Genomic DNA, 72,089 nt, shown 5'->3' with positions numbered 1-72,089 from the left:
GATGGAATCCTTATTTTTCAGGTTGGGGTAGGTATGATGACTGGCCATCCAAAGGCTCTGGAGACATCATATGCTCTGCTGGACCATAATTAGATGTTGTAAATGACATGGAATTGCCCCAGTGGTCTCACCGATTTTTTATTCCATTGGTCCAGGTGAGGGAAGGTCAAATAAGGTACATGTGAAGAAGTTCGTCTTTAAACATACATTTTGCATTTCTTCAGATAAACACACAATTGATTTTTTCTGTATGTTTCAATGATAATAGCGTTACTTCCTCATTGGAGTTAATTTTTTTATATCTAGAATAAATGAAGATTTCTATATCTTTTGGGCATTAGTAATTATCTTCTTTCACTTCATCAGTACAATAATCCCTCTTCAATCATTTGAAGACACAATGTTTCCATCGCTCTTCCGACAATAAAGGAAGATGAACAAGCCCCATTTATTTCAAAACCTTGTACAGCGCAGGCAATAAAAGGCCCATTAACACACTCTCAAGGCAACTGCATGGATGAAAATCCCATTCTTCTTTGCCATCTACCTGCATTGTGCCAAACCTTGCAGCTTTCTTTGTGGCTGCTCATGCTTTATGAAGCTTGAACCGTCCCTTGCTTTTTGTGTGTTCTGCACAACCGCATTGTCTGGCTCCACCTCCCACTTGGCGTTGAAAAACATCCTCCTTTGTAATGACCCGCAAGCAATACATTTCATATTGTGCCACCATCTTTAATTTGTCCTTGAAAAATATATTTCTTTTCTGTGCCTCAGATAGTGCTTACTGTCTCCCCTCTCTCTCTCTTTCCTTTTCCACTTCCCAATCCTTTATGTCCAGTATATTGGCTCTCTTTATTAGTTTAATGTTGTTTTTCTCTATCTTTCCTTTGGTCTCCATACACTTTTACATTTGTGCATAATTAACTATTTTAAGTCTTTAGGGATCCATAGATTATCAGTAGAAAAATTGCACAGAAGAATGTTTAGGATGAGAGGGGTGCTTGAAGCTTGTATGATAATAACACCCATTTGTTTTCCCCCAACCTCTCCCATTTAAACTATTCCCTTCACCCACAGCCCTCTATGACTTAAACCACCTCTTTGGGTCTCAGCCTATTATAGGGTTACTTTCTTTCAGAGAGAAATACCCCCAAATAGTACAGCTTGTCTCCTGAACTTGCAGGTCAGTTCTGGCTTCCTTGTTACCTGCAGCTGACCTTTCAGTAACCCTCCTCTGTTTAATTACATAGGACTCTGCAGCCATTCCAATTCACCTGTTTCACTAGCTGAGCTTGTGGTTCATCTTGATAGAAAACATCCATTACAACGCTACCTTTACAACACGGCTGTTATAACGCAGCTGCCTTTACATCGCATGCCATTACAACGCATATCACTACAATGCATGCCATTACAACGCATTTCACTACAACGCATGCCATTACAATGCATTATAAGGTAAGTAATGGGGATTTTTTTATGTTTTAGAGTGGGTACAGGGTTTGGGGTACATGGGAATAGTATTTTTAACCCTACACTATCCAACACTTACCCTACTGTTGCACTCACTGGAGTGGGAATAGTAAATTTTAGCCCTACATTATCCAACTCTTACCCTACAGTTGCCTTAAAAGTATTATGCGTTGTAATGGTATGTGTTGTTATGGAAAGCGTTGTAAATGTAGTTTCTAAAAATGCATTGTGATGGCATGCAATGTAAAATAATGCGTTATAATGGATGCTGCGATATAAAAACTGCGTTGTAAAAGCATACGTTGTAAATGTTTGCGTTGTAACATCATACATTCATGTTGACTATTACTATTTATTTATAGCTTATTTCTGGTAAACCCACCCCATTAAACCAATAAAATAGTCATGTTCAAGCTTATAAGATGTGCAATTCAATCACCAAATATATTAAGCAACAATTGCAGATCTTATTTAGTCTGTTTGGTTAAAACATTCTCACTACTTGCTTAATAATCCATTCACATTCTAGTCCCCTGAGTCCTTTAATTACTTAAATTGCCATTATGCCATGTTTTATTTTTGAGATGTGGCAAAACGTATTGGAAAGGTTGGCCCTGAAATATCCGAACACTAGAAAGATATGCATTTAGGTATCAATTTAGTTTTGCAAAATAATATTGATACACCTAGTCTCAAGGGCAGTTCATTTTAATTTGGGTCGATTGCTCACCCGAAATCCCTTTTGCCTCACCAGAAGCTCATGCAAATACTTATTTCTGTCTACCAGAATATCAAACAAACCATTGCATAGTAACTACAACTGCAGCCGCTCTGATCCCATGCTCTGCACTTTTTGAGTCCTCATTTGCACATCCATCTCTTCTGCCCACTTCAGTAGAACCTGGTGAAGCCTTTGCCTTACATGTAGAACATCATCTTGTATGGTCTCGTCACCAGAATGCAGTTTAGCAAGCATCTAAATCTCAGACCCTTATAATCAACTTGCGACACATTTCCACATAGTTTGGAGTGTACCCCTGAGACTGCTATTTTAAATTCACAGCCAATTCTCCCACTAGCCTTAATATTCAATTTTTATTCTGATTTTACGAGGTGCTTTCACCAATGATGAAAAGTCTGACATCATTTTTCTCTCTGAATGAGGTGTGATTATTCTTTTTGCTCCCCAGCTCTTGTACAGGTGCTACCAGTACAGACACTGTCTGACTGCCTTGAGAGGTGACCTACCCTAAGATGGAGGCTATCTTCCCACCTCTTGTACCGGTGTTACCAGTGCAGACGCTGTCTGACTGCCTTGAGAGGCGACCTACCCTAAAATGGAGGCTATCTTCCCAGCTCTTTTACAGGTGTTACCAGTGCAGACGCTGTCTGACTGCCTTGAGAGGCAACCTACCCTAAGATGGAGGCTACCTTCCCACCTCTTGTACCGGTGTTACTAGTGCAGACGCTGTCTGACTGCCTTGAGGGGCGACCTACCCTAAGATGGAGGCTATCTTCCCCGCTCTTGTACAGGTGCTCCCACTGCAGACGCTGTCTGACTACCTTGAGAGGCGACCTACCCTAAGATGGAGGCTATCTTCCCACCTCTTGTACCGGTGTTACCAGTGCAAACGCTATCTGACTGCCTTGAGAGGCGACCTACCCTAAGATGGAGGCTATCTTCCCACCTCTTGTACCGGTGTTACCAGTGCAGACGCTGTCTGACTGCCTTGAGAGGCGACCTACCCTGAGATGGAGGCTATCTTCCCAGCTTTTTTACAAGTGTTAACAGTGCAGACGCTGCCTGACTGCCATGAAAGGCCACCTACCCTAAGATGGAGGCTATCTTCCCACCTCTTGTACCGGTGTTACCAGTGCAGACGCTGTCTGACTCCCTTGAGAGGCGACCTACCTTAAGATGGAGGCTATCTTCCCACCTCTTGTACCGGTGTTACCAGTGCAGACGCTGTCTGACTGCCTTGAGAGGTGACCTACCCTAAGATGGAGGCTATCTTCCCAGCTCTTTTACAAGTGTTACCAGTGCAGACGCTGTCTGACTGCCTTGAGAGGTGACCTACCCTAAGATGGAGGCTATCTTCCCACCTCTTGTACCGGTGTTACCAGTGCAGACGCTGTCTGACTGCCTTGAGAGGTGACCTACCCTAAGATGGAAGCTATCTTCCCAGCTCTTTTACAAGTGTTACCAGTGCAGACGCTGTCTGACTGCCTTGAGAGGTGACCTACCCTAAGATGGAGGCTATCTTCCCACCTCTTGTACTGGTGTTACCAGTGAAGACGCTGTCTGACTGCCTTGAGAGGTGACCTACCCTAAGATGGAGGCTATCTTCCCAGCTCTTTTGCAAGTGTTACCAGTGCAGACGCTGTCTGACTGCCTTGAGAGGTGACCTACCCTAAGATGGAGGCTATCTTCCCACCTCTTGTACCGGTTTTATCAGTGCAGACGCTGTCTGACTGCCTTGAAAGGCGACCTACCCTAAGATGGCGGCTGTCTTCTTGGTCACTGTGATCCTAAACAATTTACCAAACGAGGAACTGCTTTAGACCCACGAGCAAAAAAGACAATAAATGCATTGTAAAAATCATCTTTAATTCATGTAGCAATTTGAGAGTAAAGAGTAATTTGCCAATCTTAAAACTCTCGAGGAAGCAGAATAAATGCAAGTGCACATTGTGGCCACTTGGATACAGCTACTCTTGGTTTCAACACAGTAATATAAGCAGCAAAACACTTTAATGTGACAGCTTTTTCTAGTTTCAACCTGAATCTCATCTTTTTAATAAAATACACAAAGAAAGTACACTGCAAAGATGAGTCAAACCAAATGGGTTTTACTAAGCAATCTTACAGGCACATGCATCAAGCTAAATGTCAGTCGCAAATGGGCAGATTCTCAGAATCTGCCCCTTTGCGACCGCTATTTTTGCATTTGGGATGCATCATTCCAAATGCAAAAATCATAATTTGAGAAATCGCAAAAATAGCGATGACTCAATTGCGATTGCATTTAGTGAAATGCAAATTGCGATTCCATGAATGCAATGCAAGATGAAATTGCAAATAGCGATTTCGCAAATAGGGGTCGCAAATTACCATCAATTTGAACTTGATGGTAATTTGCAAAAACTTTGAAAAATGCACTTAAGTGCATTTTTCAAAGTTCCTGGTTACACACACACATGCCCTTGGGGCATGTGTGTGCGCAACATGGGTGCACACCACAATTTCAGAGGTGAAACAGGTGTGTCCTTTTGACACCCTTGAAACTGCATGTACAATTTGCGACTACCAATTGATACTTGCAAATTGTGCATACAATTTCCTATTCATTCCTATGGGCATGTAGGCCCATAGGAATGAATGGGAAACCATTCATTAATTGCGAGTCGCAATTTGTGAGTCGCAATTAAGAAATGTTCAGGAATCTCTATTTTTATAGTGATTCCTACATGCATAGGCATTTGCGCGTCCTTAATTGCGACTCGCAAATTGCGAGTGGTAATTAAGGTATGGTTTCCCATTCATTCCTATAGGCCTACAAGCCCATAGGAATTAATGGGAAATTGCATGCGCAATTTGTGAGTACCAAATTGGTACTCGCAAATTGCGCATGCAGTTTCAAGGGGGTTGCACCCCTGAAATTGTGATGTGCATCCATGTTGCGCACACACAGGCCTCAAGCCCATGTGTGTGTGTAACCAGGAAGTTTTTGCAAATTACCATCAAGTTCAAATTGATGGTAATTTGCGAACCCTATTTGCGAAATCGCTATTTGCGATTTCATCATGCATTGCATTCCGGGAATTGCAGTTTGCGACTCCCTAAATGCAATTGCAAGTAAGTAATCACTATTTTTGTAATTTGAGATGACGCATCCCAAATGCAAAAATAGCGGTCGCAAAGGGGCAGATTCTGAGAATCTGCCCGTTTGTGACCGCAATTTAGCTTGATGCATGTGCCTGAAAGTGAATGTGAAGAGACAAACAGATACACAGAATATGACATGTATCTGATTTCAAATCGAACAAAGGCTGTCTAAAAATGTGAAATGAATATGGGTTGCACAGAATTTGTCAGGTGTCTACCTGGGCCACCATTATATAGCTGCGTACCTTTGGGTAGGGTGTGGCCCAAGGTTCCTGAGTCTCCTTGCAGTATGGTGGGACTGGGCAGTTTATTTGACATACCCTTAAGGTGTTGCTTCGCTGGCCTTTAAAAAACTCTGGGGAAGCACTGTGCAATTCATGGAAAATACATTTCCACAGAGATTGTCCTTTGCCTCTCTGAGCCTGTGCAACAATCAAGGGCCAGATTTATTGCAGTACTGTGCTGCCTTTGCGTCAAGCTGGGTAATGGAAGGGCAACTCAACAGTAAAGTCAGATTTACCAAGCAACGCAAGGCCACCTTGCGTGGCCCTGCGGTGCTTGGTAAATCAGGAGTAATGCAAGGTGCTGCTTTGCGTTTATCTGTGCCAGGGAGGCATTCCTTCGGTGGAGCGTGGATGTTCCCACTTATCTACCCATGGATTTTGGCGCATTTCTAGATTTACCATGAGTGGTAGACCTAGGACTGCTAAAAATGCTATGCCTTTCCTGGGGAGGCATAACGAAGAGAAATATGTTTATTTCTCCTAGATTTTTTCCTCTTTCTATGTGTGTTGCATGAAAAAATCTCAGAGGATTGTTTTTGTGCAGGAAGGTTTCCCTTTTCTGCACAAAACAATCCTGCCTTCAACACAGGCACCCTTGCAACATGGCGCAAAGTTGCCTGCCTTAGCGCAAGGCAGCACATTGTGTGCCAGCGCAACGCGAGGACAGGAATGCGCCATATAATATTAAATATAGTGCATTACTGCCTCTCTCTTTCACGCAGTGCAGCAAGATATCTTGCTGTGGTGCGTTGTGTGAAAGGTTGCTAAACCTAGGCTCAAGTTTCTGTTTCTTACATCCAGGCAACTGCCCTGTATAGCCTTTAATTTGTAAAACAAAAATAGATGCAGGCACCCAGAGGTTTTATAGGAGCCCACTACAAGCATCTTCTGCATCTTCTGCCTCTGTCTTCCACCACTATAATGTGATTTTCTCTTCATCTCACCCTTACAGTTTCCATTTACGTCCCAGCTTTCTGAATTTATCACAGTTTTTCTCTCTTTTCTTCTTCCTTCCTTATCCAGTTCCTTCCTCTCTCTCATTCTATGGTCAAAAGTCCAAAATGTGAGTGGAAGGTGCCCAACACCTGCAAACACCAGCTCAAATTAAGTACAGACCCTGTCACAGTCTGTGTCAGAGAGATCTTTTTCTCTCATACAAAGTGCATGATCCCATATATTAGATGCAACAATTTACTGGTTATAACAAATTTTATTTTGCATAATCTTACCTGATTTCTGCAGATCCCTATATCCTACATCAAACCCAGATTCGCTCTGCAAGAACCTGCCTAATTTTGCTAAATTAGGCCCCTACTTTTATGTATGCTGATTCTGCCACTGAACTGCCACTGGACTCTGAATTCATTATGTTTGATGTCCTTGGATTGCCTTCAACCTGGTTTGTACCAGTTGTATGTCTGATCATTGTGAAGCTTGTCAACCTTGTGTAATCCTTTAGTAAGACACTCTATTGATATCCATCTCCAGATTTCCATTGTAACCTATGCTCTGGGACTTGGGATGAATCTTGTCCAAAGTCCTTAAGCCTCCTGGACTTGAGGGTATCATGCCTGATTCTAATTTTCATATTTAATTGTTGTTCAATTTAAGCCTGGTATATAGTAGATACTTACCATTGCCCAAATGAGTATGAATACCTACGTCCACGATTTATGGCAACATCTACAATAAGACTCATATCATCAAACACAATTCAGACATCTTGGTACCAAAGTTTACTTCTTCAGAAAGTCTGCCCATTATATTGTTATGTTATGTTACAATCATTTATATTTCACAAGAATCACTCCCTGAGGGGTATCTTGGCGCAGGAGTAGACTTCAGAACCGCAGTCCATGTTCTGGTCTGCTCATACACGGATGCTGGCAAGATCATGAGCACAAGCCTTCTTCATTTCTCCCTTACTCTACTGAAGACCAATCTCCAAGTCTCTGCAGGCCTAGTCAAAAGACAGAAGAGATGTATTCACACCTCTTCCACTCTGATGTATGTACACTAGGTCAGAGTCTTCTTCAAGATCTACAGCATCACAAATAAAGCTGTTTGTGACTTTCTATTACCCCTTACCCCTCACACACCTGGAAGAAAAAATGAACATCTCAAGGGACGAGGGTGCAGCAGAGCACAACAAACAAGGATTTCACAAGAACGGAAGAGAACACAGGCATAAAAGAGAATAAACTTGTATAATAAGGACATCTCAAGCTAATTATACATGATCAGAAACAGAATCCCTCTTTATATTTGTCGCACTCCAGCACTCACACCATTCAGGAAATCGATGAAAACACATTGGCCCAGATTTACAAAGATTGTGCATAGGGTTTAAATTAATTTTGTAACGCAGGCCCAATGCAAAATCCATTTGGGGATTTACAAACTGATGCAAATTGGTGTTTGCAATGGTTTGTAAGAGAAAGTAATGTAAACAGGCGCAAATCACTGTTTTGAGTTAATCTGCGTCAATGGAGCGTTCCTTGTTTGGTACATGGGCATTCGCTTGCAGCCACCCATGGTTTTTGATGCAAATCACTATCTGCTAACAATAGTAGGCAGGGTTTTGCGCTAAATATTAGTACCACTTCGTGTAAAAATTACCACCACAGGTGTTAAAAAGGGGAAATGCTTTTATTTCCTCTAACTTTTCCCACTTTGCATGTTAGTCTAATCATAGTATTTTATACTGGAAGGGTGCCCTTCTGGAAGAAAACCTATGCTAGACTCACGAAAACACATTTCCACTATGGTGCAAAGGTGTGTGCATGGGGCACGGCAGCATGATACTGCGTTGGCGCTCCGGTGAGAGCAGAGCAGTGCCATATATCTGTAGATATGGCACTCTCCCGCTTTCTCTCTGTCATGCAATGCAGCACTGCAACTTTGCCTTCCTTGTACAACAGGTTTGTAAATTTGAGCCATCGTTTTCAGAATAATCTCATTTGCCACTAATAAGAGGTTTTCCTTCTCTCACAACCAAGCCAGACGAAAACAAATAGACAGAACCCACATTCGTATACCATGATTAGTTCACAAGTTCTTGAATATGCTCAATGTAGTCATCAAAGCACAGCAGGCAGTTGTTCCTATTTGGATTTTTCTATAAAAATAGGAATAGTGAAGCAAACGTAATTGCTCTAAGCAGTTATTTACCTGGAATTTACATGTTCATGGATCTTTCCAACACAATTAAGAAAAAAATTGTCTTTCTAGTTAGAACCTTGGCTTCTGCCAAAGCTTTACGGTTTCTGACTAACCTAGTTAATAGTCCCTTTGCAGATTGTACGTCATATTATATAACGATAACATCCAAAATGTAAATATTTCAGCTGTATTTTATACATACCGAAAAATTTGAAGTCATGATGGGGGAGGGCACTACATTAATCTTCACTCCCAAACACACAAAGGGGCTGTAGTAGCAATGAGTCACAAACATCAGAGGCTGAGTATCCATAATGGAGTACACTCCTGAAACTACTTGACTTTTTTAAAGATCTTGTGAATTTGCTCCTTTTCCAGGAAAGTAGTGTGCTGTTCATTTTATAAACCTTCATCTCTACAAGATATGGAGCGAAGGGGGAGCAAATGATCTCGGCTGAGTCACTTTAACTGATTAATTGCATGTTTTGTTATTTATATTGTGTTGATGTTTTATGTTGTCTGATTTTCTTGTGTTATTTCACATAACGTGTAATGTCTATACATTGCATTTGTTGGCTTGTGTGCATCTTAAAACCTACTTGTTTCTGGCATTCGTTTAGCCGTGTACATGAAATAAAAATACAACAGTTTTGTGATTTTAGTGAGCTGGGTGGATGAATTGTGTAATAATGTGCTTAATGCATTCGTTGAGCATCTAATAGAGTGCAACCTAATTTTCCCTCCTGTTTCATGACTATTTTTTTTTATTATTATTCTAGAGCAATACTGACCTCAAGCTTAATATTTAAGTGTCTCTATAAGATTTTTATATTTGGCGGTGCCGTAATCTTCTCAAAAGTATAAGTACAGCTCATATTTACATTATCTTATTGTTTAACAATAATGTCATCTATTAGTTAACCTAGCCTCTCCTACTCAGGCGTTTTCACATTGTAACACAGCTTATTCCTAAATTATTGTAGTAGGCCAAATGAGAGCCACACTGATCACAGAGATTACCATGATTCTTTTAATATCTTTCAAAGTTCTGCATATTGGCAGCATGGTGTTTAATCTACAGTTTCAAAAGTCTGGAATACCTAATTTTAATTTGTACCTAGGGTCCTTTTAACGTAACAGAACAGAGATAATTGAATGCATGTCTGCCTGTGGATCAATTTAATTTCTTTTCATCATGAACAATTTATCTGTTCTACTTAGTATTCAGTGGTGGGTCCTCCGCTCAGGCGGAGGAGCGTCACCACACTGCTATTAAGGTAAAATAAAATGCTAATAACATATCGTTATTATCATTTTATTTTCCCTATTGCAGTCAATGGCGGGGTGGGTCTGGCCAGAGCTGGAGAGGAGTGCTGTGCACTCCCTAAGCACCTCATTATGATGTTGCCGGAAACTTTCTGACTGGCACCGTCTCGGATTCGGGACCTGACTGACTCACGGTCGGAGGCTCCACCCAAATGATTTCGATGCGACAGAACACTGTTCGGCCGGAGTCCCATTGTTTCCTACGGGAGCCCATTTTCCTCACGACAGCACAGTCTCCTATGGGGAAATGGGGTGTGTGTGGAAAACCCTGCACCCTGTAGCAGGCACCCCACGATGCCTGCCACACAGTGCAGGGCTGTACAGGGGGTCCCTTATGTACCACTTCGACCCACAACCAGAGGCCGCAGGATGAAGGAGGCCCTTCTAGGGCCCCCAAAGTCCCTTTTCAACAGCGTTTTCGTGTCATACAGACCGACTCATAAAGGCTGTTGGAAATCGACATTGTAATCGGTCGGTCGGAAATGCGGTTCGTAGAGGTGCACAATGCAGTTCCGACCCACACAAAATCTCTGAGTGCCAGCCATGACTGATTCTGAATGATCACACAGTCTGCTTTCCAACCGCGAACATCGTAATCAGTCGGTCGGATTGTAAACTGACTGAGTCGTTAGGAAGGGTTCTGACACGGTCTAGGAAATTTCGACTGTCGGCGGAGGCTTTCTGCCACACATCGTAATGATGCCCTAAGTGCGTATGAACTGTTTGGCCGGCCCTCATGCACACTTTGCATGTTCCTACCAGTCTGCATTACACAGCCTGGTCAGGAACATGCCCAGGCTCCTTGTTCCAGTCTGAGCGCCGATCCACTGCGCTCAGACCAATCACAACGCAGCATTACAGCGTTTTGATTGGCTCAGGGGAGCCTGCCTGCCCGGGTGTTTCCTGGCACCGGCCTGGATAGGAAGAGGAAGTGAACGAGGATGGAGGAGAGGCGAAGGCAGGCCATTAAAGGTGTCTTTCTCTAAAATGTAATTACTCCACACCCCCGCTCTACCACCCCCATCCAGTAGCATCCACTGCTGTTAGTATTACCAATAAAATCCAGGAGTGATCCAGCTTGGGCTTTTGTCAATGTCACTGTTATACAGTTTCTACAAATTAGGTAGGACTGTGTATCTGGACAACATAAGCTTCAGAATATGGGGTCTCAGTCACACATATCATCAGAAAAAGTTAGTGTGGCTCCTAACTAGCTCACAGTGCCCAACTTGAACCCCTAACCTTCTCAAGTAACTATATGGTATCAGCAACCTCAAACATGACCACTCTTTATTCCCCCAAGGAAATTGTGAAAATAGATCTTCCCCTTTCGTTGTTTACTCTTGCAGGCCCAAGGTAAATACAAGAAATATACGAATTGGCTTTGCAAACATTTATTGAAACAATATTATTCTTATATAAATGCTGCAATTATTAGGCAGAAGAACCCAAGCATTATAAGTAGCATTACAAGAATGGTAAAAAAAGATAACCAGTTCAACCATGATAACATTACTATGTGATCATACCCCTACCTAACACTACCTATACTATCAACAGCATGGTGGGAATACCCTCTGCCAGATCCATTGGGATAGCCTAACCCTCCACAATCAAACCATGGTTTTCAGTTTACAAGTTGAATGCCTGGGAGTACTACCTACTAACTAGAAAGGATCTATCCAGTGGTATGCTCATTACATGCAGCTCTATCTAACAAACACCATTCATTTACAACAAGTTTCTCCCTAACACAAACTTAGATGACATTCATCTACTTGAGACTGAACTACACCAAAATTGAGATTTTAATCTTGTATTGCCTTTATGATCTCCAGAAGACCAATAGTCACTTATTGACCCAAAACTACGTGCTTCTACATTGATTCTCAGCACTCCAAAATAGCATGGTACCAACCCAGTTTCCTCCAATCTACTCCCACTGCAAAGTATCTACCTTAGAAAGTACTGCTCTTATCATACCTTTACCCACATCAGAAGGAGAAAATGGATTCTCGGTGTACTACTAGAACTGGCTGCTTGACAAGACAAAAAAATTCATTTGGAATATTCCTATTCTGAAAAAACTTACCTTGCATCTCCTTCCACAAGCATTTATTTCAAATCTTAGTCTGTTACCTAAAATTCAATCAAGTCTTTTATTTAATTAGCATTTTGTGCAGCATGCATTTACAAACAACATAAACCAAACAGTGCTGCATATTTCAGATGGTGCATGTAATCAACTTTTCATGTATATCAGTGAGATACTCACTACAACAGTATGATTCAATGGAGTCAACCGCATTTACACCCAAAACCCCTAAGAGGGGTCCAGGATGGCCCGGAAGTACGTCCTTAGAACTTGAGGGTACCAGCAGTTCATCAGAATATAATTCCAATAACTCTTTACAGTATACCATATCCGATAGCCATTGCCATTTAGTAGGCGTCACATGTTTGCCCAAGTGTATCGTAACTCTCCTGATTAGTGCCACTGCTATAAGTCTACGGTTAATTGGCTGCAGATATTTAACTAAACCAAGAAGGCACAGGTGCTGGCAACAGACCACTGGCTCCAGCGCCATGTCAGCTAGGGCCTTAGTGACCTGTGTCCAAAAGTGCTGTATAAGGGGCAGGACCACACCAGATGCAAGACCTCAAACAGTTGGCATCCTCTCTCCGATCAAATTTACATCGCTTAACAGGTGTATAACACATTTGGTGGAGGTATTTGAAATGAAATATACGTAGATGACAGGTAGGGGTAAGCGTGCAAGTTTGTGCACAACAGAGCACCCAGTCAGTCGGTTCCAACAATGGGTCACACACCGCATTCCATTTCTCCATCGCCAGGTCAGGGGCTGTAGGCGTATCATTATGTACCAAGACATAGAACTTGATAATCAATTCCTTGTGTGTGATACTAGTCAGTAAGGCTTGCAATGCACAGAGTGTAGTGGGTTCACCCCGGAATTGAGGGTATAAGTCTCATATGCTGGCATGGAGACGGAAGTAAAGCCGGTGTGATACTGCATGTGTGAGATGTCTTCGAGGGTGATATATATCCTCCCGGAGTAGGCGTCTCCATGGTTTTCAAACCTGCCTTGCCAATGATTCTTAGAGCTTGTGGTTCCCGTGCAACCAATATTGCCAGGTGGAATATCAATGGGAGTTCTGGGGAGTACAGGGGTTCCCTGCGGGAGCATGCCCCAAGTAGATGCCACGCTTTCCTGGTGCAATGATTGTTGTTGAATTTGGTCCGAGCAACATGAATGTGTGTGTGTGGCAGGATAGCATTTAGTGGGAGTATGCTTGCATCATCATATTCAATCGCTAGATATGGAATGTAATCAGGGGGAAGGTACCATTAATGTGAGAAATGGGCTTGCACACACAAGTAATTGAGTTGGTATGATGCACCAAACTCCCCCTGCATTTATGGTAAAGTGAGAGTGTCCCGCCGAATCCTGCATCATTTTATTGCCCAAGCTAGATGCTGTTAAGTGTCTTCTGAACATTTTGAAAGTGTTGCAAAAGCACAATAGGGATGTTAATAAACAGATAAAGAAACTTGGGTAGGATCACAATTTTTATGATCGCCTCTACCATGGACAGTTGTAAACTAGACCATCTGTGCCCTGATCCTCAAGCTGTGACATGGTTCTGCTGTAATTGTATTGAAGAACAAAATCCCCAAATATTTAACAGGTCAATGCTTCACATTAAGGGGAATTCCAATGGATGGGGTTCGGTGTCAAGGGGAAAACAATGGATTTGAACCAGTTAATACTCAGACCCGAATAATGACCAAAGCAAATGTATTCATGTAAAATGGGTGCCAAGTAAGTGACAGGGTATTTCATGTACAACACCATGTTGTCCACATATAGTGAAATACTTAGAGGTCTGCAGAACAGACTGTAATAAGGAGGCTGCATGTCTTTGGTGGAGGGCGCCCCGCAGTGGCTCCAGAACAATCGTAAATAACAACGGGGATAAAGGGCATCCCTGCCTAGTGCCACTATGGATGTGTATCACCACAGACGTAGGCCCATTGATCCGTATCTCGGCAATTGTTTTTTTTATAACAAGCAAATCCATTGCAGAAAGGTCATGGGATTTCCATGCAGCTCAGAACTGTAAATATATATTCCCATTCAATGGAATCGAGGGCTTTAGTGGCGTCCATGAGGACCGTTGCCAGCTTCAGGGAGGGGTTCGATTGATGTAATAATGCAAACCTGGTATGCAAATTATGCGTACTGGAGCGTGCCGGGATAAATCCAGACTGATCTGTCAACACTAAGCTCAGGCGGAGTGGTAGCAGCTGGGTCGGTAATATTTTAGCAAGGATCTTTACATCTGTATTGATTAGAGACAGTGGTTAATAGGGCTAACAGTACTTTGGTGCATTATCGGGTTTCAGTAGTGCAATCATTAGCGCCTCCCTGAGGAAGGGGTGTAAGAGTCGCTTATTATCTGCTTCTTCATTTAGTGCATAGAGAAGTGATGCACGGATAGCGGCAAACTCTTTTATATCATCTATTGTAATAGGTTGAGCAAGATATTCTCGCTGGCCAGCAGATAGCCATGCCAAAACGACATCATCTAGATAGTCTGCTATGTCCCCTCCTGAAGCAGCGTTTTGTGACCATATAGGTGCATATTGAAGAGAGTGAAGTATGCAAGGATAGCGGGTGTGTCACAACAATCTGTATCCTCAGGCAAGGTATTCTTAACGATGTGGGTGTGGGGCCTGGACGCCTTCAGCTTAGCAGCCAGACTGTGCTCCATCTCCATACGTCCTTTTCATGTAGCACCTTGACTAGTCGGCCCAACATCATAATTAGGGCCTTATTTCCTTAGAATCCTTCCTTTGTACTCAGCTTCTCAACTCACAAGACCTGGTAACAAGGTCCTCACTGCAGAAATAAAGTAACTTGATTGTTTAGTAAGAACACTCTTGGCCACGCAGAAACTTATATGCAACATCTTTGAGATGGCCACTATTACATGCAAACATTGGGAGGGTTTACTGGCCTAATAGGAAATGCAGTGTTTGATTTTTGCATTCAGAGCCAATGCATAGCTCGTCACCAAGTGGAGCCAACATTCCTAGTGCATTGCCATCCTATCGTTCTCTGGCATGAGCACAGCACTTATGAGTCCAGAGTATAACACTGGCGCGTGCGAGCACGGGAAAGTAGCACAGATCATGAAAGAAACCGGTTACACATATTAATTCCAGGGAGTAATAGGTAATTTCCTATGTAGACAGTGTAGACAGACAGCTTAGTTTCACATGCAGCTCCACACACATGTGAGGGACATGCTTTTAGCATCTATGTGGTTGTAATTAATTTCTCTCAAGTGAGGATCATGCTTATCTCATATAGGGCCCGATGTAGGTAATTCTAATTTACCACTTCTAAAATACCGAATCATACCGAATCGGTATTTTAGAAGTGGTAAATTAGAGGGGGGGAAATGTAGGTAATTCTGAATCGGTAAATACCGAATCTGTAAGATTCGGTATTTACCGATTCTGGAAATATTACCGATTCGGTAAATTCCGATTGTTGCAAGGGTGCAGGGGGTGTCACTTTGACACCCTCTACCACCCCAATTCCGGACTTGTGTGCCATGTGGCACACAGACATGCCCTAAGGGCATGTCTGTGTGTCACATTGCACAGGTGTGCATGCACAGATGTGCATGCACACCTGTATTCGGTATTTTATAGGAGTGGGTGGTAAAAAAACGATTCTAAAGGGCCTTTGGGACTCAGAAGAGTCTCACCTACATGTAGATTTGCCAAATCGGTAAATATACCGATTCGGTATTTTACCGATTCTGTAAATTTATCGATTCGGTAAATTTACAGAATCGGTAAAATATACGCCCCCTACATCTGGAAACCCTAATACCGGTCGATAACGGCCGAATTTGGCCGTTACCGACCGGTATTAGGGCTCCTACATCTGGCCCATTGTGTGGTAACATAAATAGAGTAAGTTCTGCTCCTTTAGAAGAGCCATAATGTGCAAAAAGTGGGTACTGTATGCCAAATTTATGGACTTCTTTTTAATGAAAGAGGATATATATTTTGATTAAAGCAGACACGAATATACATTCATAACGAAAACAAAATCACAGACTTCAGACGAATGGTTTATTTTGGGAAGTCAAAATCTAAGAAATTAATGGTTACAAGACCTACTTGGTATGTGCATAAGTGCATGTTGGCATTCAAGTAGACTCACTTGAATATTTAGCTGGTGTTTAAGTTGGATGATGCAGTGTCAGAATGTTACACCTAGAAAATGTGGGACAGAACTACAAATGATTTAGAGAGAGAAAAATAACTGTAATCACAATAATTAAACTATCATTGTACAGGGAATCAAAACCTTGAGTGCTTTGAAAGCTGAATGATTAAAAATGATTGGACATTGGATTGCTGACACAGCATCAGTTAATTTAATGACACTGACGTAAGAATGCTGTCTAAACAGAAGGAAGGATTAATGAACAGATGAGCCACAACCGAACATAGAAGATGATGTAAATAATGATTTATTATTATTAAAATAATCAACTGAAAAAAGCCATAAACACTACAAAGGAACCTCAACAAAGTCTATGGCAAGTGAAATATTTATAAAGAAGAGAGATAGGCATGCAATTACATGCTGAAACCCAGGCTAGGCATTAGAGAACATAAAGGACACACGGGGATTGTGAATACAGCTCAAATTAACCCTTTGTAGTGAAATAACAGTTTTTTGAATAAATGATACTTTGTATTGCATAAATGTTCATTGTATCTCATTATACTAATTAGCAGTAGAGGAACTTGCCAAACTTATAGAATCCTCGGAATCCGAAATAGACATTCTTAAAAACGCATTACAGTTACAGATAAGAAAGAACATTGAATACAGATTCTTGAATAGATAAAAATGACCCAAAAAGGACTTGGAAAATGGAAGGTTCAAAAGGGACACTTTAGTCCATAAAATAGACGAGGTCAATAGATTGCACTACTATTAAGCATCAAGACATAGCAAAACAGATACAGAAACATCAACTACAGATACGAGTGGTGATGAAGAAAAGGGAGACAAACTTTCAACAAGTGCATGGACAGTGATCAAGCTCTTGAAGCAACACAAAAAAACATAAAGGCAAATAACTGGTTTCTAAGGACAAGAGAACTGATGCTGAGAAGGCATCTGAAGAAAATCTAAATACTGTACATGTCATGCAGATTTATACAGCGTACAATCACAAGGTATCACTGACATAATATTGTGAACATTAATACTGAAAGACAAAAATATTATGTCAAAAATATCATTAGCAAATATATCGTGGTCCTATACTTATAATCTAAAATCCACAAATATTGTGTCAACAAATTAGTGCACAAGAATAGCGGGACTAAAGCCTGAGCATCACCTGTTAAATTGTGTAGGCTGCTCCTCTACCCCATAAATGGCGGCCAGAGAAAAAGGAATAGGATTCTGAAACGCGTATGGCCCAGACGGCGTCCACTGATGTTGCAAGGACTCGTTCGAGCCTGCTGCTGCCTTCCAAATAAATAGGGTAAACTCAACGTTGTATGTGGTGTCTTCAACTGTGAGCAGTGTTCGATTGGCGCATATATATATATATATATATATTACCTACTGGCTGTCGCCAGTAGGTATATATAGTTAGGATTTTTTCCCTATGGGATTTTTGAAAATTCTATGTCTAATAACTTTGGCGTTTGTGGACGGAATCGGCTGAAATTTTCAGGAAAATGGCACATTTTGTTTCTGAGCAGCCCTTGAAAATTTGGGGGTGTTTCGTCAAGGGGGGGCAGAGAAAAAAGGGGGGTCCCAAAACGCGTTTTTAACATTGAGTTTTCCATAGGGCGGTTGGCCTCACTTTTAGCTCGAACGGCTGAATGGATTTGCACGAAACTTGGCAAAATTGTAGGGACTGTTAGCCCGATGTGCCTTTGCTAGGTCTCAATATATGTGCTCCAGTGGATTTTGAGAAATTAACGTTCAAAACAAGATATATATCTGTAACAGCGCTCCGGGCTGCGCTCCGGTCCGCTTACTTTTCGCGAAACTGAACTTTGCGATGCGAAGCTGATTGGCTTTCCGGTGTCTGTCAACATTCTAAACAGTCCGGAGCGGCCGCCATCTTATCTCTCGGTAGGATCGAGAGAGAAGAAGAGGTGAAAAACGAAGGGGGAATTTAATGAAAGGGGGCAAGGTATACCCCTCTTGACCCCCTAGGAATGATGTTGGGGTTATTAAAGGGTCCCGTGGGGAAAATAAAAAAAAATTGATTTTTCACGGTAGAAGCGCTTCCCGGGCCGCGAACTGGGCCGCAAACTGGTAGCGAAACGGGAATTCGCCATTTTGTGTTTCGTTTTAATTAAATTACTAGGTATAAGGGGGTGCGGGAGACGTATCCTAATCCCTTATGTTTTCTGAGGGTGGCTGAGGAGGCTCATATATGTTGATATATGTCTTCCAGCGGCTGTGCGTGCGCCATCTTATCTCTCGGTAGGATCGAGAGAGAAGAAGAAGTGAAAAACGAAGGGGGAATTTAATGAAAGGGGGCAAGGTAGACCCCTCTTGACCCCCTAGGAATGATGTTGGGGTTATTAAAGGGTCCCGTGGGGGAAAAAAAAAAAATTGATTTTTCACGGTAGAAGCGCTTCCCAGGCCGCGAACTGGGCCGCAAACTGGTAGCGAAACGGGAATTCGCCATTTTGTGTTTCGTTTTAATTAAATTACTAGGTATAAGGGGGTGCGGGAGACGTATCCTGATCCCTTATGTTTTCTGAGGGTGGCTGAGGAGGCTCATATATGTTGATACATGTCTTCCAGCCGCTGTGCGTGAGCTTTTTTTTTTTTTTGCTGCGTGACGTCTGTTAACGTTCGATTCGATGGAAATCAGGAAGTGTTGACCGCCAATTTGTCAGTGCGATAAAATATTTTGTTATAAATGAATCCTTATTGATAAACATTGTCTGCGCCATCTTGCCTTTTTTCCAATGCCACAATTTTGTCGTGCACGGCAGCCATTTTAGATGCCTTGACCAGACCCACTCTCTGCACGCCGTCGATTCTCAGCACGGCTCCCCACCCTCGCAAGCATCTCCCCCACGCACTGGTCACTCCCGCTCTCTCTCTCATGCATGGGCCATAAACTTCCCCCCATCTGCTCTGCTCTTCCCTGAGAATCACACCCTGTGCCCGCCCGACACCTCCCTTTCACCCTATTCACTACCGCACCCTCTGACACTCCTCTTCGTCTGTGTCCGATTGTCCAGGCCGGTCCCAGGCTATCACCTAGCCCTGCGGATGTAGTTTATGGCCCTAGCTGTAGAGAATCCAGACATGCCAACCCTCCCGATTCAGGCGTGAGACTACCGATTTCAGTGCTAGTCTCCCGCCTCCCGATTCCTGCAAGCAAAAACCCGATTCCTCGGGGGTTTCAGCTGACAGGGCTTGGTATTGTGTTACGTGCTAATTCTTCCAGGAAACGTCAGAGGGCCGATGCAGGGGCTCTAGAAGGGGTGATAAACCATTTAAGCCTCATTAACAAGCGCATGGTCTTTTAAAGATCTGTGAAGTACTCGGGGCGGCGGTGTGTGTGTGCCCTCTTTCAGGAGCGGGTGGGGGGGGGCACTGCCAGCAACTTGCCAGGCCAGGCAGTGTTCAACACTTGTATCACCCTTTCTCTGCCTGCTATTGCGCTCCATGCTTCGGAAAGGTAAGAAAAAGAACGTGCATTTGAGTTTGAAATGTCCGATCCTGTAGCAGTACACTTGCAAAGCCCACACATGACAATAACCCGATTCAAGGCCCCATTCACCCGATTTTTTAAAAATATATAGCACTCCAACAAAGTAGGATTATAAAACTTTATTAACTTATAAATATATCGAACGCAACAAAAACTGTAAATACATTTAAACATTTTTTGGCAAAAAGAAGCAACAATGGTCAGTAGCTGTCTTTTGTGCGAATAGTCCCAAGGCAGCACAACGTGCTGAGTTCTGGACGGCACCCAGGTGATGTTACCTGGGTGCCGCACTGGTTTTTGGTTTCCTACAATGCAGCTCAGAAAAACAGCGTGGGGCGTCCCGGGTGGTGCGGGGGGAGGCCTCGTCAGTAGCGGTCTGTTGTGCGAATAGTCCCAAGGCAGCAGAACGCGCTGAGATGTGGATGGCAGCCAGGTGATGTCCAGTAACTTGCCGCACTGGTTTTGGTATCCTACAATGCTGCTCCGAAAAACAGCGTGGGGCGCCCCGGGGGGGGGGGCGTGGGGGAGGCGGCGTGAACGGGCCTCCCCAGGTGGCGGCCATCCAGCTGGGTTGCGCCCGCTCTTGCGGCTACAGCGTCTCGCTCACCATGTAGTTGAGTTGCGCCCACTCTTGCGGTGCAGCGATAGGCGGCTGCCATAGGACTCTTAAAATGGCGGACAGCTCTTCGGATTTGGGCCTGGTCCACTAAAATGGCGCTGGGACACCTTGGAACTCGGACGCTTGCCTGCTAGGGCTTGGGCTCCATTCTCGAAAGCGTCCCCGAATGACCACGACGGAGCCACGAGATGGTGGTGCTCTCATGCTGACGCCACCGTATGTTTTTAAATCTGAAGCCATCGTTCTACAAACTCAACCAACCTTGGATGAAAAAAACTAGAAGAATGTACAAACTGAAAACCAGTTTTGGTCTGCATAGCATCAGCAACAACGCTTGCTATCAGAGTGCATGAGTTTCATGCTCGATCGATTAAACTAGCCGGATCGGGCAACAAAAAGTATAAAATAGTTATGTAAATAGTTATTTAATAAAATGTTTTACCCTGTTACTTTGCTGGTGTGTTGTATATATTTTTAATATTTGCATAGGGTTTGTCGTTATTTTGGGCGGGGTGGGTGACGGAGCCGAGCTGTCTTGCAGCTCTCATGGTGTGGAGCTCAGTTCATCTCACTATTTTCGTATTTCTCATGAAGGGTTGTTCCTAATGTTTCTATTTTAGCGAGGTCAAAAAGAGATCCAATTAGTGGCCTACTGATTTTGCTCGATTACTTTTATTTTTTTACACGATTTTTCACTATCTGCAAAGACTAAACAGAGTATTGCGACTTTGTGCTTGTTTGTAAATAGAGAATGAACCAAAAAGAATCAATTGTAAAACAGTAAATGCTTGGATAACAATCAATCAAATGGAGAGACAAGCAGGCACGACGGATTACAACGGGGGTAAAGGCCTGCGTTAACTACCCTTCACTATCTGCAAAGAGAGAGTACTACTAAGAGAAAAGAGGGGAGGGGGGGGCAGCGTTCAAAGCACATCAGCGTGCATAAACACGAAAAAGTTTTTACCTATCACGTACTTGACATTTCACAGCTTTTGATATTTGCTATTAAAAAACCATTGAAATTCACTGAAAAAACCATAGGTTATAGACCATATATAGTTAGGAATTTGCATTTAAAAAACCTTATTTTACTCACACAAAACCATTGAAATTCCATATATAGGTAGTTGCACTAACTATATATCGCGCACCCGCAATCCACTGCTGATGATGTCACATATTACATCATTCATGACATGGTCAGTGACATCACTGATGACATCACTGATGACATCTCAAATGACATCATTGATGACATCACTGATGACATCTCAAATGACATCACTGATGACATCTCAAATTACATCACTTATAACATCTCAAATGACATCACTGATGACATCACTGATGACATCTCAAATGACATCACTGATGACATCACTGATGACATCTCATTTGACATCAATGGTCACAGCACTGATGATATCATTCATGTGACAATACAATGCATCTCCTCACACTCACACTTTTATATAACCTCTGTTACATCCAGTGTAAAATACAGAACATAATTTTTTAAACCATTGACACACCAATACTAGTTACTACATACGCACTCACTGATTCCTATGTCTACACACACATTCACTCATTCGCCCATACAATCATTCATACATACAATCACTCATCTTTACAACACTATCATATGCACTCATACACCTATACAGACACTCACACTCTGCCACTCATCCATGGAGTTACTCACACACCTAGTCAGTCCTGTAAAGAATCAATCACACTTCCATTTTCTAATCAATACAGTTAAACATAGAGTACCTTACATTTTCAAACATATACTAACACATACTTACTCTCTTATACAATCATTGATACAAGAACACATTTATCTGCACAGAGTCACACATCTCCCAGCCAGCCACACATACACTCAGTCTCCCATACAAATACTTGGACAATCAATCAATAACCCATATAGTTACTCATATAGCTACTGATCAACACATGTAGAAGTTTACAGAACAACAGACATAATGATGCACAAATTAAGACAGTTTAGTCACTAACCCATGCACTCAGTGAGACACGTTTAATCACTCACTCATGCAGTCAGTCACGCACCTACTAAATCCTTCATCCAGACACTTCTACATCCACTCATTCTTCAATATGTAAAACATATTTAAACTTTACAGAAACATTCAGTCATTGGATGTTGTCATCAGTGATGTCATCAGTGATGTCACTGCCCATGTCATGAATGATGTAATATGTGACATCATCAGCAGTGGATTGCGGGTGCGCGATATATAGTTAGTGCAACTAACTATATATGGAATTTCAATGGTTTTGTGTGAGTAAAATAAGGTTTTTTAACCCCTTCCACACTCATGACGAGCTGGGCTCGTCATGGTGTAGCCTCCTCGTACACTGATGACGAGCCCAGCTCGTCATAAAACAATGAAATAGAGCAATCTCCAGCACAGGAGGGGAATTGCCTTAGCAGCCATGGGGTTAATGCAAATTCCTAACTATATATGGTCTATAACCTATGGTTGTTTCAGTGAATATATATATATATATATATATATATATATATATATATATATATATATATATATATATATATATATATATATATATATAGTTATATATATTATTTACTGGCGGTCGCCAGTAGGTAGCTATAGTTAGGACCTATTTTCCCTAGGAAATCCGCAACATTCTATATGGAATAACTTTGACGCTGGTTGATGAATCTTCGTGAAATTTTCAAAACTAATGCCCAGCTCCGTTGTGCTCCTTCCCTGAAAGTTTCGGGGTGATTCGTGAAGCGGGGGCTAAGAAAAAAGGGGGTCTCAAAACTTGTTTTCCCCATGCAATTTCCCTTTAGCTGATCGGAATTACGCTAAATTTGGCAGAGATGTCGTCCTCAGTTCAGAGTAGTGCCTTTTGCTTAAATGGTGTCAAACTGTTCAGTAGTTTTCTGAGAAAATTACAGTTAAAAGCATATATATATCTATGGGCGCAGTGGATCCGCGGTCTATGAGCGCACCGTGAGTGTATCATAAGCGCACCCTTCCGATCACGCGCTGAAGGCTAATTGGCTGTCAAGTGGTTGTCAACATTCGAAACCAGGAACTGTTGGCAGCCATTTTGTGCCTCGGTAGAAGCGAGGCTGAAGAAGTCAGTGGAACAAGTGTGCAAAACGCAGAAAGGGGGCAGGGTAGAAATACTTTGACCCTCTAGACCTGCTTAGGAGGTCCCAGAAGGACCCTCAGGGCCCACAATTTTGGAAAAAATGGCAAGTGGCATAGGGTGCACGGACTCTGCCGTAAAAAAATTAAATAAATAAAATGGAGCTTTTTTCATAATTAGCCCCCGGGGGGCGATATCCCAGGGGCAAAATTATTACATTTTATGGGGGGCCCATAGGGGCTCCCCAGCCCCGGGGATCGTCACTCCCCGGGGCTACAAACAAAATGGTTGGGGGGCTCCAAGGTCCTCAAAGCCCCGGGGACCACCACCCCGGGGTTTTATGTATTGTGGGAGGGGGGCTGCATGGCCCCCCTCCTGGAGCACTCAACGGCCTCATCATCCCCGGGGCTAAAGAACTATAGTTGGGGGGCTCCAAAGTCTCCAAAGCCCCAGAGACCACCACTCCCCGGGGCTTTATGTATTGTGGGAGGGCCGGCTCCTGCAGTTTCTCGGGGTACTCATCCCGCCCTCCCGTAGCAAGGAAATCTGTTCTATTTTTCAAAATCTTAACCAGATTGCATTTCCACATGGGGAGCTGCATGTTAGTAGCTTCCCATGTGGAAAAGCAATGCCGGCTCCCAAACGCGTAGAAGTTGTGCATGAAAGGCGCTGGATTAGTTCACCCTACAGTTTATGAGTCATGCATTCAGTGCGTGCACACCGGGGGGTCGCATTGAGCGCTGCGCTGGGTGCGCGACTTCTAATTTTACCGTAAAAAAAAACCCTATCAGTAATTTCTAATATCCCGGGGACCCCATCCCCTGGGTCTTATAAAAAATGTTGGGGACAGTGGGGGGAGCCAAAATTCCCCCACGGTCCCGCCGGCTCCCCGCATCCTTCGGGAGCCGGCATTGCTTTTTCACATGGGGAGATGCTAACATGCATTTGGAAAAGCAATCTAGTTTGGATTTTGAAAGAGAGAACAGATTTCCCTGCTCTCTCTTTCAAAATCCAAACCAAGTTTGCTATGGGAGGGCGGGAGCCGCAAGACTCCCGCCCTCTCATAGCAAACAGTAGTGTCTCGGGGGTAGCACCTTTTTTTTATAGGGGGGGGTGGCTCTCACTCTTGCATAGCAAACAGCAATGTTGAAAAAATCTTCCGGTAAGATAACAAAGGATTTTGATGTCCATTTTCGCAGTTTTTGTTGTAGTTTGCTGCCGTTAAAGCTACAACAATTTTAACGCCGTGTTTGTAAATATGCCCCTAAGTTTTGTATTGTTGACAATCCTGTCTCCCATTTAAATAGGCACAAAGTATTTTTTGAAGTGCATTGTGAATCGTGAAGCAACACTGTCTAATTGGGATCGATAAAGAATTGAAAGAGTTGTGTACTTCTTTTGCTCATAATGTGCATAGGGGCAGATTTACAAGTTCATTGCGTTACTGTTGCATCATTTTTAAGATGGGAAAAGTAAAGCGAAAGTGTCGCAAGGAGCTTGTAAATCTGCTACACAGTGTTCAGTCTTACTTTGCTTTCCTTTCTGTTATGTAAAGGATCCTGGGTAAATATAACTGTTTCTGTACAGTCAATACTTTTCAACCCTACCCCCAAACCGCCTACTGCCTGTTACCATAGTAACAGATCATGGAACAGTTAAGTGAGCAAAGAGGTTAGAAGTTCACCACACAATGTTGGTAATCGAAACAGTTAGTGTGCTGGAGTTTTCATTTTTTTCCATAGGAACCGTTAGTCCTAGAAGAAGTCACTGGAAAATGTAATAACAATAATAGTGGGGTTTCGCTGGGGCCCCCACAGTCCCCGGGCTTCACTCATGTTGGGAGGAGGGTGCAGTAGGCTGTGGACATTATATTGGGAAAACAACAATGCTGCATATTGCGGCTTTTCTTTAATATGATGTGGAATAATGTTTATTTATTAGGCAGTGTTCACTTTTGTTACGGAAAGAGTAACTTTGTTACAGGAAATGTATTATTATGTAGGAGGGCGTGTTCTGTATGTGTGCGTGGAACAAATTTAACGTTTAATTGGCTAAGGTGTTCCAGCAACAAGCTTAATGTTCATTGGGTGCGAACTATTGAAAGTAGAAGTGTTTTCTGCAATTCACTTCTGCTCCGTAGAGTAGCAAGGACATCTAATTGGCTTATATGTTGTAAGGAGAACTTGCCTGAGCTTTATGTTGGTTGGTTGCGAACTATTGAAAGTAGAAGTGTTGCCAGTCATTCACTTCCACTCTGTGGTGTAGGAGGGACATCTGATTTGCTGACGTGCTCCAAGGAGGACTTTCATTGGGTAACGTGTTCCAAGCGGGACCATATGAAGCTTAATGTTCATTGGCTGTGAAGCATTAAAAGTAGAAGTTTTGGCTGTCATTCCTTCCTCCTCTGTGGAACAACATGGACATTTTATTGGCTAAAGTGTTCCGAGCACACGTTTGCTCCTTATTGGGTGGGGACGGTTCAGTGATTTTGTGACGCACTTCTAAAGGAGTATGGGAAAAGAAAGTAGTAGAGGGGAGGTTAGGAACACTATTAACTCTGTACAGTGGTCACAAGGTGGTGGACAGGGATTATGACGATAAAAATTGTTTTTATATGTTTTAAGGGCCATTTATATCATTGCCGTGTGGTGTACAAATCACGGCAGAAAAATTACAGTGTCTTGCTGTGTTTTTTTATCAAGTTTGAGAGTGGTAAACTTCCCTGGAGCACTATTTACTTATAATGTGGTGTTTACTTTTCTGATGGGAGGTGTGGTTGCGCAGCAAAACTTTCAATCTAGGTTCGAAACAGTTTTAATTTAGCAAATACAAATAAACTTACTTCAGAAACTGATGCTGGATATATGAAAGGAGTGACAAATAAAAATGGAATTTCATAAAATATCAGTTAAGCGTAGCCATACCCTCCTTTTTTCTGCTATAGTTTGTAAAAGTGTTGCCCCATAATCTTGACCATGTAAGAGGGCATCAGTTACTTTTAGATAAAGTAAAATAGAAGTGCTACAACAAACACTCCCGCACTACATTATCTGAGGTCATGAGAACAAGTAAAAAAACAGTTAAATACAAGTGACTTCACATTACATAGAAATGTATGCATTATTATTTTTCAAATTAGTATTTTGTAGAATTCAGGAAAGTTCTGTCATAGTGCTTAGAGGTCGCACACTATTCTTCTAACAAATCAAATACTCTCTTAAGTATACATAGGATAGTACTATTATAATATACATAACTTGTCCTATATATTCTTTAGGAAGGAGGTGAATAGGAACCGCAAATAGGAAGAATAGAAATTAGAAAATAACATTCAGAAATGTAGGGTATTACAGATGGCGCCAAAAATCTCCTATTCCTCTTCTGTAACAATAGGACAATCTATTACAATATAACGATTGATACCATTGTTACAGTAAAAAGAAAAGGAAAATAAAGTTATCTATTTCACAGAAGATCCATAACGAAATACTTTCGAGATGCAATTATTTTCCGAGCTTCTTTTCTCCGGGAGGTCGAAAAGTTTGATCTTCATGGCGACGGGTCATAAACTCCTCTGAGATCATTATGACTGTGAAAATTATAATAAATATATTCACTGTATATGACCAAAAGGGTGGAACAGACTAAAAACCAGAAGCTGGTGACGTTACTTATATATCTTTACTCTTTGTGCCGATGGGTCATGAACTCCACTGAGATTAGAATAACTGTAAATATTATAATATACATATTAACAGTATATGATCCCTAAGGGAAAACACACTAACAACTGGAAGGTGGTGACGTTGACTGTAAATGTTTAGGGTTTGCGCCGACGGGTCACCAACACCTCTGAAGCGAAGTACAGTGTCAATATTATAATATAGAAAGTCACAATATATAAGCTGAAAGGAGCCAGAAAAGGAGCAATGTTTGTTGTAATCTATCTGTTTCTGAAAACAAGCTGCTGACATTACAGAGAAAAAGGGAAAAACATGCAATAACACTTTTTTCTAGATATAAATATTGACAAATACCCACAAATTATAACTATCTACTATGACATAATGAAACAACTTACAACTCAAGAATATGTTTGTTGACGCAAAGCAAGAATCCGATGCTAGAAAAGGGAACCTGCATCACAGATTGGTGACGCAGAAATAACTTGCGAAAATGAAACTAATCGCACAATAGGTTTGGTTTATATAGTTTTTGGTTGTTTAGTAGATTATGGAAGGAAGATTCGGCTCCGCCTATGTAGATGTCATGTTTTACAGTTTACACGTGCTCAAGTTTTTACTGTTTTACTTGTGCACGTGTTGGGAAAAGTTACAAACTGTGAAGCTGTAAAGGTTTCGATTTCCATAGTAACACGTATAAGGTTCTTATTAGCTACATACGTTGGAGAGGTAAAAAGTGTTACCCGGTAAACTGTGTCCTTTGCATTCTCATGATTAAAAACATCTAAATAGAAGACATAAAAGAAATATTGTTTACAATAGAAGAAAAAAAACGTGTTAATATTTGTTATCACTATGCTGTTAAATTTAAAAAATGCCAGCATTTGTAAAGCGTAAAGCTACCCCCGGAGAGGTGTGCCGGGGCTTGGGGTGTTGGGAAGATTAGGCAAGGTGTTACCTACAGTGAGATAGTGGTGAGCTAAGATGCTGACAGACTTTGAAATAGAACTGTGAACGCTGTTGTTCGAAGTCAGGTATTATAGGTGCTGCGTCATACTGTTACCACACTTATATGTTAATTACTGCTAATTACGTTGAAAACATTCTTAAATTATGAGTAGGCTCCTTGTTTAATGTTTTTACTGATTTTTACAGATAAATACAGACAGAAAAGTATTTATTTTCCTTTCTGTATTTATTTAAATTGTGGATAAATACGGAATTCGGGTTATTTTTTGAGTGATTCTAAATGCTGTCAATGATGAGTACTAGGCCAATAGGTCTGTCGTTCTAAAAGTTAAAGGGTAAAAACAATAACAGAATTTTAGTAAAGAGCATTAAAGAGCAATATATATGATGGTATAAAAAACTTGCACATTTTAATATGGAGATTGTGTATAGTTTATCATCTAATAGTGTTTACATAAGTGAAAAAGGTCAGTCTTTCAGCCATGATTGCATATTTAGCATTTAAAAAACCCTTGAAATTCACTGAAAAAAACCATAGGTTTCAGACATGTTATAGTTAGGAATTAGCATTTAAAAAACCTTAGAAATTCACTGAAAAAAACATAGGTTTCAGGGGTGTTATATTTAGCTGGACATTTCACCCATACAAAACCATGAAATCGCTCCTTAGTTAGTTGTACTAAGTATAACTCGCGCGCTCACCATCCACTGCTGATGATGTCACATATTACATCATTTATGACATGGTCAGTGACATCACTGATGACATCTCAAATGACATCACCAATGACATCACCGATGACATCTTGAACGTGACAATCAGATACACCTCATCATACACTAGTATAACATTTGATCACTCACTGTAAAATACAAAGTATCATATTTGAATCCATTGACACACCAACACAACTTTCTAAAAACCACTCAATGATTCCTAAATCTACACACACATCTAAGCACTTGCCTATAGATTCACTCATACATGCTAACAAAGATCAATAGAACACTAATAAATATACTTATACACCTACATCGACATTACACACCAGCACACACCCTATTCACATTTGCAGTCATCCTACCCACTTATGCAAACAATTGATCATACTTACATTTACTAAGCTACACACTTATACGAACACCACTTTATTTATTCATATAGATAATACCTCATACTTAGGGGCCCATTAGGATGACGGGCGGATCGCCCCGCCAGGCTAGCGGTAGCCATGCCGGCCTGGCGGGGGCGGTCCGCCCACCATCCTTGCTGCAATGACCCCCGCCATATTAACATGGCTGGGGGCTCCACGGCAGACCGAAAGACCGTCCGCCGCTTTTCCATCCTGGTCGCCTTGCGACCGGGGCGGAAAAAGGTTTATATGGTGGCGGTGTCTATCACCGCCAGCCATATCAGGATGGGCTTCGTCAGATGCCTTTCCGTGGGGGCATTGCTGCCACGGAAAAGCATGCGGTCTTCACCTTGGGGGCCCGTTGCAGGTCCCCATGGTGAAGGTGAGGTGGGGGTGCACATGGGTGCGCATTTGCAATCACAATGCGGCAGGCACCGCGCCGTGCCTGCCGCTTTGTGTATGCAAATGCATAACAAGCATTTTTAACATTGCGGCGAGTGCTGGTGTAAACACCACCAGCCGCAATGTTAAACATGCATGATGCGCCCGCCACTGTGGGGGGCGCATCCTAATATCCCCCACGTGACCCCCGCCCTTATGGCGGGCGGTCTCTTCCCACTAATGACCCCCTTGGTGTGTTATAAAAATCACTATTATAAGTATATAGTTCTCGATACAGACACTCACACAATCACTGAGTCTTATGGTTACTTAATTATATACAACAACTGTCACATACATTGCCTTTTATATTTCTAGTTTGTTGGACATATATCATTGAGAAATATATTTACTCATCAACACACCCTGTGGGAGGGCAGGTTGGATATACAGACGCGGAGGCTGAATATATTGGCGAACAGCACTTTTATTATCAGGAAACAAGGTTTTAGGTTTCACAACGGGTTCCGCACTTCCTCCTGCGGCACCGAGTTCTCCACTGTTGAAAGGATTAGCCGTGGTACTCGATGTTCCTCCCTCTTCTTCCAGTGGTTGTTGTTCCTGGGACGATAGGGTCTCCGTGGTGTTGTTTTACCGGAGGTACCGAGAGGGAAAAAGAGAAAGGGGCCGTCAGTGGTACTGTTGTTTCGAAACCCTTGCTCCTACACCGGAAGGTAGTGCACGAAAATGGGGACGGTGAAGGGTTGTGCATAAAGGCATTGAAAGTGGCAGATAAAGGGGTAGGTAGTGAATTGGTACGAAATGAGGATAAGAATTTAGCGAGGTAGAGTCATAGACCAGATACAACTAATCCCAAGATAAGCAACCAAAAGTGATACTGTCGGGTACTGTTTTCTCACAGGTGAACGTTTCGGTTTCCCATTTACTAAATTCCACCCACCTCCCACAGTTTACCCTCTACCTCCCACCTCCCGCAACACAAAACATTTCCCAAATGGGCTTCGGTTCAATGTCACTCACCGGCCCGCCGTAACTCTCCTGAGTCACGGCACGCTCTCCAGCCTCCTCTGGGGGACACCACCACTCCTCCGTCCAGCGGTCTTCGGTTTCCGCCGCCTCTTCTCCACGCTCAGCAACGCTGTCTTGACTCTCGGCGTTCAGCTCCGGCTCCCAGCTCTGAGATTCGGCGTCCTCCTCGTGGTCCGTCTCTGGTCCCGCCTCCTCGACGTTCTGCGACCCCGCTTCCTGTGTGGCGTCTGTTTTTATTCGTCCATTTTCTGTAGCGCCTCCTCTAGCCGTTACCTCACGCTGTGGAAAGAGAGGAGAGATATAGGTCTTCGTCCGTGTTTCTGGTGAAACGTGATGTAGCCTTGTACGTGCAGGGGCGTCTGGGCTTTGTAGTCCAACCCTATCAGGTGTTCCGACAAGATCTTTCTCACACACCCATAAAGAGATTCCTTCACCCAAAGCAACTGTTTTCACATACAGTCTTAACATCATATATGTACTTAATCAACTATTTACACATCTTTAGGAAGTTACACACCTTCCATCCAACTACAAACACAGTCACTCTCTCATACAAATACTCATTCATTCATTCATTCATATTCAAGCTTTATTCGACTATTAAAAACAATCACAAAAGCGTACAGTAAAACACAATACAAACATTACGTTAAAATCAAAAGCTCAGCAATGAAGAATTTCAGAAAGTTAAAACACCAGACTTTTCCTGTGAGAAATGGCTTTGAGTAAAAAATTAGCAGTAAAAAAACAGATGTCTGCAGAGTCAAGTGCAAATAACAATTCCATGGCTTGGGTAATAGTATACACTGAGAATCTTAAAAACATAGGTCTGAGATAGAGACGGCGAAGATGCATATAGAGTGGGCAAATAAGCATGAAATGCAGAGTACTTTGCCTAGTCTGACCATCACAGGGACAGGGAGAATGGCTATGAAGTTTCATCTCTGGGAAGGCAACTAAGTTATGTACAATACCAAGTCTGAATCGTGTCAGAACAAACTGATGGGATTGTACAAATACTCACTTAACTAATTAAAAACTAATATAGAGTTTCACATACCTATTAACCAACTTAAGCAGTAGTTTACACAAGACACAGAGTGAAATTAATATTCACACAGTTAAATCACTATCCCATATATTTAGTGAGACACTTTAAATTACTCACTTACACAGTCAATCACAGTAGTACTAAATCCTCCATCCAGACACTTTTACATCCACTCAGCCTTCAATGCAGATTCCATATATATAATAATTATATAAATAACAAACCAAACCACATTCAATGGATGATGTCATCAGTGATGTGGATGATGTCATCAGTGATGTCATTTGAGATGCCATCAGTGATGTCATCAGTGATGCCACTGACCATGTCATGAAGGCTGTAATATGTGACATCATCAGCAGTGGATTGCGGGCACGCGAGTTATACTTAGTACAATGTTTTTTTCAGTGAATATATATATATATATATATATATATATATATATATATATATATATATATATATATATATATATATATAGATTACCTACTGGCGGTCGCCAGTAGGTTGTTATAGTTAGGATTGGCTACCATAGGAAATCCACAACATTCTATTGGGAATAACTCTGGCGCTGGTTGAGGAATGTGTCATGAAGGCTGTAATATGTGACATCATCAGCAGTGGATTGCGGGCACGCGAGTTATACTTAGTACAATGTTTTTTTCAGTGAATATATATATATATATATATATATATAGATTACCTACTGGCGGTCGCCAGTAGGTTGTTATAGTTAGGATTGGCTACCATAGGAAATCCACAACATTCTATTGGGAATAACTCTGGCGCTGGTTGAGGAATGTGTGTGTAATTTTCCAAAATGTTGGCCCAGCTCCGCTGCGCTCCTTCCCTGAAAGTTTCGGGGGGATTCGTGAAGTGGGGGCTGAGAAAAAAGAGGGGTCCCAAAACGTGTTTTCTCCATGTTAATTTCCATAGGACGGTCTGACAAGTCTACAGCCCGAACCGCTGAACGGAATTACGCCAAACTTGGCAAAATTGTAGGGACTGGTACGCAGATGTGCCTTTGCTATGTTTGGTGAAAATTGCTTCAGTGTTTTTTACGAAAATTAACTTCAAAAACACATATATATCTATAGGCGCTCTCCGAGCGCTCACAGGTGCGCGTACCAGGGAGCGCACCCGGCGCGCTACGGGAGTCCACGAGCGGAAAGCTGATTGGCTGTCGGGTGTCTGTCAACATTCTAAACAGTCCGGAGAGTCCGCCATCTTGTATCTCGGTAGAATCAAGACACAAGAGGTGAAAAAGAAAGGGGGAAATAATTAAAAGGGGGCAGAGTAGACACCCCCTGACCCCCTAGGTTTTCTGAGGGCCTAGAAGGACCTTGAAGGGAAAATAAACTTATTATTTTTTTTTTCATTTTCGCGGGGTAAGCGCTGGCTGCGCTCCCAGATGCGCGCTCCGGCACGCGCACCCTGAGTGCACCATGGGGAAAAACAGTGTAAAAAAAATAGAGTAAAAAAAATATGTAGAGTGTTTAGAGGAAAGTTAGCTCTGAAAAGAGCTGTTGTGTTAAATGGGTGTTTTTTGTACCTACAAGTAGGTACCAATGCAGAGTCTTATATTCAAGATGAAAACTCTATTCCCCTCATCTGTAAAATGCACACCATCTCTCCTATAGATGACTTGCATGTTGTAACGCAAGTTGTTGTGGAAAATGGAACCCATACCATAGTCTCTGAGGTAAGCAGAAACAGATTTATTTACATGTTTCCTTGCTTTCTCAATCTGTGGACAAAATTGGTTGGACCAGTTCCATTTTTGCCTTTGGCATATATTCGAAAATACCAAGGCAGTTTTTGGAAAAAGTGACATCAATTGCCCAAAGATGTCCTTTAAAAGCATTTCCAGACCTACCCCAGTCAAAGTGCCCAAGTCATTTCCACCACAGTGCACAATTATAAGGTCAGGGTGTGGTAAATGCATAAAGGATTTTACCAATGGTATCAATTGGTGACTCCTCAATCCTCTCTGTCCAATCCATACAATGTCCACATTTGGTAAATCAAGATTGTAAATACCTCTGTTAGCTGCGTAATTTTGACTCCAGTGGACATAGCTATGACCCACAAACCAGACTTTTGTCATTTTGAAGGTGGATGTGCTTCTAGTCAGATGAGTTGTGGAAATGAAATGGCAGTTTGATCATGAAATAAAGTGCTTGGGAATCAGTGCAGTTGAATAATCAGAAATGATTGGTGCTTTGTTAAAAATCTCCACGTAAAATTAGGGTGCATGCTTTTTTTTTGTAAGAAGTCATTTCAATGGTTGAGAAAAAGTCATTTAAAGAAACATTGCATTTCATTAGCTAGTAGATTGAGAGGACAAACAGCCTTGAAGGATTGTTTTGCAACTCAGCATGCTGAACTTGTGAACTGTGTGCTGGTTTAAGAGGGAGTTACCATGGTTACTTGGTGAATGAGTACTGGGGGGATGGGTGAATGTTATGTGAGTTTCAAAGTCTTGAAATGTACAACCAATTAAAATGTGCAGTTTGGTTTTGAATTTGTGTGGGAGCAATTGTTATTGGCTATGTACAAGAATATGGCTCTGAAATGAGAAAGAATCTGTGCCATTATTGAAAGGCTCCAGTGAAGGAAGCATTTTTCAGAGATTCTGGTTAAGAATATCTGTTGACTGTGATTGACACTGTTTGACATCTTCCAAAGCATTTTTAAAGGTGAGTAATGATTCTTTTAAAAAAGATAGAAAGCTTAAAGATTTTTGACAAGTATCATAGTGAGTGTCTGTGTGAATTAAGGAATTATATTTTTACCTTTTTCCATAATGTTAGCTGTGTGTTTAAAAGGTAGATTTCTCTATAAATTGTTTTTTATGCTTGGATTCAATGCTGGTTTAGAAATTGTGTAATGGTTTCATTGGACTTGTAAATATACTCCTTTTTTTAAGCACCTTGTGCAACTTTTAGCATGGGTGGATGCAGGGAATGTATGGAGAGGGATAGGAATAGCAGATAGAAAACCATATGAAATGGTGTGGGAGATGCATAAAGTATTTCAGTAATGGTTTCAATTGAGATGGAATATAAGATAAAGAGGGGCATATTTACAAGACTCTTGCACAATTTTTGACATTGGTGCAAGCAGAAAACGCATGTAGAATAATAAAATATGCACCCAGACAAGAATATGAAATGCCGTGAGAGATGTTTAAAGCTTTTTTTTAATGGCATAAATTGAGATAGAATATACAAAAAAAGAGAAGCATATTTGCAAGCTGTGTGCGCAATCTTTGACATAGGTGTGTGTTTATAAGGTAGACTTCTTTATAAATATTTTTTTATGCTTGGATTCAATGCTGGGTTAGAAATTGTGTAATGGTTTCATTGGACTTGTATATATGCTCCTATTTTTTGAAGCGCCTTGTGCAACCTTTAGCATGGGTGGAAGTAGTGAATGTATGGAGAGGGATAGGAATAGCAGATAGAAAACCATATGAAATGGTGTGGGAGATGCATAAAGTATTTCAGTAATGGTTTCAATTGAGATGGAATATAAGAAAAAGAGGGGCATATTTACAAGACTCTTGCGCAATTTTTGACATTGGTGCAAGCAGAAAACGCATGTAGAATAATAAAATATGCACCCAGACAAGAATATGAAATGCCGTTAGAGATGTTTAAAGCTTTTTTTATGGCATAAATTGAGATAGAGTGTACAAAAAAAGAGAAGCATATTTACAAGCTGTGTGCACAATCTTTGACATAGCTGTGTGTTTATAAGGTAGACTTCTTTATAAATTGTTTTTTATGCTTGGATTCAATGCTGGTTTAGAAATTGTGTAATGGTTTCATTGGACTTGTAAATATGCTCCTTTTTTTGAAGCACCTTGTGCAACCTTTAGCATGGGTGGAAGCAGTGTATGTATGGAGAGGGATAGGAATAGCAGATAGAAAACCATATGAAATGGTGTGGGAGATGCATAAAGTATTTCAGAAATGGTATCATTTGATATGGAATATAAGATAAAGAGGGGCATATTTACAAGACTTTTGCGCAATGTTTGACATTAAAGCTGATACAGAGATAGTGCATTGGTTTCATTGGCATATTTACAAGCCGTGTGTCATCAGTGATGTCATCAGTGATGTCACCGACCATGTCATGAATGATGTAATATGTGACATCATCAGCAGTGGATTGCGGGCGCGCGAGTTATAGTGAGTCCAACTAACTATAACGTGGGAATTTCAATGGTTTTGTATGAGTAAAATGTTCAGCTAACTATAACTGGTGTGAAACCTATGGTTTTTTCAGTGAATTTCAAAGGTTTTTTAAATGCTAATTCCTAACTATAACGAGTGTGAAACCTATGGTTTTTTCAGTGAATATATATATATATATATATATATATATATATATATATATATATATATATATATATATATATATATATATATATATATATATATATATATATATATGTATATGTATATATATATATATATATATATATATATATATATATATATATATATATATAGAGGGAGAGAGATTATACATTTATGTATCTATAATATATTATTTAAATAAATCTCTAAAGGAATCTATTTTTTACATATTTAAAATTTTAATTCTTCTTTGGGTGTGACACAGAGCCAGATTGGCAGACCTGGTGGCCCATTAACATGTTTCCTCCGTCTTGCTCCTCCCAAATTGCCAAGAACCTGGGGGTCAAGATGGATAAGAGACTAACAATGAAATCCCAGATCCTTGGGGTGTCGGGCACTTGTTTCGGCATCCTTAGGATGCTGCGCAGGTTCCTGCCCCTGCTATCGGAGGAGCATAGGAAACTGACAGTGCAGGCTCTCATCGGGTCCAGGTTAGATTATTCTAACATTCTTTACCTGGGCCTGCCAGAGTATCTGCTGCAGCGGCTCCAAGTGGTGCAGAACGCTGCCGCGAGAGCAATTTTTGGTTTAAATAGACGGGCCAGTGCGTCGGGCCTGTTGAAAACCCTGCATTGGCTCCCAATCCGGAAGCGGATTGCCTTTAAGGCTCTGATTCTGGCCTATAAGGCCCTCCACGCTGTGGGAGCAAAGTACCTTCAAAAGAGACTGGCCTTCTATCATCCGACGCGCTCTCTGAGGTCGGAATCCCTGCTCTTGGCGGCTGTCCCACGTGTGAAGAGAGCTCGCCTGGGAGGCCGCTCTTTTGGAGGCTGAAATGCCAGAAACCGGTCCCCGGTAGCTTGTTTCCTTCCCAGTGTAAGAATTGGCTTTTGTAGTTTGGTTTGCCCTGTTCCCATCATGCACTGGGACAGGAACAGACTAATTTGCATACAGCCAGGTTCTGAAACTGGGATGGTGCAGTGAGCTAAAAAACGGTGTTGGATCTAGCCCTGATCTCTTGACTGGGTGAGAGTATTCTGTTTAATTCAGAGACTCTGTCCCTCACCACCCCTTGTTGTAAATATTTTTGTCCACCCTAAGCGTGGAAGGGTATACTCAGATGTGAGTCCCTTGCTCATTGCACCATCAGGATTCAAGCAAGCCGGGCCGAAGAGGCTGAAATGCCAGAAACCGGTCCCCGGTAGCTTGTTTCCTTCCCAGTGTAAGAATTGGCTTTTGTAGTTTGGTTTGCCCTGTTCCCATCATGCACTGGGACAGGAACAGACTAATTTGCATACAGCCAGGTTCTGAAACTGGGATGGTGCAGTGAGCTAAAAAACGGTGTTGGATCTAGCCCTGATCTCTTGACTGGGTGAGAGTATTCTGTTTAATTCAGAGACTCTGTCCCTCACCACCCCTTGTTGTAAATATTTTTGTCCACCCTAAGCGTGGAAGGGTATACTCAGATGTGAGTCCCTTGCTCATTGCACCATCAGGATTCAAGCAAGCCGGGCCGAAGAGGCTGAAATGCCAGAAACCGGTCCCCGGTAGCTTGTTTCCTTCCCAGTGTAAGAATTGGCTTTTGTAGTTTGGTTTGCCCTGTTCCCATCATGCACTGGGACAGGAACAGACTAATTTGCATACAGCCAGGTTCTGAAACTGGGATGGTGCAGTGAGCTAAAAAACGGTGTTGGATCTAGCCCTGATCTCTTGACTGGGTGAGAGTATTCTGTTTAATTCAGAGACTCTGTCCCTCACCACCCCTTGTTGTAAATATTTTTGTCCACCCTAAGCGTGGAAGGGTATACTCAGATGTGAGTCCCTTGCTCATTGCACCATCAGGATTCAAGCAAGCCGGGCCGAAGAGGCTGAAATGCCAGAAACCGGTCCCCGGTAGCTTGTTTCCTTCCCAGTGTAAGAATTGGCTTTTGTAGTTTGGTTTGCCCTGTTCCCATCATGCACTGGGACAGGAACAGACTAATTTGCATACAGCCAGGTTCTGAAACTGGGATGGTGCAGTGAGCTAAAAAACGGTGTTGGATCTAGCCCTGATCTCTTGACTGGGTGAGAGTATTCTGTTTAATTCAGAGACTCTGTCCCTCACCACCCCTTGTTGTAAATATTTTTGTCCACCCTAAGCGTGGAAGGGTATACTCAGATGTGAGTCCCTTGCTCATTGCACCATCAGGATTCAAGCAAGCCGGGCCGAAGAGGCTGAAATGCCAGAAACCGGTCCCCGGTAGCTTGTTTCCTTCCCAGTGTAAGAATTGGCTTTTGTAGTTTGGTTTGCCCTGTTCCCATCATGCACTGGGACAGGAACAGACTAATTTGCATACAGCCAGGTTCTGAAACTGGGATGGTGCAGTGAGCTAAAAAACGGTGTTGGATCTAGCCCTGATCTCTTGACTGGGTGAGAGTATTCTGTTTAATTCAGAGACTCTGTCCCTCACCACCCCTTGTTGTAAATACTTTTGGACTACTGGCACCACAGCTGTGGAATTCTCTGCCGATCACTTTGCGGGGAGCTACTAGTCTACTTGCCTTTAGAAAAGGCCTTAAAACCTGGCTGTTTACCCAGTAGCCCATTTCTTTTGTGTATTTGCGCGTTCTGCCTTTCTCCTTCTTTTTTTAATGGTGTTATGTTATTGTGTTGCAGCCTCTCTTTTCCAAAAAAGCGCCGGGACACTCTTTTTGAGTAGCCGTGCGCTATACAAAAGAATAAATAACATAACATAACATAACATAATATTGACAGTAAAATAAATAGAAAATTAACAAACCTATAGAGAAGCAAATAAAATATTTAACCTAATTAAAATATTGAAATAAACATATTAAATTTAGTTTTATATATTTATACCACCTCTAAAGGTCTATTTTTTTTGCATATATACTAATATTATTTTGATAAATGTAGAAATGTTCAAAAATAATAATGTGAGAAACAAAAAATAGAAGTAAAATCTATATACATAAATAATAATTAACTAAACTAATAGGGAACTATAAAACGTATAAAAACATTACTCTAAAAAAGAAACATTTCTAAACTTGATTTTTTTCATAAATAAATATAAATATTAACAATTACTAAAAATCCATTCTAAGCAACAAAAGGGAAATGTTGGACTTTGGAGAGGTTACATTCACTATTACCACTCCAGTCTAAGCAACAGTAAGGAAAGCACTGGACTTAAGAGAGGTTAGATTTTACTTTTTCCCCTCAATTCTAAGCAACAATAGGGAACATGTTAGACTTCGGAAGGGTTAGATTTAATATTGCCACTCCAGTCAATAAATAATAAAAATAATAAATTATAGGACATATATTAATTACTAATATATTATGTAACAAAATGAACAAAAATGTGTAAACATAAAATTATATTTCTTTAAACTAACAATAACATTCACTTACCTAACTCCAAATAACAACATAAAAAAAAAAATTATTTCAATTACTACTAAAATAATTACACAAATCATTTCACATATACAATTTCAATAACACTTATAAATCAATTATTTAACTATACAAATAAAATAATTAACATACAAATTACAGCATTCAAATTATACACACTTAATTATCAATCACTCCATTACATAAAAAAACACAATTAACACACAAAATAATATAACTTAATAATCTTCACACCCTATACCACTACCAAAAAAACCAAAGTGGGAACAATACAGTCATTATAAACATAAAAGCATGAAAATACACATACAAAATTCAGAAATTAAACAACAGTAAGAATAGTAATTTATATATTTAATATTCAATCAAATATTTCATTGAAATAAAAAATAAGTTAACATTAAATATACATTTATTGTATTTTAATTAGCTACCCATTCTATTTCCAACACCCTGCTATTAAAATATACATTTAAAGTAACAAATAAAAATATTGAACTTTAACAATTAAGCAATTAACATAATTGAACATAAATTAAATAATTATTTTACAATAAAAACTAATTACCATCACATTTAAATCCTTTATTTTTTTTATTAACTTTCTACCCCATTCCACTACATACCCAACAACTGGCCACTACACTATACAAAACTAATTAAATGTAAAAAATAAATCATTATCACACTCAAAATCACAAACTATGTATTCATAAATAAATAATAATTATACTAACAATACTAATACTTAAAATCAATGTATTAACTAAAACATACATTTTTACAAAAAGATATTTTTGACAACAATAATACCAAAACCTATATTAAAAACAACTATATTCTTGACAACGATATTATTTACCCCAAAAAACAATATTCTTATCAATTGTATTCTATACCATAATATTTTTTAATAAAAACATTTTTTAATGATATTTATGTATGATGATATTTAAATCAGGGGGCTGAGCAGGTGTGAGTTTAGCCAAACCTAGGACCTAGTAGTACTAATCGAAAAGCCAGAGCTTCAGCTTCTTGCCAAATTTAAGCAGTGAGGAGGAGGCACGTATGTGTAGAGGCAGGTCATTCCATGCTTTAGAAGCAATGTAGGAGAAGGTGCGATCACTGGATCTGTTTTTGTGTATGTGTGGGATGTGTGCACTGAGAAGTCTTGGTGCTAAGCGTTTGCCTAATAACTGATATTGACCCTTAGAAAAGTTTACAAAGGAAGACCAAATAACCAGGTTTTGAGATGTTTTCTAAAAATCTGCAGAATGGGCTGATTTCTCAAGTGCAATGGCATTTGGTTCCAAAGCTGGGAGGTGGCATAAACAAAAATTCTGCCTCCACAAGATGCTTTAAGAATTTTTGGAACTGATACTTGTTTTGCAAGTGCTGATTGAATGCATGTTTTCGGAAACTACCAAGTGATTTTTTGTTTGAGAAAATCGGGGCCTGTGAGATTAAGAGCTTTGTGTGCTGTAGAGTGTCTTACAAGTTCCTCCATTGTTTTCAAGACTGGTTCAAATCTACCTAAGTTCTTAAGGAGATGGAGTGCAGTTTTCTGCAGTCGCTGACATTTTTTTGAGATTACTTGCTGTGCCCCCCTATAAAGGGCATTGGAATAATCCAGCCTTGATAGAAACAGGGAGTTTGTGTTTGTAACGGTTTACTGCAGGTCAAGGGGTATGAAAGGGAGAACCTTCTTCAATGTTTTTAAAATGAAGAAGCTAGAAGATGACAGTTGATTAGTCTGCTTCGTAAAAATATGTTTGGAATCAAACATGATACCTAAATTCCTCACTTTTAATACTGGCGTTGGAAGAGGGCAGAGGATGTGTAGCCACCTAAAATTATTCCAAACAGATGTGTCACTTCCAAAAATGAGCCCCTCAGTCTTTTCAGAATGTATCTTTAGACAGTGGCTACTCATCCAGTTAACTACCTCTCTCATACAGTTGATGAAACAAGAGGCCACTTCCTGTATGCTACGGAAAATTGATACCACAATTTGGGTATCATCGGCATAGGAGGTTGTTGAAAATCCAAAAGAACTGATAGCATGGGACTTAAGAAAAAACCCTTGCGGGACACGGCAGGATAGTGAAAAAGGCTTAGAGGTAGTCTCCCAATACCTATCCTGACCAATTGTTGTTTTAGCACTGAGTTGCTCACAGTGTCAAAGGCTGCGAATACGTCCAACAAGACCAATGCAGCCTTTCCATCTTTGTCCAAGATGATCTCCTCTGTTACTACTAGCAGAGCTGATTCAGAGCTGTGGGATTTCCTAAAGCCAAACTGGGTGTGTCCAGGATGTTGTTTTTGTCAAGATATTCAGAGAGTGTAATGCTTAGATGTCTCTCTGGGTTTTTTGCTGGTGCAGGAAGCCTACAAATTGGGCAATAGTTTTATTTCCATTTGGGTTTAGAGTTGGTTTTTTGAGAAGTGGAAGGACGGATGGCCTTTTTCCAACCTATAGGAAAAACAACCAACCTTAATGAGGTTGTTTAAAAATGAACCCAGAAGAGGAACAATTCTTCCTTCGGTTTCTTTAAGCACCTTAACGGGACATGGGTCCGTTGGAGCTCCAGAATTGGTGAGCCTTAAGAACTCAATCACTCGCTCCTCTGTACGGGAAGCAAAATTACATAAGGTCGAATGATTGGTGTCTGAGGGAGTCTCCACTAAGGGAGAGTTGTTGATATTGCAGCTTACATTGAAGTCCCTGTAAACTGTCTACCTTTATTTCTGACACATTCCGCTAAGTTGTCACACAGCTGTTGGGAGGGAGTTTGAGTAACTGCAGTGGGGAGACTAGAAAGCCCGTGGTGTGAGGTAAGAGCTATTCTGGCCAAAGAGTTCTGAATGGTCTGTAGCATTATAGTGAGTTTTTTGTTGCTCCCTGCATAGAAGGTGCTCCTGTAGTTCAGTTAGCTTGTGATTAGGACATGCATGACAGTTTTCCAGTTGCTGATGGAGCATAATTTGAACATTTTCCTCAGCATCTTCAGGGTACGGAAGCATGAGGTTGTGACAGCATTGACATGGTTACTCATTTGTTACGTTTGCTGTCGATGATGATCCTGAGGTATTTTGGCATGAGTGGTGTGGTGGGTGTCAGCCCTAGCTCTTTTTGATACTAGGTGGAGCCCCACAGTGAAGTGCTCTTTCCAAAGATCACAATTTTGATCTTATCAGTGTTCAGTTTGAGACAATTGGTCTTTATCCAGGGGGCGATTTCAGTCATGCAGGCATTGATCTTGATCCAGATACTGGGAGTCTTTTCTATGAGGGAAATAATGAGTTGTGTGGTAGGTATAGGAGAGGACACAGATGTTTCGGGAGTGGATGACGCTAGCTAGAGGAATATTGTATGTATTGAAGAGGGTCGGGTTCATGGAGGATCCTTGAGGAAGTCCACAGATGAGGTCACTGTAGTGCCAGGATGACTGACTGGGTCCTTCCAGTCAGAAAGGAGCAGTCCATTGGAGAGTACGTCCTTAGATTCCAATAATGTGCAGGCATTGCATAAGGATGGGGATGGGAGACCATGTCAAATATTGTGGAGAGGTTCAGGAGAATGAGGGCCATCCTGAGTCATGCAGATGTCATCCATGGCAGTGATGAAGGCACATCCGTGCTGTTGTTGGGTATGAAACCAGACTGAGTGGTGCTGAGTTGGTGGTGGTTGAGGCATTCAATGAGGCATCTGTTGATGATTTTCTATAAGACCTTGGCCAGGAATGGTAGCAGGCAAATTGGTCTGTAGTTGGCGAGCATTGAAGGGTCAACTGAGAGTTTCTTTAGGAATGGGAGAACAGTTGCGTGTTTCCAAGCATCTGTAAAGTCTGTGGACAAAGTATAAGCGTTGTGAATGGGTATGAGCATGGAGCTGATGAGTTGAAGTCCTCTGGAGTAGAGCGGTGGGGGCAGGAGTCTGATGGGGCTCCTAATGGATGGACGTCATGGTGGTGGAAGTTTCTTTTGGGGTGATGATGGACCATGTAGTTAGCATTGCTTCACTGGATAAGATCATTCTGCATTTGATGAGGTCTGTCAGGGCTGCTGCTGTGTTCGGGTTGGTGGCTATTGAGAGTAGGGTTCCAGTCTTTGACAGTGATGCTGCTTCAGTTTCAGTGTGCTGGTCTGGTGGTGGTGTGTGTGCAATGGACTGGGGTGGGGATGCTAAACTTGATGGGGCTGTGGTCTATCCAAGCAACTGATATGGGCTGGTTGACTCCATTGTCGTCGAAGTTGGTGAAAATAGGGTCTAGGAGGTGTCTGGGGATGTGGGTAGGTCCCTTTAATCATTGTGTGATTCCCAGGCTTCAACGCTCTTCAATGAGTGCTTTTTTTTCACCATCAGTGATACATGTGGGGTTACAGTAGCCTGGTCACCACTGTAGCGGCTGTCACAGGCCAAGGCGTGCAAGTAGTGTTCACAGCAGGATGCAGACATGAAACATGCATACAGACAGTTACGCTGTCGACAATGCCCATGAGCTACCATATTCCTCTTTATTTATCTCTTCAGACCGAGTCCAGCCCTTGGCTTTCCACAGATACCTGGAGCTGCAGAGTATTTTGTTTTTTTTTTAGTTTAGAAACCTCTGAAATGCTGTGAGCAACCAAAACAAGCATCTGCCTAAAACCATATACTAAGAAAAGGAAGTCTTGTCTAAACACCATGTCAATGTTAAATTCCGTGTTGCTTTTTTTTCAATCACATGCAGAACTAAACAGTAGTGCTTCACTACAGAGGAGAGCCCTTCTGAAGGAAAACCAATACCATTGATTCGTCCTCTGAATCCTGTTTTGATTGAACTAGCTGGAATGTATCATCTTTTAATTCCGTTTTTTTTTACATATGTGTAACTGATAGTATAGATAATAATATACATTGTGATCAATCATTGATTATGGCAACTAATGAAGCATGTGGGTGGGAATTATTAATTTGTTAATTTCAAACACTGACATTATTTAAAGCTCTACTGAAAAAAGGAAGCACAATTATCAAAAGTGAAATTAGTTTCTCACCTACTCAGATGACTTTATTAGAAAGAAGGGAAGCAAAAGTTAAGAGACACATTGTGCAATAAAAAAATCTCTAAATTTCCCAGAAGGTGAACAGCACCTGCTCACATTCTGTTCATGGTGTTCCCATGCTTGCGCTGTCTCCGAAAGGTGTCCAAATTACACAATTTGGTGTAAACTTCCAAAGCAAGCGTAACACAAAGGTGCCAAAAACTATGCAAGATCATGCTTTCATAGCAAAAAATGCGCCCAGGCATAAAACAAAATTATCAGAGTGCTCCTGGACAGCTTCTCTCTTTATAATTACTACAACCTTGGGCGCAATCATACTTTACCTACTGGTTTATTCATAGGTAGCTAAGATGCATGTGGTTGGTGTGAATAAGGTGGCAAATATTTAGAACCATCTTCTTTGTTTTTTTTGTTGTTTTTTTATAATATTTTTATTTTATTTTATTTTGGGTTCTTATATAAACAATCATACAGAGGAATACCGATAAACAAATTACAACAATGTTACCAAAAGCTTGCTTTTTCATTGTCATAACACCATTAAGTTTTTAAACGATAAAAATTAAAAAAAGAAAAAGAGAGATAGCAGAACAAAGCAAAGAAATAGAAAGAATTTCCAGCTAGGCAGAAGACAGATAGCGACAGACATGTACAATATACAGACAGGGGGTTTAGAAAGCATCAACAAATATAATTAAATTCATCCTACATTCATGGCTTACTTTTCTAGCTTAATCCTTCCACCCAGTCTTTGAACGGGCTCCATATCTTTAACCCTTTTGCTCTCCCTTTACTTACTTTTTGTGCATAAAGTGCATTTTCCAAGTTAAAGATATGTAAGAATCGAGATTTCCATTGCCCAAAGGTTGGAGATAGAGGATCTAGCCAAGCTGAGGCGACACATAATCTGAGCACAAACATAGCTACAAATACCAACTCCTCACCAGGGCCTTCTTGTGCGGTAACACCCAGTAACATAAGCTGAGGAGTCAGCTGGACTTCTCTTTTTAACACAAAATGCAAAAACCCTGAAACCTCGCCTCCTAATGTGTCCAAATTATAACATGTAGAAAAAATGTGGGTCATGTCTTCCCCATGGCTATTACACCTAAAACAGTGAACGCCTTCAGTACCACCCCATTTGACAATTTTTGCTGGAGTGAAATATAAATCGTAAAGAGTCTTGAAATGTTGGGCCCGTAGACTCACCGTGCATAGCACTGCATTCCCATTTCTATTGATTTGTGGAAACCCGAATCTACAACATCCAGCTTGGCCTGCCATTTCAACGAGTGCTTTTCAATATCGTCGTTTACCCCCTCGAGCAAAATGCTATAGACCATTGTAATTGACAGGCCGGGTGTGCCAGTAAGGGCTTCCAGCAATGGGATCACTGAAAAGCCCGGTATCTCACCCACTTTCTTAAGAAGAAAGTCCCTTATCTGTAAAAACTTAAAAAGTCCCGTTGATTAATGTTAAATCTGGCCATAATTATGTCAAACGAGGCAATATGTTCTCCAGCCAATAGGTCGCCTATCCTAAAAACCCCTGCATTCCCCCACCTCTGGAAATATTCGTCTGCCAATGTCGCTGGTATCTGATTATTATCTATTAATGGAGTATATCTACTAAATCTACCCTGCCCTATTTTCTTTCTTATCCAGGCCCAGTTTCGATATGCTGCTATAAGAGTCTTAAAACAAGTCTTTTTGAAGTAGTTGGGCTCATATATTTTTAGCAAACAGCCATTAGCACATGAACCAATCAGGTTTTCAAATCTAGAGGGCACATAGTTGGAATCAGTATCCCGATTTTTTCGCGATGCCAAAAAAAGGCTGATAATATTTTAGAGATGCTGCTAAATAATATAGCTTAAAATTAGGTAAACCAAGGCCGCCCCTTTCCCTAGGAAGAGATAAAAATATATTAGATCTGCGTGTCCGCTTATAAGACCATATAAATCTGGCTATCTCTCTTTCAATCTGCCTAAACCATGCATTGTGGATTTCCAAAGGGACAGTGCAAAAAATATATATTATCTTAGGCAGAATCACCATCTTAATAAGATTACATCTGCCAATTATTGACAGCTTTAGAATGTCCCAGCCGCATATATCGGTCTTAATTTTACCGATTATGGGGGAAAGATTCGCCTCTATACTATCCTCAACTTTGGCTCTTATTCGAATAACCAAATATGTAGCCTCATCTACAATCCTACTATCTACAGCAGAACTATGTCTATTAACTAGAATCTTGTTTTTTTCCCTATTCAGACAATAGCCAGAAAACGACCCAAACTGCTCAGCCAATTTCTCAAGTTCAATCAGAGCACTCCCCAACTAAGAAGAAATTATGGTCACGTCATCGGCATATGCCAATAGTTTTGTGTCTCCACCGTGTAGGCTAAGCGGGGAAATATTCGCTGAAGCCTTAAGACGCCTCAGAAAGGGATCCATATATAACGCAAATAACAGGTGGGATGAAGGACACCCCTGTCTCGTGCCTCTAGCGATCACAAAAGGCTCTGACTCACCTCCCATGATCTGTATCCGTGCTGTAGGTTTTGATACAGAACCTGCATAGCTTTGATAAACCCTGAGCCTAGACCATTGGTTTCCAGACACCTCTACAAATAGCTCCATGACATGCGGTCAAACGCCTTTTCGGCATCTAAAAAGGCTGCAGCCATAGGTTTCCTTAAAACATCTGCTGCATCAAATAGTGAAATGAGCTGCCTAATGTGATTATCCTTCCCCCTGCCCTGAATAAAACCATGCTGACACTAAATGCTGCATAACTTTATTCAAACGTGATGCAAAAATCTTTGAATATAATTTCACATCACTATTTAACAATGTTATTGGTCTGTAAGACCCCATTTTCAAAGAATCCTTCCCTTTCTTAAAATAAATGACAATATTTGCCGACTCCCATGATACCGGAGGACTAACCCCAACCCTGACTTCTTTAAACAGATCCAAAATCTCTTGGAAAACTTTCTTATAAAAGATTTTATAAACCTCAAGAGGTATAGTGTCTGTGCCGGTGGCCTTGCCAGAGGGAAGATCTAACAGCGCCCTCTGTAACTCTACTTGAGAGATTTCGGTACCCAGAAAAAGAGCCTCCTCCTGTGATAGTCTCGCCTTAGGTGGAAAGTCAGACTAATGAGTGATATCATCTTCGGCACGCAGGGCTGTCGCAGTGTAGAGTACCCTCTAATATTCTTTAAAGGCTTCTCTGATCTCGGTGGCATCGGACAAAATATCCCCCTGCATATTCCTAATTTGTTTTATATGCCCCGCCGCAGTTTGTTGTCTGGACCTGACTGCCAATAATTGCCCTACTGTTTCACTATACTCATAACATTGTTGTCTATTAGCGAGGTACTTTCCGGCCAATTTATTTACATAAAAGTCATTTAGGGCAGCTTTAGTCACCATAATTGAATCTGAGATTATAGAACAGTCCCTACCATTATTAGCGACAGATATTAACTCAGTCTCCAAACAAGCTAGTTTCTGATAATGATATTTAATTTGATCAGCGCTATTTTTTGTTTATTAAGGTTAAATCTCAAAGTCTCCCCTCTAACTGAGGATTTAAAGGCATCCCATACCATTCCTGGGGGTGCAGTGTCTTTATTAAACGTGAAAAATTCACGAATCCACTCTCTCATATAATTTACATACCCCAGATCCAGAAGAAGTGCTCTCTCAAAAGTCCATTTTTTCTGTGACCTGAATGCCCCTGCTAAAGAAAAATCATACACTACCGGGTTGTGATCCGACATGACACTAGGAAAGAATTCTATTAGAGCCTCCTTAAAAAGAGATGGTGAGACCAGAAAATAGTCTAGCCTAGCGAAATTTTGATGGGGGGGCCGAATAATATGTATATCCCAGGTCAGTGCCCTTCAGGTTAGGCCATGCATCAATCAAGCCTACATCTCTAATAGATCCTTCAATGCCCTACCCACTTGTGGCTTGCGAGTTGTACTTGCTGCCCCGTCTCCCCCCCTGGATCCATTCACATTTAAACTCCCAAACACCAAATAAGGAGGGGGCCAAGAGGGGAGCTCGATGGATAAGTGGGTCAATACTGAGGGATCGTCTAAGACGGAAGCGTATACTAAACACAATGTGAATGCCCTGGCCCTGGACTTAATTTCCATAATTATCCACCTTCCATGCTTATCAGCAATCTTTCTGTCACAAATAATATTTTTATCTCTAGACAAAACTGCAACTCCCTTAGTCCTGACGTCCTGAGTCGTATGTGCAATCAGCTCAAACCCTATAGTATCGAGTATTTTATAATCTTTACAGGCTATATGCATCTCTTGGAGACACACCAGATCTGCCCGTAGAACTTTAAGGTCTTCTTGTACCCTTCTTCTTTTGCTCCCATGAATTGAGGCCACAGATGTTTATGGTGGCAATACAAATTTTAGCCATTAATCCTTATAAACAACATACCTGCAAAACATCCTAAAACAATTAAACAGCTTTCGGGCATCACAACATGCAATACAGATTGAATTTAAAGATAGCACTGAATCATTAATCTGGTGCCCTCACCATGTTTACACAAACAAAAATTCAGACTGGAGAATACAACTTCATTCACTTGTAGATTATTCTCACCTCTGAAACCAAAAAAACCTTCACACCCCCCTCATCCCCTCTAGTCCTCCCCACTACCCCCTACTCTCAACCCCCTACCCCCATCCCATGAAAGCTAACAGACCTCCCAGGTCTGAGTGATGGAGAAAGCACATAGCGCCACGGCGCCCTCCTGCCCCCCACACGGAAAAGAAAAACAAAAACTAGAGAGGAAAAGCCTGGAAAACCCCTAAATGAAGCCGAGGCTATTCATTATCATTCTTACTCTTTTCGTTTCTCCCCATGAACCTGGTCGAGATACTCCTTGGCTAGAATTTCAGAATTTGCCTCGGGCAAGCTTTTTCAAAGATGGACTACCTAAGTGCGAAGTTGCCAAAAAATACCAGAATTGCCCAAGGCTGACTGATATCTCTATTTGCCACCTTCTCACGAACAAAAGGGAATCTATGAATCCTCTGGATCTCTCGCTCCCATTCCCAACCATTAAGCCCTGGAAAAGATTCCCCAAATAGACTAAGCATAAAGCCCCGAATATCGTCTCCTTCAATGCCTTTGATTATTCCCAAAACTCTTTTATTATTTCTATGTTGGCGGTTCTCTAAGTCCTCGAGCTTCCAGATTACATCTGATAGTTGGGCTTCATGAGTCTTTGTCTGCTCCTTTGCCACCTCCAGATCCTTCTCGACTGCCATAGTTCTAACTTCCATAGCATCCAGCCTTTCGCAAATTTCTCCACAGGTACGACCTACTTTCCGAATTGCTCCCTCCAGTTGTTTTGTACCTTGTCTTGCCTTTTCCCATCTGCTGTGGTTTCTGCGCGATGCTCTTTAATGGTCTCCAGAATACGACTCGCCAATTATTTTTCCTTTGGGGAAGAACAGCCGAGACATTCCAACAGGGAAGGATCCGCACAAACTGCAGCCGAACCTGAAGGGAGAGCAAATCCAGCGTCTGAGTAGTCCCATTTCAGTCCAGAGACTCCACTGTTCTTTTTTTACTGTATTTCTTTAGATCCCTTCGAGACTTTAGAGGTCCTCCGAGATATTTTAAGTTGCCTCCGAGCTGTATCGGGGGCTTCCACTGTGCTTGACCCCGAGGTAATACCACTGTGCTCAGAATCAGAGTATTCCAGATTGGAGTCCGAAGTCCCTGAATGGGATTCTTCTGTCAATGAAAAAAATGTGTTTGGCTCATCCAAAATAACTGCTGAAGTATTCTCTTTTTGAGGTGGTTTATCTTTGTCTTTGTCGTCTCGCTGAGTTGACAGTAAGCATGGTTCCTCGACCTCGGGTGGAGACCGCTCGTTAGTTGGGGGCGGGACAGCCATCCTCGTCGCCTGTAGTAGTGAATGCTCTACTGTCCTTACTACTCAGGATACACCCGGATTAGCTTCATAGACCTCCAGCAGCCCTTTTGTCTCCTGCAAAGCCTTAATCTCCTCGTTGCCTTGGCGAGTGCCTTCTGAAGCAACAGTGGCAGTATCAGTCTCCATCTTGACCTCCCCATTTACCAGTCCTTCCCTGGCTTTAAAGAACGCAGTAATAGCCAGCTGATGTGGTGTGGATGTAGAAACTGATTTAATTACTTCGTGACCCAAAACTGTCTCATCCGGAGCTTTTGAGACGCTGCCTTTTTTGCTGACTGCCTGGTTTTTCTCCTGCAGCAGTCTCCGTTTGACCAACTCAGAATCCTGTACTTTTTTCTCTCTTGAGTTTTATCCACTGTTCTAGGCGAGTGCTCATTCCTAAGTTGGGCAGCATTAGACGCTGCTGCCTCTTTCTGCTCTTTCAGTAATCTGGCATTTTAGGGGCCATTTTAGTAGAGGTGAGCAGCCAGATACAACCAAACATCCTTTGTGCCCCCCCACTTTTTTTACTATCTCACCACCAGCAGTAGAAGCCAGATCTCCCCACAAACTGAGGGAGAAGTGCAAAAGTTCAGCCCATTCCTTAGGCAGTAGAACTCTGACAGCCACTTTGCCTTGTGCTGCCCCTGCCCCTTCCTCTGACAGTCCGCTGTGTCTCCAAGCCGCTCCGGAGCTCAGCAAATCCTGTGCCGACAAGACAGCGTTCACCCGCTGTGAGCTTCCTCGGAGCCGCAAACACCAAGCAGGATGCCTGACTAGCACCGCATCCAAAGCCGGCAGGCCCAACCAGCACCGTCCAAAGCCACCACCGAAGCCGTAGCCTTCAAGATTCTCCCAGCCCGCTTACATCACTCCACGTGGACTCGGGAGAAGGGACGCCGCGAAGCTCTAAGCTGTCGCCATCTTGCCTTCCGATGAAAACTCAATGAGTGCTTTTGAATAGGGGTTGGCGTGATCTGCTAGGTAGAAGTTGATGTCTCTGAGTTGGATGTAATTGCTAGTCTGTAGGGTGAGTGATGCCACAAAGTACATGATGGTGTTGGTGAAGCTGATGCGTGATACCAACGAACTGTAGCTGAGTGTGCTGCTTATGGGAAGTTAGCAGTGACCTTTGAGACTGGGAATTGTATGACATGGACCTTCAATAAAGGAGACACAATAATGATTACACCAGGAAGTTCCTTTTTATGAAATGTGTGAGGAGATGCAGACTCAGCATATGTGAGCAAGGGAAGTAACTCATAGTGAGTATTTCAAACTACAAACTGAACACTACTAAACTAAAGTCTGACAAAATGGGTACTCACTGTGTATATTTCAAACTACAAACAAAACACTACTAAACCTACGTCTTTCAAAATTAAACTTCATTTGACCCCATTAACTCAGTTTTGTTTCATATGAAACTGAACTGGAAGTTTATAGATTCCTGAGAAACATACAACTTAAAATATTTCTCTTTAGAAACAGAGAGGAACATACGGTTCCAAAAAATGACAGTGGTTAGAGGGAATTTAAACTGAAGTCAAACTTTGAGTGACTGATCAGTCACAACAATTTAGATCTCTATGAAAATAATATACTCTGAGAATTATGCATGATTTTGTTAAACTTGCAACTGAAAAACTGTAGTCTCTCCCGGAATGAAACAGTCTGTCTGGATATACCAAAAAAAAATCGCAATCAAAATGGCGGATAAATGTGCAACAATAATGCTGCTGGACACTTTTCAGTTTGAATAAAACATCAATTAGTAATGAATATACATCTTTACTATTAGAAAGGGATGCAACACTGAAATCCCAAAACACTGTAGAATTATTACAGAAAACACAAAAAAAGTTCTTATGCAAATCCGTTCATGTATACTAGTATTGTATTTCTTTCCACAAATTTGTAAACATGTAAAAAATCACTGGGACTACCCTAGAATTTGGGCAATACTCCCTAAAGTGAATGTAATGGACCTGTCAGGCTTTTTGCATAAACTACAGAGAATAAATATGCCTTTGTACTCTTGATATTACCTCAATGTACACATAATTCCTCCATGAACAAGCAATAGTAGTGGTGGAACATTACTTGTTCAAGGTGTCATGATTGCTCAAAGCCTGCCATTCCATAGAAGACTACCCTAGGGGCTCAATGCCCCCTTGAAAGGCCCCACAAGATTTGAGAAAAGTCATAAGGGGATTAAAGGATGACTTGTTTCTCTTATTCACCCCTCTATGCTCCCTGTGACTTTAAAGAGCACAATTGCTGGAACTGCAGCCAGCACACTCTGTTTCACAGTAGATAAAAAAGTGTTTTTTACGAATCACTAGCTCTCACAAGATTACCAAAAATCTCATATGAGCAGGACCCATGTTGGGGGTGTATTTCTATATAAACTGCACCCACTCAGTGCAACACGTTTGCTATAATGGAAACATATATGAGAGGAGCTCCAGACCTCGTGGTTGAGAAAAAATTAACAAGGAAGGTGTTTTCTGGGCTACACATGGGAATTTTAGCATAGAACAGCTTCCTGTGTCAAGTGGAGCACCGGTGACGATCTCCCTGAAGTTTTCAGCACCTACAAAGAACAGAAGAGACAAGGTTATTATATCCCTGGAAAGAATGAAATGTTTGAGCTCTATCTTTGAGCAGAACGTGAATACCTGATTTAATATAAAGGAAGAATACTCTAAAAATCAGCTTGCACACCTAGCAAGGACACGTCATAAAACTGAGTGTGTTGTGTTATGGTTTTGAATGCAATTTACATTGTGTGTAACATTGTTTTCAGCTTTAATGTAAATAAGAAAAAATAAGACCCTGGGGAAGGACTTAAAAAAAGTAACTTCCAGAAAGCTAGGTATGGTGGAGACAGAAAGTTTTTGAAAGTGAAAATATTTTTCAAATCTGCAGATCCTATGACGTCTTTATTAGCTGCAATCAGGAATGAATAGAATTTTAAAGAAGGCACAGTTAAGAGAGAAATTACACAAGAGGAGACAGAGGGAACATCAGGTACAGAGACCAAATGAACTATAGAAAGCAGTAAGACAAGTTAGTCTAAGTTTAGCATTAGTTCCAGGTTCCTTTCCATTTTAGCCTAACGAACGGAGTGCACTGGGAGGAAAAGGAGACGACTACAGAACGTAATCACAGATGCAGTGTCACAGTGACTTCAGACTAGAAACACCCTTAGGAGATTTTGAACCTCTCTTTGTAGCTCTGTATACAATACCAAAAGCCTGAACCAAATATAAGTGATAGAATCATTGGGAAAGAAATTTATCAAACTGAAACAAATAACTTTACAAACTCAAAAGAAAGGAATTCATTCCTACATACATTGTGGTACATTGTGGTAATATTATAAAGGTACTTTTGTACACTAGCCGTGAACAAAAAAAATCACGAAATGTGAGTCTAAAAACCTTTTTATATGATAAAGCATGCATGCGGGCTGTATTTGAAAAAATAAGTAGAACAATGAAACTGAGGTTCATGGAACATAAAAGCAACATTTGTGCATCTTAAAAGTCCCAGAACCACTACAGTAGAGTTAGAATAGTGAATGTGACAACCTCAAAGTCCAACATTCTCTTCACTGTGGTTACGCTTGTAGCTGGCATAGTAAATCTTAACTCCTCAAAGTCCAATGCTTACCACAATGTGGTTAGGTTTGGAATTGGTCAATTAAATCTGAACCCTCTCACCACTTTCCCTTATGTGGTTATGTTTTAGAGTTGGAATACTAAAACTCAGGCCCGATAATGCAACACTTACCCCAATGTGGTTATATTTGGAGTAGGAAAAGTGAATTTTATAGATGGTGAATAGTTTTTTAGGTAAATTAATATTGATTATTATGCCTTGTAGATTTATATTTTTAAATATTTATTAGAGAAAAATGTATTTCCCAATCTGAATTTTTGTCTTTTGAATAAATATTTTCCAGATTGGTATTTTGCATTTGACTTAATAATATTTAGAAATAAATATTAATAAAATATGAGTATTTGTGTTTTAGGGATGTTGAATGTTGTTGTTGTTTTGTATGTTGTTTAAGTCATTTAAAGTAGGGTTCCAGCTTTTTTCCCAGGTTATCAGTAAAGTGTCTTACTTTGAGTGCTAGGAGTTCATGCAATTGTTTTGTTTATTTGGACAGTTTTAGTTTAAGTTGAGTCATGGATTGGTCCATTCTTAGCTCTTGGTATTTTCCTTATTATGATTTAGAAAAAAATAGTAATAAAATGAGTGTTTCGGTTTTAGGAAGGTTACGTGTTGTTGTTGTTTAGTATATTTTTAAAATTTGGGATCTTGCTTTTGAGTCTAGACATAGTAATCCCAGGTTGTCAGTAAAATGTTTTACTTTGAATGCTGGGAGTTCATTCATTTGTTTAGTTTGTTTGGTCAGTTTTCGTTTAAGTTGAGTTAGGGATTGGTCCATTCTTAGCTCCTGGTGTCTTTTTTCTTTTTGGAGTATTTCTAGGATTTGGTAGAGGGTAGGGTGGCTTCTACCAAATGTGTTCCTTGGAAGGAATGGCACCACCGTTTCACTGCTTAATTTCTCTTTCATTCTTGCTGTCATAGATGTTCAACTATTGGTTGTGATACTTGGGTTGGCATCTGTGGCTTAATCGGAGAATGTGCCCAACCCTTGTAGCAGCAAACAAATCCATTTGTGGAGCTAGTTTGGTTTCATGCTGTTGGTAATAGGAGGATTCAATTAGCATATCATATTGTTCGGCGACTCTTCTTACTGGGATCTACGTGTGCAGATTCAAGTTTTTTTGTACATTGAATGTTGAGGGTAGATTTTTAGAGGTGCCTACATATGTTCTATTTGAAGTGATAGTAGAACACTTGAATTGCAGTGTGAGGGTAGATTTTAAGTATGGCTGAAATCATAGCTCCCTCAAAATCTATGATTAATTTTTGTTTGTTATTGTTAGCTTGTTCTTTTATATGTGTATATTTCATTGTAAGTTGCACTTTGTTAGTTAGATAACAGCGAATACATTGTTGTGATGTTTGTACTGTAATACTGACCATGTATTGTACATATTTGAGTGAATGGGGGTGAGCATGATTTAAAACTGCCATCCATCAGCAATGTGTTACATTAACTCACGTTCAACACATTGTTTTTGATCGAATAAATTATTATTTTTTCATTGTTATTGTGGTTGTCATGTAGTACATTTTTTTTTTTTAAGTGTGATTATTAAGGGCTGAGGGCTGTCCGCATATCTTTCAGTTGGAATATATGACGTTACAACATATACCATTACAACGCATACTGTTACAATGTGTATTTTACAATATGACTACCTTTACAATGCATGTTTTCACAACGCAAGCCATTACAATGCATGTTGATTGGCATACATAAAAAAGTGCTATTACAATGCATACCATTACAACTCATACCAACATAACGAATACCATAACAACGCATAATAAACTATGTCAAACTGCGACAGATTTTACGGGTGAAAAAGAGGGAAAAAAACAAACATTTGCAAACTTTATACTTAGCAATTTTCATTTTTTTCAAAACATAAAATTTTACGGGATGAACTTCACATTTAAAAAAAACACTGTGTGCAATCATTGGAAGCACAAGCTTATACATACAAAGCAGAAAAACATGGTGTGCTTCAACTATTTCCACTACTACAGCCCAGCCATCATCTACTCAAAATGGCTGCCATTCTGGAATGGAAGTGTGATTATTAAGGGTTGAGGGCTTTCCGTGTCATGAATCTGTATATCTCTTTACACTAAGCTCTAAAAGAGAGCAGTTTACCCTTTCAAGAAACCCATCCCTGTCCCGTGCATCCAGCACGCCAAAGTGAAAAGTGTAATGTTTGGTGCAACTAAAAACCAAGAATATTCCTTGATTTATTGTTTACTCGTATTGTTAGTGAATATTGTGTTAAGGCTGAAATTCCGTTTGTTGTATTGAGCTCTGATGTTTTGAATTGCCAAGATAATAATCTCTTTTGAGTTAAGATTGATCCGCTGTGCAGGCAGTCAACCTAGAATGCAAATCGGCATATTGCAGAATCTTCCAGACGCACACGCACGCAGAAGAAAGGTGCGCGATGCGTCATCATCCCTCGGGTGTGGCTCCACTATAAATAGCCACACCCAACGTTACTCGACGCTTTGCCTCCTGCCGCCCTGTGAGAAACTCACCTCGAAGAGCCCTGGGAGTTTCAGCACCGGACAACGCCCAAGACTTCAGGATTTGAAACCTTCATCCTCGCGCAGCCCTGCAAGAAAAGAAAGAAACACGGGACAAAAGCTAAGTGAAACCTTTTCCTACTTGTTACACGGCGCCCAATGCAAGCAAGCTGCAATTTGTAAAAAAGACTCAAAACTTACCTGAAGGTTCATCCGAGGACTTTTGCTGAATCCAAGCGAAAGTTAATATTCAATATTTTGATTTGCCTGAAAAGAACAAAGAGACATTTAGTTATTTCAATGGGAAAACTTAGGAAGTGTACATGTGATGTTATGTTTTAGCTTTTTGGCTTAGTTTATGTTTTTACTTAGGTTGTGAAGAAAGAAAGTCTAAAGAGAATATAAAGAGTAAGTGATACAAAGAAAGGTGATAAAACTGTGGTAAAACTGATATGGTGTAATTCAATTCTGAAAAGGTAATAACTTGTTCTTTATACAATTGTTTATTTAGGAATACAGAAAAGAATCTCTTTGGCTACAACTCTTGAGACATCAACCCACACAACTAAAAGACTTCACAACGACAACACGGACACGACGTTTAGCTTTTGGAAGTCGCAGGTAGGCTCTTTTAAAAATACATGAGAAGAGTCAATATAAGAGTAGAGTAGAAGTAGTTGATTACTGAAAGATACGAGGGTGAAAAATTACAAATGTTTTCTTGTTGCCTCGCAGGTCGACAACCAAGGAACAGGTAGCGTCCCCGATCCGGCCTACCTCCCTCTTTTCTATTTAATTACCTAAGTGTATAATAAAACCACTGGGTGTTGCCTAGAACTCGGGGAAGTTGGTCCATAACGTCTCTGCGAAATCCATCTACAAGCATCCTACAGGTAAGAGTGCTTGTAGCCTTGACAGTCCGCATATCTTTCAGTTGGAATATATGACGTTACAACATATACTCAAAATGGCTGCGATTCTGGAATGGAACGTTAAAACCAACATTTTCCACACAACATAATAAATATGCATTCTGTCAGGTCCTGAATCATATGGAAAAATCAATTCCAAAACATATTTTCTTTAAAGTTTTTGTTAGCCGCAAACAAATGGATAAATTCAGCTGACCACCATTTTGTGCTCAGTGCTCCACTGACTTCCCTGGTGACCACACCCATCTTCAGTAGGAGGAGAATTGTGAGAGCTTCAATTTCAAACACTGCATCTATTGACTGAAGTAAGTGTACATTTTAAACGGAACACATTGAAAGAAAAAAACATTATTTGGGAACTTTAAAAATAAATTTTCAATTATAATAAATACCCAAATCTTGAACATACAGATACAGAAAAACAGTAGTCATTTCTGTCAAAAGTAAGTGGACGTTTAACATAAGTCAGATTTAAATTTAAGCTAAAGAAATGAGAAACTAAAAATTCTATTTAACTTTTTTAAAACAGTCACAGACTTTGAAGAGAGACATACAGTTACCAAATGTGATTTAACTTTCAGAATAAATCCATGTGTAAATTTAAGCTAAAGTATTTTTATAACCCAAACAAAAATAAAAAAAGTCATTGGTTAAATAAATAGCACATGTTGTGGAAGATGCTGGTCAGTAGTCTGAGGCAAAATTACTATTCTAACTCTGCATGGTGCTTACCTCATAACGATTGCCGACCGGCAGAAAAGTGGAGGACGGACTTTCCGTCTGCCGTGATACCCACCGCTATCGTAATCTGGTGGTGGGAAAAAATGTGTGATGGTGGATGGACCGCCACTGCAGGGCCGGAGATTGCCATCTCTGGCCCTGCAGTGGTGGTCTTTTCACTATCATAATCTCCCCCTTACTATTCTAACTTATCCAGGCGCTTAGCTCTGTGAAGGTGCTGGTCAGTCATAGGGGGGTTCAAAATTACTATTCTAACTCCACTGGGTGTTCGCTTCAGGGAAGGTGCTGAACAGTGATGAGGGGCAAAATTACTATTCCAACTCTGCTGGTTGTTTTCCTCAGGGAAGGTGCTTGTGGTGGGAGCAAAATTACTATTCTAACTCCACTGGGTGTTTGTCTCTGGGAAGGTGCTGGTCAGTGGTGGGGAGCAACATTGCTATTCTTACTCTGCCGGGTGTTTGCCTCAGGGAAGGTGCTGGTCATGGGTTGGGGGTAAATTTACTATTCTAACTCTGCTGGGTGTTTGCCTAAGGAAAGGCATTGATTTGTGGTGGAGGGCAAAAGTACTATTTTAACTCTGCCAGGTGTTTTTCTGAGGGAAGGTGTTGTCAGCGGTGGGGGGAAAATTACTATTCTAACTCTGCCAAGTGTTTGCCTCAAGGAAGGTGATGCTTAGTGGGGAGGCACAATTAGTATCCTAACTCCGCTGGGTGCTTGCCTCAGAGAAGGTGTTGATCAGTGGTGGGGTCAAGATTACAATTCTAACTCCACCGGATGCTTGCCTCACGGAGGATGCTGGTCAGTGGTGGGGGCAAAAATACTATTCTAACTCCTCTGTCTGCTTACCTCAGGGAAGGTGCTGGTCACTGCTGGGGTTCATAAGTACTATTCTAACTCCAGCAGGTGGTGGTCACTTTTTATTGTAATAAATGTAATCAATAACAAGTTAAACATACAGTCCTTATGTTTATTTTTATGCAGGTCCAATAAAATAAATGTTAAAAAATAGAATCAAAAACATCAACTGGACTGCAAAACATCATCACAAGCCGTTGTTCAACAACCAGAAGGCCTTAACAAGTAAATAAAAAAAATACTAATGTTACAACCAGAACTAACCAAAATATGTTTTACTTTAAAGCAAAAAGTAATACAAACAACAATCCGCAAAAATACATTTATCCTTTTAGACAAATCCAACATCACCCAGAAGGAAGAACCCAAAAAGTGCAAAACAACTTTTAGAAAAAATCTATACAAGCAATAGGACAAAAAAGCTAACAAAGGAACCTAACAAAGGTGAGTCAAACTACTGTAACTATTTGAAATGCCTATTTTACTTTTCACAGGAAAGAACTACTAGAAGCCATAGTAGAAAATCCCAGGTGAACAAAATCATGTTCAAACAGTTTATTAAACAACATGATCTTTTAAAAATTGTATGCCCACAATTCCAAATCCATGCCAAATTATCCAAAGAAAAAAATAGGCAAGTAACCCCCAACGTATAACACCCCAAACATTATCTGATATTAACATTCCTCCTGAATTGCAAACTGTCAGAAAAGGATACTAATCTTTAGCACACCCAATAACCTTGTAAAATTGGAGACTAGTGATATTTGGATGATGGATGGGATGTTTAATCCACACCCCATCCATTCACCAAATATACACTATTCACGCCTACATTAATAACACAGTAGTCCCCTTAGTGTATAGTTTACTCCCTGATAAGCAAACCTCAACTTACACTGAATATAAACAGTGATAAAATCTAAAACACAGAATATAAGTCCTAGAAAAGTGATAATTGACTTTGAATACCCATGATTACCACCTCATCCTCATACCCACATTCCATGAGGATGTTTTTTCACTTTTCACAGGCCTATTGGAGAACATTTTTAAAAACATCCTTAGTTGAGGATTACATATCAGACAGTAAACTGCAATTCGAGACAAAGAAACTAACAGCGTTATGCTTTCTTCCTCCTGACTATGTGGATGAATACTACACATCAATTACAGAATCTGAGTATTTTACATCAAACAAAAGACAAATTGACTCCCTTACTAAATACTTTAAAGACACATGGATTAGCCATCTATGCAGGTCGGGTCGCAGGAGGAATCTAAGGTTTCCTGTGAAGAGGTGGAACTGTTACACAACCTGATTAGACGGAGGATCAAACAATATTAATGCCATAGAGGGATGGCACAACTCCTTCTACAAATCAATCGGAAAACTTCACCCAAACTTTTATCATTTCTTGGAAATTTGGAGAAGGATCAAAGTTTCCAAGAAATGAGAATAGCACAATCATTGACTGGTAGTCTGAACCCACAAATTTCCAAAAGAACAAAAGAAATGTCCGAGCCACTATTGGGGCAAATTCAACAGTTTTCTTGATGGTGGCTTCAGACTACATAGACAATATTGCACACATACTACATTTCTAACTACACTAACACCTATTTTACCTTACTTGCATGTTTTTCAATTTCTTTTTAATATTTAGATTGGCATTTTTCAAATCATTGTTCCTAATTTTAAAATTGTCAGGTTTCTCACCTCCAGTTGTCTTCTTTCTTAGACTCTTGGTCTTTCGTAAACTTCCACAGTTCAGCAAGAGTCTGGAGCACAAAATATCAAATCCATAATCCAAGATGGAATCCAAATCCTGTGAAAAACGATTCTGTGTATACAAAAAAAACATATCCACCCAAAAATTCCTGAAAAATTAAGTATTTGCTGCAAAAACCACAACGAGAAAGCCGTCATTGCAATCCACAGTCCATACGTTTTAAAACTCTCCATAATCTTGCAAATGGCCCAAAACATCCATTTGGCCATCCATGCCCACTGTGTTCTCAAAACGTCTACGGTGTCGAACAGCCTGGCATATGCTATACGTTTTTTTTTAAACGCAATGCATCAAAAAGAAAAAAAATATTGCTTTCTTTACACTTTGGTTTAAAAGTAACCCTGACCGTACTTTGTAATTTTTTTTTAAAACCAAAAGTGTTAAAAAAGCAATCAACTTGACGTGGGCCTACAACCACTACTGGCATCGGAATGAAAATGTTGTTTAAAACATTCCAAACTTACATCAAAATACTAACATATATCTAACTACATCCCTATTCTCTCCTTACAATAAACTATGCCACCCACAACCTCTATTACATTTAATTTGTCTTACCAGAGTGCAGCTCTCCCTTGCTTCCGATCTTGACTGCGATGCTCCACCAACAATCACTCAAACGGGAGAGTTATCTTTGAAAGTAAAAAGGACAATTTATCCCATTGACATCATTGGAAAAGTGTGAAAAAAACCCTGAAAAAATGTTTAAAAAATGTAAATGTAATCAATACGTTTGTGTTAATAATAAATATTTTGAAACTTATATTATTTTTTAATTTCTGGTTCACTGTTATATATATTTTTTAAATAAATATTTGCATTATTAACTTTTTTGTCCTATTTAATTATTTCAATTAAGAAAAATTGCTTCATTTTACTTCCTATTGTATTATTTACTGTATTTTTATACATTTGTATGATTGTACATGTATCCATGTTAACCTATTTTCAAATGTTTTATTCTTTTATTTTATCTGTACTAAGATTAATAAATAATATTTTAAAAATAGTGCACACCCCTACACCAAATCCCTATTTCTCTTACATCCCATAGTAGAAAAAGAGAAATATCCTTTGGATTTAGTCAAGCCTATTCATTAATTGCTCATCTATACCATACACTCTATTTATAGTATGTTCTCCATTCATACATAATCACCATTGCACTCGAGACAAGTATATCATACCACTCCCTCAGAGAGTCATCAATAGTCAAAGTTACAAAAATATAAAACGATTTATTAATTAAAATAACAAGTACATAGTAAAAAGTTGTTAATAAAAACAGGGAGAAGCCCTTTAACTAACACATGCTGGGTATCCTAACATCAATACAAGTTCATCGGTATCAAAGCAAAAGTATGATCACAATTAAGAAACACAATTAAAATAGAAAATCACAAACAAAAATACTGAGAGAGTACATAGCACAGGCAAATGAAATATGCTCCTTGTTTTTTACATATCTGTTTTACAACAATATTTGTGGCAGAAAGTCCAGCCACCCCGTGCTCGGACACCTCCGCTGAGTTTACAGATTATGTTAGAAAGTAGGCGTCAACACGTTTCGATGGTTTAAAATTGTTTCACCATCGTTTTCAAGACAGTTTGTACTCTCAAACGTTCTATAATTGCCTTGATGACAAGAATTTCAATGTTCCCAGTGCCTTAAAATAACGGAGGAGACAGTACCCAAATCCAGGTGTCCTCTTCTTAACCGCTAAACTAATGGCTTGTCCCCGTTTTCAGGAAATCTTCTTGTGGGTTCATCTTGGTGAATCCGATTTGCAATAACATGAATTTATTTAAAAGAAAGAACCACAGAGCTTCGATTCACTGGATATTTATAGTCCCTTCGATCGTCACTGGCCGGGCTCGTTTTATTATTCACCCGTCCTCTTCACCACCCTCTTTATATTTAGGGTTTGGTCCAGGCAGTCAGCATGCCGGAATCTCGTCTTCACGGACCGAGTAAAATGTAAATCTTACATCCCATGCCAGATTGCAAGTGCTAAGCCATCAGAACTGTTGATTTTAAATATTATAAATTGTATTAAAGTAATTCTATGTATTCAATTAAATTAATATCCAGGTATTAAAATTGATACCTGGGTATTAATACACCCCCCACCCAAAACCCCTTGTTCCTTGCATCCCTTGCCAGAGAATGGATGTTACCCCCTCTTAACCACTTCAGTGCTAAGGCACCATTAAGATTTACATTATTTTTCCATTGAAATGAATGGAAAGTTCATGACGAGTTACCCTTGTCATTAGCAGCCAAGAGGTTAAGCATTACTTTTAATTACTAAACATTTATATTAAAATCAATACAGTTCAATACCAAGGTGTTCATATTAATACCTGGGTATTAGTTCACTCCCCACCCAAAAACCTCGAATTCCCATTCATCCCAGAGGATGGGTGGTACATTGTCATAAGTATTATATTTTATTATTGTTAAATTACTAAAATGTGTATTACCATCAAAACTGCTTTATTCCCAGGTAGCAATACATGGATATTAATGCACTCCCCCACCCAAAACCCCTAATTCCCTTGCATCCCATGCAAAAGAAAGGTTGTCATAACCTCATAAGTATTTTCTTTAATTACTTAAAATGTATATTAAAATCCAGACTGATTAATAGCCAGGTAGTAGAAATAACACATAGGTAGTAATACACTCCACCACCCAAAACCCCAAATTCCCAAGCATCTTGTCCTAGAGGATGGGTATAACATACTCATGACTATTTTTTTAAATATGTTTAATTACTACAAAATTGATATTAAAAGCACTACTGATTAATATCCAGGTATTTACATTAATACCTTGGTATTACTACACTCCCCCCCCCAAAAAACCTCGAATTCCCTTGCATCCTGCGCCAGAGGATTAGTGTTACACCCTCCTAAACATTTGTTTTAATTATTAAAAATTACTACCCAGGTATTACAATGACTATATGGGTATTAATACACTCCCCACCCAAATCCCTAATTTCCAAGCATCACATGCCAGAGAAAGGGCGTTGCACCCTAATAAGTATTATTTTTAATTATTTATAAATGACTAAAAACTGATATTAAAATCCATACTGATTATTACCCAGGTAGTATAAATAATACCTAGGTAGTAATACACTCCACCACCCAAAAACCCTAATTCCAAAGCATCCTGTCCCAGAGGATGGATATAGCATTCCCATACCAATTTTCTTCATTATTTTTAATTACTAAAAATGAATATTAAAAGCACTACTGATTAATATCCAGGTACTTAAATTAATACCTGGGTATTATTACAATCCCCCACCCAAAACCCCTAATTCCCTAGCCTCTCGTGCCAGAAGATTAGTGTTACACCCTCCTAAACATTAATTTAAAAAAATGTAATTACTAAAAATTACTACCCAGGTATTAAAATGACTATCTGGGTATTACTACACTCCTCCACCCAAAACCCCAAATTCCTAAGCATCCTGTCGCAGAGGATGGGTATAACATACCAATAAGTTATTGTTTTATTTATTTTAAATTACTAAAAATTAAATAAAATCAGTATACCTGGGTTTTAATACACTCTCCCACCCAAAACCCCTAATTCTCTTGCATCCCGTGCCAGAGGATTAGTGTTACACCCACATAAACCTTAATTGTTATTTTTTTTAGATTACTAAAAGTTAAAAGTAAAATCAATACAACTTAATGCCCAGGTACTAAAATTAATTCTAGGATATTAATACGCTTCCCCCACCCAAAAACCCCTAATTTCCATACATCCCTTCCCAGAGGATGGGTATAACATACCCATAACTAGTTTTTTATATTATTAACAATGTATATTACAATCATTCCTGATTAAAACTGTGGTACTACAATTAATCCTTGGGTAGCAATACACTCCCCCACCCAAAACCCCTAATACCCTTGAATCCTATTTCAGAGGATTGGTGTTACAACCTCAAAAGCATTAATGTAAAATATTTTTAAACTACTAAAAAGTAAAATTACAATCAATACTGATTAATACCTAGCTATTAAAATGAATACCTGGGTATTAATACACTTTCCCACCCACAACCTACATTCCTTAAAGCACTTACCTAAAGCACTTACCTTCCTCTTGTTGTAATAGCATGCGTTGTAATGGCATATGCGTGGTAATGGCATGCATTGTAATATCATGAGTTGTAAAGGCATATGCGTTATAATGGATGCGTTGAAAGGGCATTACGATGTAATGCCTGGGTTGTAATAGATGTTTCCCTTTCAGGTGGTACTCCTGGTTCCCTGGCTGTTCAGCCTGTTGATTCTTTTGAGCTCATACTGACCTCTTTTAGATCCTCCAAAATGTTTTCTGAATTCTATTTCAGTAATATTAGGGGGAAGCTGATGTTCCCTAACTCTTTCAAATATTTCATTTTCAGTGGTAGCCCTGCTACAGCATACGTTGAATATTATGTGGTGCATTTTCAGTGTGTTCTTTCACTGGGGGTGGACTCCTTCCTATGCGTCCATTTCTGTAATTTAACAACTGCTTCCCTTTTTGGTATTTGATGTTGGTTACAGTTTCTAATAATATTATCTGTTGGTTTTAGAGTATAGAAAATATACATTCATTTTATAGAAAAACAATATGTGATGTGATAGTTATTTTATCGTGTTTACATTGCAAGTACACATTTAAACTTATGTTCTAGGTGTTGACTTTCGTTCATTTTAGTTGTAGAATGTTGCTGTGCTGGTCTATTTGGTGGTGTTTTGCACAGTTTTGTTTAGTTGCAGTCTGTTGAGAGGAAGCAATGCTAGCTGTGTTGGTATAGGGCCTGATTACGACTTTAGCACAATGGCAACGGCGTAATGCCACCTCTGCTTGATGATCTGTAATTTGTGTCATGTTTACCAATGTATTGTTTACACTGTTCATAAATCTGTCTACCATTCAGTGTTTATTCCCAAATATTGCATACATCATTGGAATTATTTTCCATTAAATGATGACCTAATGTCCGGCTTGAGTGTAGTGGTATAGGAAGAGTAGACATTGATGCTGTAGATGACATGTCGTACAGTTGGAAAATGTGAGAACTAACCTATCATAACAAGTAAATATTTTCCAGAATCCGTTAGACCACAAAAATCAACAGCTACCAAGCCCCATATAGCCTCAGGATGTTTAGACAATTAGGGCCTCATTAGGATGGCGGGTGGATTGCCTACGCCGGGCCAGTGGTTAGTCACCGCCGGCCCGGCAGGGGCAATCCGCTCTCCATCTGTGCACAAATGACCCCGCCATATTAGAATGGCTGGGGGATCCGCGGTTGTCTGCCGCATTTTCGCCTCGGTCGACTTGCGACTGGGGCAGAAAAGGCTGCAATATGGTGCCGGTGTCTTTCAGACACCGCCAGCCATATTACAATGTGCGTTTAGAAATGCCTCCCTGCCACGGAAAGGCATGCGGAGTCTGCTAGGGGGCCCGTTGTGGGCCCCCAAGGACTCAGGGGGTGGGGTGCACATGGGGGGTTTGCAGTTCCATGCACAACATTGCTGGCACCTGCCATGTTGTGCATGGAAGTGCACAACATGCCTCCCTAACATTGTGGCGGGCGGTGCTGAGTGCCACAATGTGACGGCGCATCCTAATGGCAGGCACGGGACCTCTGCCCTTACGGTGGGAGGGTGGTCCCTCTATACGACGAAGCGTAACAGTACCGGGCCGAGTGATCCGCTACCTGGATCTCCCAGAGCAGCTTGCCGCACAGATTGGTGCTATTATTAATACCACAGACTCCGGCAGCTTTGACTTAGGACGCATCCGTCCTCAGTACCCTTTGCTGTTACGCTTCGTCCAGCAGGGATCCGTTATCCTCACCTTTTACCCGCATCATCCTCTACCCATCGCAGCCGGGTTGGAATTATCACTAGAACTGCGATCTATCCTCCTACACAAGAAACATACAGCCCTGAAGAATCACATCATGCACACTGTGTGACGAAACACGTGTCGGCTGGTTCTTGTCAAATCTACTGATCAAGAAACATACAGCCCAGAAGAGTCACATCATGCACACGGCAGCCTGTTTTACTATCTCTTACCTTTACATTTCAGAATAAACTCCCTAAATTGAAAGATGTTTGTCTGCATGCAGATAACTTTCTCTCATACATCATCACTGGGAGCACTATGTAATTTGGCATGAAACGCTTGGATTTACCCACTCAATTCAGAACTGTTGAAACACTGTGTCTGCACTAGCAGATCCTCTGAGGGCTCTGGCAGTGTAAAGCTCTAGCCTGGCAGCCAATCTGTCATGGGGCTGCCAGGTAACAATGACAATCATCCTACTCTAATGAGGACGTCACCATCAAAATGATCCCTGCCAGCACCAGCCATGTGGGGCATAGCAGACACTGGCAGGGAAAATGTAGAATTGCTAAAAAATTAGGGAGGAAGCTTTCTGCATATTAAGTAATTTTGCATTGAGCAAACAAACTGCCATTTGTGGAGTCTATTATTTTAATACAGAACAAAACCTTGCTTAGTGGGGACTTTAAATGTGGCTCCCACTCAGCAAACATTCAGTTCTGTGAAGGCAGCCACAGCTGCAGCTCCCTTGACAGTAGAGAGATCCCCACCAAGGAGGTGAGGCTTTCTAAATGGTCCTCCATCAGGGTGGCCAATGCCATAGCGCCTGCATGGCACCCCCGGCCGACCTTCAGACCATCCAAATGGGTCTCAATGGACTTGTTAGTGTTATTAATTAATCACTGTTGTTCATTCATTATAAAGAAACCGAATGTTGACTCCAAGGTTCTCTAGACCAATTTCACTTTTGCCTGCAGTAGCGAAACTGCTGGAGAAGTTAGTTAACAGACACCTTTCCCACTTTTTGGAATTAAACCATATGCTACATGATACTCAATCTGGTTTCCGTTCATTCTATAGTACTTAGTCCTCCTTATTGTAAGTCTCAGCGTTCATAAAGGACAATTGTGATCGGAATTCCTTGGCGATGGTAGTTCTATTTGATTTATCTTTGGCATTTGAAACTGTTTCCTACCCCATTCTTTTAAACAGGCTCAGTAATATTGGAATCCAAGGGCAGGCCTTGGCCTGGCTTAAATCCTATCTTGCATATATGACACAGGCCGTATTTCTTTCTCCTTTTACCTCATCCCCAAAAACCACTCGATTGTGGGAGCCTCAAGGTTTGGCTCTAAGACCCACCCTCTTTCATGTCCACTTGGAAACTCTAGCGAGCCTTTTTGAATCTTGGGGCTTGTGAGGGATTTCCTATGTTGATGGTACTCTAGGTCTGGTGCCTTAGTGGACTAATGCGTCCACTGTAGGGGCCTGTGTTTACCCGTGGGTCCACTCAGCCTTTTATCCTGCATGGGTCGGCAAAATGGGCACCATTGAGTTGGGTATCAATAAACATCTGTTATTCAGCGTCAAGATGCCCTTCAAGGGGGACATATGCGTTACAAATACACATGTTATGTTATAATATTCTGTTTTTTTAAATCATCGTGCGAGTGGATGAACAGCAATTGTCTCAAACGGAACTCTGATAAAACAGAGCTACTTTTCTTTGGCATTAATCATTATCCTGATTCTCATAGCTGGTGGCCTTCTGACTTAGGTGCCCCTCCGTTACCATCTTCAAATTCCTTTGACCCACAAGTTAAAGCTTTATCAGGCACCTGCTTTGCAACTCTTAAATATCTAAGGAGGATGCTGCACTTGGTACTTGAGGGCACCCGTAAGACCATTATCCATTCCCTGGTGACGTCGTAGTTGGACTATACTAATAGCTTGTTTTGGGCTTGCCAAATTACCTGTTGCACTGTTTGCAGATTATTGAAAATACAATAATTTTGAAGGTTCCGGGGAACTTATCAGTGTCTGCTTATGCGTGTCAACTTCACTGGCTGCCTGTAACTAAACAAATCAGATTTAAGGCCCTAACAGTTGCCTATAGAGTATTTGAGCATAAGGGTCCCCTGTATTTAAGGAAAAGGCTTAAAGTTTACTGTCAGACTAGATCCCTAAAATCCAATAATCTTAAACTATTGCAAATACCTCAGATTTGTAAGGCTAGAATGATTGGGAGATCCTTTGTGCTTCTTACTGCCAAGTTTTGGAACTCTCTCCTGCTTGATCTACATAGAGCCCACTGTGAAGCTATCTTTTGGAAAAAAATTAATATATTTATTTTTAATTTATGAGATTTTCATATGTCTGGTGATTCTTGCTGGTGATAAGCCCAATTTCTGATCGCTGTGTGCTTTATAAATTGTTATTGTATTTGTTTTACTTTGCTCTCTGGATCACACCTACAACTTTTCTTTGTTTTCAAAGTAAAGATGAGCCTATCATAGGCTTTCTTAAAGATGCAATGAGCATACTAGTCCTTAATCAAAAGCTACTACAATGCATTGTTATGGAAGTCTTTAAAGTTCACTACTTACAATGCAAACCTTTTCTTCTGACTCCTTTTCATAACATTTTCATTCAGGGTACTGCTTACCTCTGCTAATGTCCAGCAAATAAAGCCTATGTCTAGCTTTTATATTGTGGAATATTTTTCATGAATATGGTATTTTCCATTGGTAATTGGTAATATGTGAAAGTGGTGGGGGCATTATACTTGCACCGCATTCCAGTGAGCAAGTGAAGTGAGGCTCATGTCTTTTAGGGGGATTAGAACGAAGGTTTCTCCTATGGGAAAAGTTTGAAAAATCCGCTCAAATAGTGAATTATAAACCACTATTTTCAAATAACCCTGCTAAAATGCCAGAGGGGTCTTATAAAACTTTCCAGCACTTTGAGGACGTGCCAATGAAGGAGGATGCTTACAAATAGTTGACCCCATTTTTCCCAAACTTTGACATAAGCCCACCTCTTCAATTTGTAAGAATTACCTCCAGTGTGCCACTTCCAAGATTCCGTCATGGATGCCACACGTATGCCAAAATTGCCATCTTATGCAAAGAACTATGCACAATATGCTAGTACCAGAATGTTATCATTGATTCTGGCGTATGCCAAGTTTAACCAATATGTCAATCAATTACCATCATTATATCAGGGCAAGTAATTTCTCATAATTTGTCATCTCACTCACCACCTCAGTGTGCCATAGTGACCCCCTTTGAGGCCAAGAATGACCTCTTCTAGGGCAGCAATTGCCTCCAGTTTGCCAGGGCCTGTATTTTGCCATTGGTATCCTCTCTTAAATGATTGCCTCCAATGAATATGCCACATTACATTGCATGCTTTTTTAATGCATGCCATTACAACGAGGTCATTACAACAACTGCGTTCTAAAAACGCATGCCATTTCAATGCAAGTTGGAAAAACGACTTGCTCTGGGGGGGGGGGGGGGACAGTGGATGTTGGAATAGTATAATTTATCATTCCAACTCCAGTCTGTGCAACAGTAGGGAAGGTGTTAGATTTTAAACCCAACACCTTTTGACCTCTAGAGCGAGTCGCTGTTCCGACTTGCGTTGTAATGGCATGCATTGAAATAACACGGTTGTTGTACTGAAAGCATTGTAATGGCATGCGTTATGTTGCATGCGGTGTAAACGATGTTTCCCGCCTCCAATATATCAGTGCAGCAATGTTACCTACGATCCCCCATTAACCAGGAATAAACGTAAGTATACCATAACCCATGGCAGACTCATAAGCACAACACACTCACACAGACAATGCCACTCATTCCCCTCACGTTATAGCTCATTTACACTCCTCACTCACTTTCCCTTACTCCCTCATACTCACTCATATTCACTAATTCAATTTTACTTCCCTTTCTCACTCTAAATCACTCACACTGCCTCACATACAATCCCACACTCGCTTGCACTCACTCTTTCTCACGCTCACTCACATACACAATCACACTCACTGTTTCTACATTTCCTCCCTCACTCACACTACCACACTCTCACTCTTTGATTCTCATTCAGACTCACGCTCACTGACTCTCACTTACTCTTACCCACTCATAGACACACACTCACAGATACACTCAAATGTACCTACTTAGACCCTCACTGATTCAAACTCAATTGAATTCATTTAAAAACACTCACACACACTCATTCAAACAGAGCAGCAACACTTATTTCTTTACTTACTTTCCTTCCTTTGCTGACGGTTTATCCACAACAGCAATAGGACATGAATCCAACACTAGACACAGGATCTAGAATGACATAATTTTTGTGCTGCAAACAAAAGAGCCAGACGGAGGAGCAGTGCCATGATTAATAAGGGACGACCACTTAAAGACCTGTACCGCCTTCTGCTAGGACTGAAAGTACAGCCCTATCAGAAGCTGGGACAGTGCTTAAGATCTCATGCTTGCTGCTCTTTCTGGATTCTCACTGGGCACAAGGATGCATTGATGTGTATCCTGACTTCCCAACTGTAGCAGATACACTGTGGTGACTGAACAATGCACAGTATGTATGCTAAATCAACTTTATTGTGCTTCTGGAAGGCAACCATCGTTGAAGTACATCCCTCAGACATGCGCAATCCAGACATTCACCTGCAGAGTGACATGGTTTTAAACAACACTCTGTTGATGGATCGGGGCTCAGCCACCTCGTCCTCCTGTCATCAGGAGTCTGGAGAATCTGAGAGGGTTGACCTGCGCAGTAGCAGCGTTCAATGGTTCTAATGCATTCTGCTAAATTAAATAAATAGCAGTGCAGAGGCTAAATACATTA

The sequence above is a fragment of the Lissotriton vulgaris genome, unplaced genomic scaffold, assembly GCF_964263255.1.
Source record: "Lissotriton vulgaris unplaced genomic scaffold, aLisVul1.2 SCAFFOLD_287, whole genome shotgun sequence".
NCBI classification, from domain to species: Eukaryota; Metazoa; Chordata; class Amphibia; order Caudata; family Salamandridae; genus Lissotriton; species Lissotriton vulgaris.
This window is presented reverse-complemented; position numbering follows the sequence as displayed.